General features: G+C 38.2%; 4 protein-coding genes and 2 pseudogenes across 10 annotated transcripts; 5 read left to right on the top strand and 1 right to left on the bottom strand.

Moving 5' to 3' along the window:
* The first annotated feature begins 9,135 nt into the window (after window positions 1-9,135).
* On the top strand, window positions 9,136-12,398 carry LOC125596624 (protein NUCLEAR FUSION DEFECTIVE 4-like). The gene is made up of 3 exons (XM_048771711.1): window positions 9,136-9,432; window positions 11,675-11,850; window positions 11,927-12,398. The coding sequence occupies exons 1-3, from the start codon at window positions 9,136-9,138 to the stop codon at window positions 12,396-12,398; spliced, it is 945 nt and encodes a 314-aa protein (XP_048627668.1).
* Window positions 12,399-12,668: 270 nt separating this feature from the next.
* LOC125575132 (disease resistance protein RPP2B-like) lies at window positions 12,669-17,056 on the bottom strand. Its single transcript, XM_048771708.1, has 5 exons — window positions 16,438-17,056; window positions 15,085-16,198; window positions 14,707-15,012; window positions 13,560-14,612; window positions 12,669-13,469 (listed from the first exon to the last, which is right to left on the bottom strand). The coding sequence occupies exons 1-5, from the start codon at window positions 17,049-17,051 to the stop codon at window positions 12,798-12,800; spliced, it is 3,759 nt and encodes a 1,252-aa protein (XP_048627665.1). The 5' UTR covers window positions 17,052-17,056; the 3' UTR covers window positions 12,669-12,797.
* Window positions 17,057-23,198: 6,142 nt separating this feature from the next.
* LOC106422164 lies at window positions 23,199-25,071 on the top strand. 5 transcript variants are annotated; one of them, XR_007331162.1, is made up of 6 exons: window positions 23,199-23,433; window positions 23,529-23,748; window positions 23,859-23,926; window positions 24,390-24,458; window positions 24,514-24,630; window positions 24,763-25,071. XR_007331162.1 is itself a non-coding variant. In XM_013862989.3 (6 exons), exons 1-5 carry the CDS (start codon window positions 23,405-23,407, stop codon window positions 24,591-24,593), a joined length of 429 nt encoding a protein of 142 aa, XP_013718443.1. In that variant the 5' UTR covers window positions 23,199-23,404; the 3' UTR covers window positions 24,594-24,630; window positions 24,763-25,071. The 5 variants fall into 5 exon arrangements, 2 of the variants coding, with proteins under 2 accessions (XP_013718443.1, XP_048627667.1); XM_013862989.3 differs by having other exon boundaries at window positions 23,529-23,711; XR_002657254.2 differs by having other exon boundaries at window positions 23,200-23,748; window positions 24,369-24,458.
* A 3,330-nt stretch (window positions 25,072-28,401) lies between these two features.
* LOC106422249 lies at window positions 28,402-32,668 on the top strand (annotated as a pseudogene).
* A 466-nt stretch (window positions 32,669-33,134) lies between these two features.
* LOC106422252 lies at window positions 33,135-37,616 on the top strand (annotated as a pseudogene).
* A 21,578-nt stretch (window positions 37,617-59,194) lies between these two features.
* LOC106422255 (disease resistance protein RPP2B-like) lies at window positions 59,195-69,147 on the top strand. Of its 3 annotated transcripts, XM_048771707.1 has the most exons (9): window positions 59,195-59,385; window positions 59,420-59,568; window positions 59,637-59,712; window positions 59,968-61,024; window positions 61,183-62,224; window positions 62,313-62,612; window positions 62,704-63,536; window positions 63,842-63,942; window positions 64,039-64,329. In XM_048771707.1, exons 2-7 carry the CDS (start codon window positions 59,464-59,466, stop codon window positions 63,208-63,210), a joined length of 3,087 nt encoding a protein of 1,028 aa, XP_048627664.1. In that variant the 5' UTR covers window positions 59,195-59,385; window positions 59,420-59,463; the 3' UTR covers window positions 63,211-63,536; window positions 63,842-63,942; window positions 64,039-64,329. The 3 variants fall into 3 exon arrangements, with proteins under 3 accessions (XP_048627664.1, XP_022555784.2, XP_022555786.2); XM_022700063.2 differs by lacking the exons at window positions 59,195-59,385; window positions 59,420-59,568; window positions 59,637-59,712; ... (1 more) ...; window positions 61,183-62,224; window positions 62,313-62,612 and adding exons at window positions 64,815-65,478; window positions 65,579-66,662; window positions 66,762-67,073; window positions 67,166-68,227; window positions 68,316-69,147 and having other exon boundaries at window positions 63,223-63,536; window positions 64,039-64,740; XM_022700065.2 differs by lacking the exons at window positions 59,195-59,385; window positions 59,420-59,568; window positions 59,637-59,712; ... (1 more) ...; window positions 61,183-62,224; window positions 62,313-62,612 and adding exons at window positions 64,815-65,478; window positions 65,579-66,662; window positions 66,762-67,073; window positions 67,175-68,227; window positions 68,316-69,147 and having other exon boundaries at window positions 63,223-63,536; window positions 64,039-64,740.
* The last annotated feature ends 2,290 nt before the right edge of the window (window positions 69,148-71,437 follow it).

Raw genomic sequence — 71,437 nt, forward strand, 5'->3', positions numbered from 1 at the left:
GGGAGGAGTGGCTAGTCCACTACTAGTTATTTATTCTTCCACCATTGAGTGCTTATTGCTTTTGTTTCCTTTAAATACACCATGTATGTTACACAATTAAACACACAATTCAATACAAACATTTCTTTCATTCTCTCAATCTCACAAATCCTCTCATTCTCTTAAATTCGCAAATTTCTCTTCTCTCTCAAATACATACGGTTACTTCACTCCTTTTTTACTTTGTTCGTGTGCTTCATCACGGTTAAAACACTTAGAAGCTCTCATAATCCCGCAAATTATCATGGTATCAGAGCAGCAACAATCTTGAAACCTTTCTAAATTCCGCAAAATCAAAACTCTGTTTCTAGTTCTTAAACTTTACCTCTGACCAAGTAAATCCTCAAGATGGAGAACAACAACAACAATAACAACAACCGCATCAGCCTACTGTGACCCTGAAGGGATTAACTACCTCTTGTGGGCCAGGATGGTGAAGATTGCCCTTGGAGGAAAGGGTTTGTGGAGTCATGTCTCAGCAGAAGCAGCTCCAAAACAAACCACCCAAGGAGAAGATAGACAGGAGATTGTGGTAGCTACTGATGAGGACAAATGGGCTCAGGAAGATCTCATGGTTCTCACGGTGCTCCTTAGCTCCCTAGAACCCGCCATCATGGAATCTTACTCCTACTGTGAAACTACCAAGCAGCTGTGGGATACACTCTACAAAGTGTATGGAAATACCTGATATCTCATGATTCTTATAAGTTTTAGATTCACATTTTAGCTTATTATGATCATTTTAGGTTGCATTTAGGTCTTTGTGTTGTATTTGCATACTCATTTGCATATCATAGGGGTTGGAATGCTTATTTGGAAGTTTGGGGGCGAAATTCGCAAGGTTATACTTGCAAATTACACAGTTTGTGGCCAGTTTGAGAACCATCAAGAGTCGGTGGACAATGCTGCAAATTCAGAGGAAGTCGCTTGGGTTATTTTGCACAATCAAAAGATTCAGGGCCAATTCGAGAGGTCTTTTATGCAACTTTAAGAGTTTGGGGCGAATGTGTAAATAATCAAGATTCCGGGGACCTGTCTTGCAAATATTGAAGAAGTCTCCATTGGAGGAGATCGAGAGCTTGGTTTCAACGCGAACGACGGCGAGGCTGATTCCAACCACGGCAAAGCTCGACGACGATGAGACTCGAGCACCTGAGAGCACGGCTTGGACGGGATCTCGTAGTGGAGCAAGCGACGGAGATGGAGACACTGACGCCACGGAGGAAGCTTGGTCGCGGCTTGGAGGAGACGGTGGCGCAGTCACGGCTTGATCAAGGCGAGGAAGAAGGAGTTCGTGGTGGTTCGCGGTGAAGTGAGACGAGCCGCGACGGAGAGAGATTGGGACACAGCTCGGGAACTCAGCAGGCTCGGACGCAAGTTCAAGGGAGCGAGGTGTTGTGGTCGCTGTATCTCGAACGCCGCTTGGAACGAAGCGTTGGCTGGAGCGAGTGATTGAAGCGACTTGATGAACTCGCTCGGGAAATTCCACATCGAAGATTAATCACCAGAGCGACTTGGTGGAGCGGGGTGCGAACGTCGCTGTGGAGAAGAAGAGAAATGATTGACCTGTTTATTCCGGTTTGACCCGGTTTAATTCACTAAACCAGCTCGAGTTTGGCATCTCTTATATATAGTTTTAAACCTAAAAACCTGAGGGGAATCTCATTTTTCTCTCAAGAACTTGCCTCCCTTTGTAAAAAAAGCTTGAATCTTTATATCATAATCTAAGGAAGTTCTTCATATTATATCTTGTTTCTCCTTCTCATAAATATGGTGAGCCTTGAATCCATCATGGGTTTGAGGTTTCTCATGGAGATTAGAGAGTAGACACTCCTTGGATTCATGGTTAAGGTAGATTAGGGTGATTAAGTGTAGATTTAGGGTGTTTTATTGTAGATCCTTGTATGAACTTGCTTGTTGAGTATTTTTAATGCTTGTTTAGTCTTGATCACTCTAAACCTGATTTCTAAACACTTCTCATCAGACATGATTAGATGAAGTGTTTGAATCAACTCAACTAAGCTCTAGTGAGATTAGCCAAGGACACTTGATGTTAAAATTGCTAGATAGTTATTGAACTTGAACTTAAAGATTGCTTGATTGAATTAAGCCAAAGACATTTGATGTTTAATGATTTCTAAGCAAATGGGCATTTACCTAGACATAGGACTTGTCTAGAATTGTGTTTAGACTTAAGAGATTACTTTGATTGAAAGTTGCCACCTTTAGATTGAACCTTGATCACCTTATATCAATTATCCTTACCATGGATCCATCCTTAGTATTTGATTGAATTCTTGCACTTATTTCTTGACTGGATTTGAGATCACCTTGTTTATATTTCTAGGATATTAGTTTGTTACAAATCATCTATCTTCATGTTTGCTTAGATTAGGAAGGTTTGTGTATTCTTGGTGTTATAAGTCTCTAGTTCTCTGTGGATTCGATCCTAAAATGTTACAATGACATACCATTCGATTGTGGTATTGTTGGCACATTAGGTTAATTGGTGTGTGCTTAAACGCGTAATCAATTTGGCGCCGTTGCCGGGGAACTAAGTAGATTTGTCATTAGGATTTCAAACTTTCTTGAGATTAAGCTTTATTTTCTTATGCTTTGTTTTGCTTTTGTATAGCTACTAACCTCTTCTTCTAGTTTTTGTTATTTGTAGAGATGGCTTCAAGCTACTCTGAGAAGCCACGAGAAGAGGAAGAGACATTTGAAGATCGCATTGAAGATCAGCCATATGTGAAGCCACCACCCTTTGATATACGCATACTCACACCAGATCAAAGAGTGGAGTTACACCGGCTTCAGAGAACGAAAGAGTATTGGGGCAAGCCAATAAGACACCTAGCACAAATGGTCCGGATAAACCTTATTAGGGATAGAGCAGAGTTTGAAGGAAGAGATGTTAACCAGTATGAGTTTGATGCTGCTTGTGCCCTTGATGAGGTAATGTATTGGGTTCCACCACCCCAGCTGGAAGGTATAAGCATTTCCACTTTAGAACTTAAACTTGAGGAAATTTGCTTGCCTTGTGGTGAGGATAACGCCCATGATCTTGATTCTCTTGTACTCATAAATGAATGTCTTGATCTGATATGTGAAACTAGGAAACTAGATGAATTGAGAGTAAAAAAGCTTGCTAAAGATCACATTGAATTTTGCTTTGTCAAGAACTATATTTGTGCTTCATTTGATCTTGAGTCCAACCTTTTGCTGCTTGAGAATTCTAGACCTCTTCTTGAACTTGCTGATTTAGGGGATGAACTTGATGTGGATAAGCTCTTGCTTGAGATAGAAAACCCCCATGCTAAAAACTATCATGAGAATTTGAACGTTGTGAATTATTTGATTGATGGAGATAGAGTTGACTACTTTGTTAAAACCTCGTTTGAACCTGTAGTTGATTTTGTGTTTCCACCTATTGCTTTTGATTCTCATGATCATCTGAACCTCAAGAAGCATTTCATAACTCATATCATATCTTTAGTGAAGCTCTTTGAGGAAAAATCTGTCTATTTTCTATGGACAGTAGTGTGTTTCTTTGCACACTTGGTTTCTTGTTCTTGTAGGAGAAAGACCAAAGGTGCATTGGCTCAGCCTTTTGATACTTATGATTAGCAAGCACACAAAGTCAAGCTAGAGACTTAAAACAAGCTCACTTGGGAGGAAGTCTCATGTCTATCCCTATATATATTATTGTTTTACTTGTGTGGTTTTTCTTTTGTGTGTTTAATAAATGTGTTTAAAATTTTTAGGTGATTCTCCTCTTAATCAAAGAGAAAGATGGCCATCCTGCAAAGCTACAAGTGATAAAATTATTCAACTTCTTCTAGCAACTCCAAGCTAAGTGTCTCTACAACCATTGTAAATATATAGTCTTCTTGTTTGTTTCTTCTAGACCTCTTCTTTCACCTTGCTCTCACACAAGAGACTGTGTGAAGTAAGTGTGGGGGGGGGGGGGGGGGGGGAGAGTCTACTTATCTCACATGTTTTCTGTTTTGTTTGCTTGTCATAAGCATTGCATATCCATTTGCATAGAAAATCCATAAAAAAAAAAATACATTTGCATCTTTAGGTTTGAGTCTAGATCATATATAATGCATAGGTAAAATCCCTATGCAGGACTCATACAATGAACTCATTGTTGATACCCTTTTGAATCATAATAAGTAGCTTGAGCTTCTTCTGAATTTCTTGTAGACTTCGAGCCTTGAACTCCTCTTAAGACTCATTGAATCTTACTCTTTGAAACCAACTCCGATCTTAATTGACTAAAATGAACTTAATGCTTCTTGCTTATGGTCTCTTGAGTACTAAATCATGGCTTTACACACACTTGAGCTTGTATAAACCATTTTACCAATCTTTTTGACAACTCAAGTGGTAGTCCATACCCTAAACCCTTCCCTTCTTTCAAACCACCATTAATTGTTGAGTGAGGTCTTTTTGTGAAAGCTTGTCATGTGCAAAATCTTGAGAGTATTATGAGCGACATTGATTTGTTCTCATCTCTTGCTAGCATTAGGACCTCTTTTGGGCTAGAATCTAGGATGGTGGTTGGAATGATGTGCTTTAATTATTTTGATCTTGAGGATTGAATTGGGAAAGATTATGTAAAGGAAAAATGAATAAAAAAAAAATAGTGTTCATTGGGTAAGAGATGAAAATGGGTGTACATTTGGGATTTGAGATGAAGAAAAGAAAGGGTAGAACTTAAAAATTGTCTAGGAAAAGGGTACAATGATGAGAACCGATTTATGTATGCATTAATTGCTCCTTTTCTTAGATAAATTTTGCATAATTATCAAACTCCTATTCTTGAGTGTAAGTCACCATAGCAAAATGTATTTGAACCCTTCTCATTCTTCACATTAAGCCTTTTTTTTTTTCTCACCAAACCAAATGATTTGGACCAATTGGCAATTTGCGAGAATTCACTTATGATATTTCTTATTGAATGTGAGAGTTGGTTGATTTGAGGATTCATGATAATGAGTTAAAATATCAAAGGAATTGATAGGCCGAGAGAAGTTAGAGCTAATAAAAACAAATTGCTCTTGCTATTTGGTATGATTTTGTAAGGATATCACAACGATGGTATTGAAGAGTTTCTTAAGGTCATGAATTTCCATTTGTGTATTGAAACATCACTTCCCATGTTCTTGAAAGTTTACTTGAGGACAAGTAAAGGACTAGTGTGGGGGAGTTGATATCTCATGATTCTTATAAGTTTTAGATTCACATTTTAGCTTATTATGATCATTTTAGGTTGCATTTAGGTCTTTGTGTTGTATTTGCATACTCATTTGCATATCATAGGGGTTGGAATGCTTATTTGGAAGTTTGGGGCGAAATTCGCAAGGTTATACTTGCAAATTACACAGTTGTGGGCCAGTTTGAGAACCATCAAGAGTCGGTGGACAATGCTGCAAATTCAGAGGAAGTCGCTTGGGTTATTTTGCACAATCAAAAGATTCAGGGCCAATTCGAGAGGTCTTTTATGCAACTTTAAGAGTTTGGGGGCGAATGTGTAAATAATCAAGATTCCGGGGACCTGTCTTGCAAATATTGAAGAAGTCTCCATTGGAGGAGATCGAGAGCTTGGTTTCAACGCGAACGACGGCGAGGCTGATTCCAACCACGGCAAAGCGCGACGACGATGAGACTAGAGCACCTGAGAGCACGGCTTGGACGGGATCCCGTAGTGGAGCAAGCGACGGAGATGGAGACACTGACGCCACGGAGGAAGCTTGGTCGCGGCTTGGAGGAGACGGTGGCGCAGTCACGGCTTGATCAAGGCGAGGAAGAAGGAGTTCGTGGTGGTTCGCGGTGAAGTGAGACGAGCCGCGACGGAGAGAGATTGGGACACAGCTCGGGAACTCAGCGGGCTCGGACGCGAGTTCAAGGGAGCGAGGTGTTGTGGTCGCTGTATCTCGAACGCCGCTTGGAACGAAGCGTTGGCTGGAGCGAGTGATTGAAGCGACTTGATGAACTCGCTCGGGAAAATTCCACATCGAAGATTAATCACCAGAGCGACTTGGTGGAGCGGGGTGCGAACATCGCTGTGGAGAAGAAGAGAAATGATTGACCGGTTTATTCCGGTTTGACCCAAACCTAAAAACCTGAGGGGGATCTCATTTTTCTCTCAAGAACTTGCCTCCCTTTGTAAAAAAAGCTTGAATCTTTATATCATAATCTAAGGAAGTTCTTCATATTATATCTTGTTTCTCCTTCTCATAAACATGGTGAGCCTTGAATCCATCATGGGTTTGAGGTTTCTCATGGAGATTAGAGAGTAGACACTCCTTGGATTCATGGTTAAGGTAGATTAGGGTGATTAAGTGTAGATTTAGGGTGTTTTATTGTAGATCCTTGTATGAACTTGCTTGTTGAGTATTTTTAATGCTTGTTTAGTCTTGATCACTCTAAACCTGATTTCTAAACACTTCTCATCAGACATGATTAGATGAAGTGTTTGAATCAACTCAACTAAGCTCTAGTGAGATTAGCCAAGGACACTTGATGTTAAAATTGCTAGATAGTTATTGAACTTGAACTTAAAGATTGCTTGATTGAATTAAGCCAAAGACATTTGATGTTTAATGATTTCTAAGCAAATGGGCATTTACCTAGACATAGGACTTGTCTAGAATTGTGTTTAGACTTAAGAGATTACTTTGATTGAAAGTTGCCACCTTTAGATTGAACCTTGATCACCTTATATCAATTATCCTTACCATGGATCCATCCTTAGTATTTGATTGAATTCTTGCACTTATTTCTTGACTGGATTTGAGATCACCTTGTTTATATTTCTAGGATATTAGTTTGTTACAAATCATCTATCTTCTTGTTTGCTTAGATTAGGAAGGTTTGTGTATTCTTGGTGTTATAAGTCTCTAGTTCTCTGTGGATTCGATCCTAAAATGCTACAATGACATACCATTCGATTGTGGTATTGTTGGCACATTAGGTTAATTGGTGTGTGCTTAAACGCGTAATCAATACCTCCAACCTTACAAGGGTCTTTGAAGTAAAAAGAGCTATCAATACCCTCAACCAAGGAGATATGGAGTTCCAGCCTCACTTTGGCAAGTTCCGGTCTCTTTGGGCAGAGATGGAACTACTCAGACCACATACTACCGACCCCGCCACTCTCTTAACCAGGCGTGAAGAGGACAGAGTGTTTGGACTACTGCTCACGCTTAATCCATCTTATGGGAGCTTAATCAAGCACATCCTGAGAGCTGACAAGTTACCTGACCTGGATGAAGTATGCGCTCAAATTCAGAAGGAAGAAGGCTCTGTGGGCTTATTTGGAGGCAAGGGAGACTTAAACATGGCACATCAAGCTGAACGAGCCGTGTCAAACAAGGCAGCTTACAAGCTAGATGAGAAGAAAAACTTGACCTGCGATCACTGCAAGAAGAAGGGCCACATGAAGGACAAATGCTGGATACTACATCCGCACCTCAAGCCCAACAAATTTAGGGACAACCGCCCTCAATACCAAGATGCAAGAGCCAACTTCTCAACTGATGGTGCTGAGCCAACAACACCAATCACCATGGGTATAAGCAACCTAGGTGTGGGAAGAGCTACTGCCTCCACATCAGGCTATGCCACGCCAAGAGCCAATCTAGATGAGACCATCAAGAAGTCTGACTTAACCGCTCTCATCAAGGCTCTCAAGGAATCTGGTATATCTAAAACTCTTGGTATCTCCCTTAATGCTTCTCACAATGCAAATGGTTCTATGAATAATTTTAAATTGGCTAAACCCTTAGTTATAGACTCTGGTGCTTCTCATCACATGATAATGATTTAGAACTGATTAAAAACATAGAACCGGCTTTAGGAAATGTGATGATAGCAAATGGAGATAAAATTCCAATAAAAGGTGTAGGTGAACTTAGATTGTTTGATAAAGAATCTAAAGCTTTCTATATGCCTACATTTGCCTCAAACCTACTGTCTGTTAAAAAAGTAACTAATGATCTCAATTGTCAAGTTACTTTCACGCCTAACAGTGTATACTTTCAGGATATTGATTCTAGTAAGTTGCTTGGCAAAGGTGTTACCAAGGGAGACTTGTACTTACTTGAGGACACAAGACCTGTATCTCAATTATCGTGTGTGTTTCATTCTGTTTCTGAATTCCCTAAAGATGAAATCTGGCATGCTAGACTAGGACATCCCCATTCTCGTGCCTTGAACATCCTGTTGCCTAGTATTTCTTTTAAAAATGAGTGTGAAGCGTGTATATTAGGAAAACATTGCAGAACTGTGTTTCCTAAATCAAAAACCCAATATGAAAACTGCTTTGATTTGATTCACTCTGATGTGTGGACTGCTCCATGTGTATCTAGAGAACAACATAAATATTTTGTGACATTCATTGATGAAAAATCTAAATACACATGGATCACTTTGTTGCAATCTAAGGATAGGGTGCTAGAAGCATTTAAAAATTTTCAGAACTATATTACTAACCATTTCAATGTTAAGATTAAAATTCTTAGATCAGATAATGGTGGTGAATATACTAGCACAGCCTTCAAACAACATCTAGCCTCACATGGAATCATTCAACAAACCAGCTGTCCTTACACACCCCAACAAAATGGTGTGGCTGAAAGAAAGAATAGACACTTGATGGAAGTGGCAAGGAGTATGATGTTCCATACAAATGTACCCAAGCGGTTTTGGGGGGATGCAGTAGTCACAGCCACCTACCTAATCAACCGCACACCTACAAGAGTCCTCTTTGATGCCACCCCATATGAGGTACTAAACAAATCTAGACCATCAATTGATCATTTGCGTGTGTTTGGGTGTGTGTGCTTTGTTTTGATTCCAGGAGAACTAAGAAACAAACTGGAGGCAAAGAGCACAAAGGCAATGTTCATTGGATACTCTACGCACCAAAAGGGGTACAAATGCTATGTACCAGAGACAAGGAGAGTCCTAGTATCCAGAGATGTTAAGTTCATGGAATCCAAGGCCTATTATGATGAGAAGAGTTGGGAGGAACTCAAAGATCTATCTCATTCTGCCTCGGACAGAGCTAACAACCTGAAGATTCTTATGGAAAGACTCGGCATTAACCTAGAAAAGGAACCAGAGAAAGGCCGGGACACTACTCCTTATAAAGAGACCATGGTTCATAACACTGAAGACTCTCATCCTGACCATGAAGGGGGGAATGAAGATCAACCGGCGCAAGCTCAACCTGAAGAAAACCCAGTATTATCTCATGATCAAGATGAGATGGGACAACCAGACACTGAAGCTCAAGAAGGAGAACCAAGCAGCAGTAATGAACCTGAGCAGACACAAGTCCTAAGGAGAAGTACAAGGATCAGAAGACCAGCCTCAGATTGGGTTAAAAATGATTTTGTTTACTACAATGCTCAAGCTGTGGCACATCCAGAAAGTGGATTATGCTCCCTAGCTCACTATCCAGAAGAACATCAAGTCTTTATGAGTTCATTGGACCTGGAATGGATACCAAGAACATATGCAGAAGCTATGGAAGATGATGAATGGAGGAAATCGGTGGATGATGAAATGAGGGCCATGGAGAAGAACAACACCTGGTATGAGACAGAACTTCCAAAAGGGAAGAAAGCCGTGACCAGCAGACTCATACATACCATTAAGTATCTTGCAAATGGGAAGCCAGAAAGAAAGAAGACCAGACTGGTGGCAAGAGGATACACACAAGTGTATGGAGAGGACTATCTAGACACCTTTGCACCAGTGGCCAAGCTTCATACAATCCGGATTCTACTCTCATTAGCAGTGAACCTAGAATGGGACCTTTGGCAAATGGATGTGAAGAATGCTTTCCTGCAAGGAGAACTAGAAGATGAAGTGTATATGAAACCACCTCCGGGGATGGAAGAAATGGTGAAACCAGGGAATGTCCTTAGACTCAGAAAGGCAATCTATGGCTTGAAGCAATCACCAAGAGCTTGGTACCACAAGCTAAGCACTACATTGAATGGAAGGGGATTTGTGAAGTCTCAAGCGGATCACACACTCTTCACTCTCACCAGCAAGCAAGGAATTATGGTAATTCTAGTCTATGTGGATGACATCATCATCACGGGTAGTGACAAGGAGGGGATCAGTTTAACCAAGACATTTCTCAAGGCCGCATTTGACATCAAAGACCTGGGAGAACTGAAGTACTTCCTTGGCATTGAGATGTGCAGATCAAAGGAAGGATTATTCATGTCCCAAAGAAAGTATACCCTGGACATATTAAAGGAGGCAGGAGATCTTGGAGGAAGACATGCCAAGACACCACTTGAAGAAGGTTACAAGGTATTGCGAGAGGGGGAGTATGAAGACACTCCATTTGAAGATGTCAAGCAGTATAGACGGATGGTTGGGAAGCTGATCTATCTAACCATCACTCGGCCAGATGTGTGCTTCGCAGTTAATCAAGTGAGCCAGCACATGCAAACTCCCAAGGTTCATCACTGGAACATGGTGGAGAGGATTCTAAGATACTTAAGAGAAGCGCCAGGACAAGGTGTATGGATGGCTTGCAACAAGAACACTGAGGTGATAGGATACTGTGATGCAGATTGGGCTGGAGATAGAGCAGACAGAAGGTCAACCACCGGTTATTGTACATTCATTGGAGGGAATCTTGTCACTTGGAAGAGCAAGAAACAGAAAGTAGTATCTTGTTCAAGCGCAGAAGCAGAGTACAGATCAATGAGGAAGCTAACCAGTGAGCTTATCTGGATAAAGGGGCTTTTAGGCGACTTGGGAATTGAGATCACCTCTCCCATGACCATGCACTGTGACAACCAAGCCGCAATACACATTGCATCCAACTCAGTCTTTCATGAAAGGACAAAACACATAGAAGTAGACTGCCACAAGGTCAGACAAGCAGTGGAGCAGCAAGTGATTCTCTCATGTTATACAAGAAGTGTGGATCAGCTGGCTGACATCTTCAGCAAGGCGGCCAGTAGCAAAGTTTGTGAGTCCATTCTTCCAAGACTTGGACTCATAAACCTTCCATGTCAATGATCTCCTCACCATGGAGTATTCTACTCTTTTTCCTTTGCTTGGTTTTTATCCCAAGTGGTTTTTCCAAGAAAAGGTTTTAATGAGGGAATACTTCATGGCTTTCCAAGCTTGACACTCACTACTGTCAAGCTTGAGGGGAAGTGTTGACATGAAGAATTAAACAAAGGGAAGTAGTGGAGGAAGTGGGAGAAGTGGCCATATCACTTACCAAATGGGGAGGAGTGGCTAGTCCACTACTAGTTAGTGTAGTGGAGGAAGTGGGAGGAGTGGCCATATCACTTACCAAATGGGGAGGAGTGGCTAGTCCACTACTAGTTATTTATTCTTCCACCATTGAGTGTTTATTGCTTTTGTTTCCTTTAAATACACCATGTATGTTACACAATTAAACACACAATTCAATACAAACATTTCTTTCATTCTCTCAATCTCACAAATCCTCTCATTCTCTTAAATTCGCAAATTTCTTTTCTCTCTCAAATACTTACGGTTACTTCACTCCTTTTTTACTTTGTTCGTGTGCTTCATCACGGTTAAAACACTTAGAAGCTCTCATAATCCCACAAATTATCAGTTATACTATGTCGCGTACTTCTGCGGTGGAACCATCGGTCTTGTGTACAGCAACAACCTTGGACAGATAGCTCAGTCTTTAGGACAAAGCTCAAAGACCACAACTCTTGTCACACTTTACTCCTCCTCCTCATTCTTTGGAAGGTTGCTTTCTGCAACACCAGACTATATTAGAGCGTAAGTACATCCATATTCATTACTTTAAGCCTCTCTAGTTTTTGGTTTCAGGTTGTGATTATTGTAACTTGTGCAGGAAGTTTTATTTTGCAAGAACCGGGTGGTTAGCAATCGCGTTATTGCCAACACCAATAGCTCTATTCTTGCTTGCATCATCAGGAACCGCGTCAGCATTACAAGTAGGAACTGCGCTGATTGGTCTAAGCTCAGGATTCATATTCGCAGCAGCGGTTTCCATCACATCAGAGCTTTTTGGACCAAACGGTGTCGGAGTTAACCACAATATCTTGATCACAAACATACCTATAGGATCTTTGATATATGGATTCTTGGCTGCATTGGTCTATGACTCACATGGTTCGACCGGGATCAAATCGATGACTGACTCGGTCGTGTGTATGGGAAGAGGCTGCTATTATTTGACGTTTGTGTGGTGGGGATGCTTATCGGTACTTGGGCTAGGTTCGAGTCTTGTGCTGTTTATTAGAACTAGAAGAACTTACCAAAGGTTTGAGCAAGCTCGGATAAGTTCAAACATTGATTCATAGAAAGTTGCCTCAATCCCTAATGTGGTTTGTGTATATCAATCAGTATATGTAGAAACTAAATTATAACAGATGAGTTGCTGTTTTTGTATTTATATGAGAAAAATGTGTGTAACTGTTGATTACATTACTAAACAAGTCTGCATTGGAACTTTACTTCAAGGCTCAGTGAAACTTCAATATTCTGAAATAGAAATTTGGTTTGCCTTTGAGGAAATAACTTGCACTACAATTACAAAGATTCATTCTTTCTTTCTTGAAAACTACTTAAGATAAACCTCTTGAATTGAACTCCATAAATCCTATAAACTCTGTCTCAGCATTTCACTTAAGAGATAGAGTCAAGATGTGATCGTTCTCTATCTGAAATCAGCTTTTTATACAATTAGTTATTCCAAGAGATTAGACTTTGTTGGAAAAACGTAATCTTTTCCCGTTCAGTTGCTCTTCTTCTTGTAGATAATTACGGCCTCTCTTGGACATAGCAGCTTCATGATCTATAGCGGTTGCATTTAGATCTGTTTCTTTTCCAGATGATACCGCTTTCTCGAGGTTACTCTCCTGTAATTCCTGAAACATATAATCATTCTCATCCGGTGCATACAACAAGCTCATCCCACATTTCACCACTTCACAGCAATCTACACCATCAACGACATAGAATTTGAATGAGGCGGTCGTGTTGCAACATCGGTTGAGAACATGTTCTTTCTTGGCATGGAAGCAGCTGTTTTGGCTGATGAAGACATGATCAGAGTCGAGTCTTCTTGGTTCTTCCTTGAGGCTAGATGATCCAAATTGCTCTTTCCGTCCCCCAAGTCTGCAAGTAAAGCTGATGCAATCATCATCATTTAGTTTGAACTCGCACTTGCATATCACTGAGAAACGGCTGGTTTTGTCTTCATAGTTCTTGAACGAGACAACTACGCAGAGAGAAAGTCCAATGAATTTATTGTCACACCAGTGTGGAGGCAGGTCAATTTCCATGGAAGATCCCATTCTCTGATGGCGGAACCATAATGGCAAATCGTTTCCGGGAAAAGTTACACTAGACAGAGGTGCCAAAACTAATCCCTGAAATTATAAAACATCGAAAAAAACATTTAATCATGAGATGTGAATGAAAATGTAAATGGAATAGTAACAGAGTAAAGAGAGCTGAACCTTATGATTACGTTGAAGAGATGCATTCACCAGTATTTGACTCTTGAGTTGAGTATGAGCCATAATATTTTCTTGTGCATCTTGGTTTAGCTTGAAACAATCAGTGAAGACGAAAGTAGAATGGGTCCTCTCAGCTACTACAATAAGCGTCATGGGTTTTGCTACTGTTTCAAGTGAGGTACAGCCATGAGCATCCATGTACTGCAGATTTGATGGAAGCACTGGGAGAGAAATGAGCTTTTCACAATGCTTCAAGTAAAGGGACTTTAGATGATGAAGTTTCTTGATGCTTCCAGGTAGATTCTTGATATTGTTTCTGCTCAAGCATAAAGACTGCAGGAAGGATAAGCAGCAGCTAAAGTTTTCTGGCAAATTGTACAGATTACAATCTGTGAGATACATTTCTGATAACCCAGAGCAGCCAGAGAAAGGAAGCAATTCCAAACATGTGAGATCCTGGACTTTAGATCCACCAAATGAGAACAGCTTGAGATTGCTCATATGCATTTTTCTGGGAATTTGATTGACGGCAGTCTCATCCATGAGCAGAATCTCTAAGCTACCCATGTCTTCATTGATGTCCGGAAAACTCTCTAGCCTTGAACAACCAGAGAGAATCAGTTTTTTCAGAGATTTCAGCTTGCAAAAATTGTCAGGAAGACTCATCAAGCTGCAACACTTCTTCAGATTTAGCACAGCAAGGTTTCGGAGATAACCTATGGATTCAGGAACTCTTTCTACCGCTGTGCCATCCAAATATAGAGATTCTATGTTTTCTGATATAGTTGGAAAGTTAATGAGTTTTGAACAACCACTGAGGATAAGAGTCTTCAGAGACTTCAGATTGGTTTCCTCTGGAAGACTCTTGAGCTCTAGACAATCTCTGAGATTCAGTGTAACAAGACTTTCCATCTCCTGGATCGATGAACACTCGGCTAAACTTTCACAGCATTCAAGATCCAGCCTCTCGAGTTTTTTAGCTTTCGACAAGCCAGATAGATTCAGCAACTCTTTTGAATAACTGAGATCGACCCACCTCAACTCTCCTGTGTCCTGCAATAAATAGATCCATAATTTAATAACCACATGCAGACTTAACAACACTATTATATGGTACTAATAAGAGATTTTACAGCCAAAACTGTACCTTCTCTTCTTTCCACAACTGCTCAATGTTGCTATAACGCAGATTAAGAACAACCAGCTTTTCCGGGTCGAAGTTCATTGGAAGATAATCCAGAGGGTACCCTTGCCAGTGGAGATACACCAGCTCATCTGGAAAGTAATCAAGCCCACCAGGAAGTTGTAATCTGCAATCCTTCTCACACCATTCGGAACAATTGTAGAATTTGAGGAACTTGAGATTCAACATCTTCGTGAAAATATCAGAAGGTAGCTCCATTCTTTTAACATTAGACATATCTAAGAAGATGCCTCTAGTTTTCTTGGTGCCCTGGAAAAGTAAAAATAAAAGATAAACATAAAAAGTAGTTGACAAAACCACATTCATAAAAACAAAAGAAACATTCTCTGGTTCACCTTGTTTTTTTTTTAAGATGCGGCAAATATCTTTTGGGTTCCGTAACCGACCACGCTTACCCACCTCATTGATGGATGATTCATAACCAATAACCTTTCCCATTTTCAGCAGTAGGTCATGCATCTCAAGCCGATTATCAGAAATGGTCACCAAACACTTATCAACAAGATCATTTATCACATTAGACTCATCATCACGGTAAGTGCTCAGAATCCTCGAAACAGAATCAAACTTCTCCGAATAAAAGAAACACGCCACATCAAGAAATATGCTCTTCTCTTCATCGGATAGTTCCTCATAACTAGTGTTCAGTTCTTTTTGGATATTCTTGTCTAGCTGATTCTCTAGTCCCTCCAGTTTCTTCGTCCAATATTGGATATCTTTCCTACGAAGATCAGAACCTAACAAGCACAGAGCTAGTGGAAGCCCTATAGAATAATCCACAAACTTGTTTGATAGATCCATGTACTCTGCCATGTTGTCGGGATTAGTAGAAAATGCTTTCGAGCAGAAAAGCTCCAGAGCTTCTCTTCCGTTCAATCTCGGAACCACATATGTCCCATCCACAACCTTGTCTAGCAGTTTCTTGTCCCTTGTTGTTATAATGATCCGAGTTCCTTGTCGGTACAGTTCTTTTCCCGCTTCCCCAAGTAGAAGGCTTATTTGTTTTTCATTGGTCACGTTGTCGAGCACAATAAACAGCTTCTTGTTCCGAAGACGATCCTTTAAGACTTTGTGTGTTCCTACAGAAGCTCCAACTTCAAGCTTTTCGTCATCTAATAGCTTACGCAGGAGTTTCTGCTGCAACTGATCTATTGTTTGTAGTTTTAACTCGTCTTGAACATTTGAAAGAAAACAGCAACCATCGAAACCATCCAAGTTTCGCTCATACACACAATTTGAAACAGTTGTCTTTCCAATCCCAGCCATCCCAAGAACCCCAACGATACGAACACATCTCGTCTCTTCAAAACACATTAAATTTTCCAGTTCCATGGTACGCGATTCAATCCCTGGACCAGGAAATTCGGATGGAGATAACTTGTTTAGCAACCTGGACGTCTCTTTGGCAATATTGTCAACAAACTCGAGCTCAGTTCTGCCAATCATTCGAAATTACAAACAAAACTTGATTTAGTGCTATTTTTGTCTTTTTCTCTAATGATTATCCATATTAATTAATTTGACTGAGGGTCAAAATATTAAACCGAGGCTTAATCATCATCATCAATTACTACTGCTGGAGTTTTAACCAAAACCCAAACATATACTTAAAGTGGATCATAAACCGGAATCAACTTAAATGTTCAAAACCAAAACATTGGTAGGTTAGGGTACCTGTCCTCTTCAAGAACATAGCCGGAGATTTCAGATGCATCACTCAGGGCTTTTCTCCATGCCGGGATTCGATGTTCATACTTCCGGAAACTCTCTTCGGGTTTGTCGAACGGAGCTCCGAATTTCCCAGTCTGACAACTCACGTCCGAGGCCCGAACTTTGTAGAAGACTGGTAAAACTACCTGATCGAAGGTCTTCTTGCAGTCCATGATCTTCTCCAGTTCCTCTAAGCACCACCTGGAATCCGCGTAATTCTCCGAGAAAATGACGATCGAGATCTTTGACTGTTCAATCCTTTCGAGAAGCAGTGAGATGTTGGCGCCACGTCGGAGTTCCTCATCGATGAACGCGTCGATCCCTTTCCGTTTAAGAAAATCTTTGAGATAGCATACGAAGGTATTACGCGTGTCTTTGCCTCGGAAACTGAGAAACACGTCGAATTTGGAGGAAGATTTAGCAGCCATGAGATGAACTTCGGGCGGGTAGGATCTGATTTGTATGGCTTGGTTGAACTGATCAAGAGTTGACTGACGAGTGACCATAAGGCTTTTTGTATTGCTAGCTGGAAAATAATTCAAGAGAGTGATTGTGTTTATATTCGATTTAAAATACATTAAACGCATATAACTAGCGGTTCACAAATGCTTTTCAAAAGGTGTTTTCTCTCGGCGTAAGATAGCTAGTGGTGTACTCTTTATTGCAAAGTGGGACCCGGTTTCTAAATAAACACGTTTTATACTAAGAAAAGTATCCTCTTTCTAGATATTTCCACGAGGTTCTGAGTAAATCGATTGCAATTTCTAGGGTTTGTTTTTTTCAAGGTTGTGATGTCGTCGCATCCAGATAAAGCTTTGTATCACTTGTCTTTGGAAGAAGAAGATGATGAACCATTCATTCTACCGGATTCGCCGGAGTACTATTCTACAGGAAGAAACTCTCTAAGCTTGGTGGGTCGTCTCCTGAATCCGTCATGTCAAAAGATGTCTGAGCTGATTGTTGAAATGCCTAAGAAATGGCAGCTTTATGACAGAGTGAGGGGGTGTGGCCCTCTCTAAAGATCGTTTTCAGTTTATCTTCAAACATGAACACGATCTTCTTGATGTTCTCAACAGAGGCGTTCACACCTTCCATCTATGGCCAATTGTGTTAAAGAGATGGGTAGAAAAACCTCCAGAGGACTATCTTCCATTTATGGTCTCTGGGGGATTTCGCTGGTCAGGTGGTTGAAGTGGCTTTTGATCCAGATAAGCCGTAACTCAGAGATTACGTAAGGGTCCTGGTGAATTTTTATGTCGCAAGGCCTCTCAGAAGATTTAAGAAAGTCACAATTCCAGGAGGGGAGGAGGTGAGAATCTTATATGACTATGAAAGGTTGCAGAAAAGGTGTTATACCTGCCAGAGGCTCACACATGAACAGAGCCAATGTCCTTTCTTCAACAAAATGCATTTGCTAGCCGATAAGTCTCCGGCAGGTCCATTGAAATGAGAATAGAAGATCGGAATTTATAAAATCGCTGGCAGCGTCTGATCCTTTGTTTGGTGTCATTCCGGAGAAGCTTTTGGGTATAGATCCTATCTCGGGGAAGCCTAAGATTGCTGAGGAAGTTCTGGAAGGTATGCGAACTTACTTAAGGGTGGCTTCTGGTCCAGAAAAGGTGGTTAGAGTTGAGAGAGTTAGGAAATCGCTGGAGGAGCTAGAGAATGATCCAATTGATAGAAGGACTATGCTTATGCTAGAGCCAACACCAACAATAACGACAGATTTGGATAAAGGCAAAGGAATTGTGTATGATTTCAGTCACCAATCGAAATCTTCCTCAAAACCTGTGAAGTTGATGGCGTCTGCGATTGCTGCGGGTACTAAGGTTCTGCAGTCTGGAAAGATTATTTCGGATGTGCCAACAGCTAAGTCTCAGTCGATGCCTCTTCAACTTAGTTTCTCTCATGAGGGTTCAACGGGTTTTAATACTGGTTTCTTTGAAACTAGTACATCCGGGACTCCTCCGAAGAAAACTAAAGCTCGAAGAAGGCCAGGAACTTTCACAAGGAAGGCAAATGGTAAAGCTGTTATGAAAGCAGATAATGACACGGGGAAGAAGGTTGGAGAAGGTGTGGTTTCTGATGCGAAAAGGAAGGCACAACAAGATGTCGAGCCATCTCAAAGCTCTGCAAGGTTTAAGAAACCATTGGTGGTCCCGAACGAGGGACCATCCAATATCTAAATGACTATGGTTAGTTGGAATTGCCAGGGCTTGGGCCGTGCACAAGATCTGGTGATTCCAAGATTGTGGGAGATGAGACAATATCATTCCCCAGACATTTTGTTTTTGATGGAGACTAAGCAGAAGAAAGACGCCCTTGTAGATATTCAGACTTGGTTAGGCTACGATAAGATCATGACTGTGAATCCTATTGGGTATAGCGGAGGCCTAGCCCTGATGTGGAAGAGCTCGGTGTATATAGACTTTAAGTATGTGGATAAGCACCTGCTGGATTTTCATGTACAGTTTGGGAAGTTCGGCTTTTTTATTTCTTGTGTTTACGGGGAACTGCTCGGTGTGGCAGACCTAAGTTGTGGGAAAGATTATCTCGGATAGGTGTCTTCAGGAAGGAACCATGGAGCATGATTGGGGATTTCAACGAGATAAGAAACAATGCAGAGGAGATAGGAGGCCCAAGAAGTGATATGTCATTTAAACCGTTTAATGACATGTTGGAAATTGGTCAAACTTCACGTGGGGGGGGGGGGGAATAGGGGAACCTTGTCCATTCAATCTAAGCTGGACAGATGTTTCGGGAACAAAAGTTGGTTCCAACTGTTTCCTGCGTCAAATCAGGTGTTCATGGATAAGAGAGTATCTGATCATAGACCCGTCATGGTCAAGCTATTCTCGACGTCTCAAGTTAAAAGAGGTCAGTTTCGGTTTAATGGCAGATTCTTGCATAAGAATGGGGTCAGAGAAGAGATCAAGAAAGCTTGGTCATCTAATCATCCGTTAATTGAAGCTTCAGTATCTGATAGATTGAAGAGATGCAGAAAGGCTTTAAGTAAATGGAAGAAGAAAGAGAATCTGAACTCCCGGGATAAAATAAAACAGATTCAGTGTGCACTTGAAAAGGAACAATCCTTACTTGGGTCCTCGACAGTGCGTATCAACTTTCTGAAATCGGAGCTGGTCAAAGCATATAAAGAGGAAGAAGTTTATTGGCAGCAAAGATGTAAGGAGAAGTGGGCTACCAAAGGTGATTTGAATACGAGGTATTATCATGCTGCAGTCAAGTTTAATAGAGCCAGAAAGCAAATTATCAAGCTAAGGGGTGATAATGGTCAAGACCGTTTCTCGGAGGAAGCCAAGGGTGAAGTAGCCAGTGATTACTTTAGAAAGATGTTCAAGTCTACCAATGGCGGGAATTTTTCTGAGTTGTTTGAGGGGTTTCCAAGACGTGTGTCTCCTAGTATGAATGAGTCCTTATCCAAGGACGTGAGCTATGAAGAGGCTCAATAAATCCGGGAAGTGCTTCTGGCCCTGATGGGATGACGGGTCTTTTCTTTCAAAAATATTGGGAGATAATAGGCAATCATGTGATTTTGGAAGTTCGTGAATTCTTTTCGTCTGGTATTTTCCCTTTTGATTGGAACTTCACTCACATCTGCTTATTGCCTAAGATTGATGATCCAATACTTACGTCTGACCTGAGGCCGATAAGCCTTTGCTCTGTACTATACAAGATCATCTCAAAGATTATGGTCTCTAGGTTGAAACCGATGATGGCAGATATCGTGTCTCCAACGCACTCAGCCTTCGTGGAAAAAAGACTCATAACAGATAACATCCTCATTGCTCATGAGGTAATTCATGCTTTGAGAACCAATGATCAGATGTCGTCAGGGTTTATGGCAATCAAATCTGATATGTTGAATGGGGTTACCTGCGTGCTTTGCTTCGAGCATTGGATTTGATGAGGACTGGATTGATAAGATAATATTTTGTGTGTCAACGGTCAAATATGCTACCTTGATCAACGACGTTCCTTATGGATCTATTCTTCCAGAAAGAGGGCTTCGGCAGGGAGATCTGATGTCGCCGTTTCTCTTTGTGTTATGCACTGAGGGTCTGATTCACTTGATACACAAGGCAGTAGAGACTGGAAGCTTACAAGGGATTCAATTCTCAGGGGAGGGCCCGATGATTCATCATATGTTGTTTGCGGATGATAGTTTACTCATTTGCAAAGCGTCTTCTGAGCAAGCAAAGAAGCTGATGGAGATTTTGCAAATATATGAAAGTTCTACTGGGCAGTTAATCAACGTAGCAAAATCTGGCATTACTTTTGGGGTTAAGGTCAAAGAGAGTATTAAAGCCGAGATTAAACTGATCACATGTATTGAGAAGGAGGGTGGTTCGGGTTCCTATCTAGGGTTGCCAGAGTGCTTCAGTGGATCCAAAATGGAGGTATTGGCTTACATCTATGACAAACTCAAGGATAGACTATCTGGTTGGTTCTTAAAACTTCTATCTCTGGGTGGAAAGGAAATCCTTATCAAAGCGGTGGCTATGGCAATGCCGGTTTATGCCATGTCTTGTTTTAAATTAACCAAGAAATCTTGTGATAATCTCACCAAGGCTATGACAGATTTTTGGTGGAACTCGTTGGAGCATAAGAGAAAGATGCATTGGTTGAGCTGGACTAAACTATGCCTAGCAAAAAAACAAGGGGGTCTTGGATTTAAAGACATTCAGAGTTTCAACCAAGCTCTTTTAGCTAAACAAGCATGGAGAATCTTAAACCATCCTGAGTCATTGCTAGCGCGAGTGTTTAAAAGCATGTATTTCAAGAGCTCAGACTTCCTATCGGCTAAGAATGGTCCAAGACCTTCTTATGCCTGGCGTAGCATTCAGTTTGGGAAAGATTTGCTAAGACAAGGTCTAAGGAAGTATATTGGAAATGGAGAGACTGTATCAGTTTGGGTGGACCATTGGATTGAAGGTGATGTGAGAAGGGCTCCGCTCATGAAGAACATCTTTGTCGACCTGTTGCTTAGGGTCAGTGATCTGATAAACTTTCAGAAAAACTGCTGGAATATGGAAAAACTTCATGAGTTGTTTTATCAGGAAGATATCGATAGGATTTTGGCTATGAAAACTGCTTTTGGGGAAGAAGATTATTGGGTATGGGTGCATAATAGAAATGGCAGTTATTCGGTGAAATCCGGATATTGGTTTATCAACAACCTGCGCAGAAAAGAAGAGATCAGAGAAGCTGAAGCCCGCCCATCTCTAAATGATCTGAAAGCGGATATTTGGAAATTACAAACAGCTCCAAAGATTAAAACGTTTATCTGGCGAGCTGTTAGTAATGCAATTTCAGTGGGGGAGCTTCTTGTGAAGAGGGGAATTAAAATGGACCCTTGCTGTCAGGATTGCGGTGCTCAAGAAGAGTCTATTAATCACATTATCTTCCAATGCTCCATTGCAAGACAAGTGTGGGCTCTTGCCAACGTCTCGCATCCTGAAAATGGTTTCAATAAGGTATCTCACTTCTCTAACTTTCACTCTTTGTTAGTGTTGATGAAGAACAAAAATATTCCTGAGGAAGTGAGAAATGCAATCCCTTGGATAGTATGGTATTTGTGGAAATACAGAAATGGTATCATCTTTGAAGCAAAGAAAGTATCGGCTTCTGATCTTGTGGTTAAGGTGTTGGAGGAAGCAGAATTTTGGTTGTTGGCTCAAAAGAATGAACAGCTGAGAGAGAAGGAAGAACATGAGGCAGGGATGGTTCTTACAAAGTCCTGGTCAGTTCCTTCGCGAGGATGTTTGAAAGGTAACATTGGTGTTGATTAGAACAGAGTGCAAGCTAGGAGTGGAGCTGCTTGGGTGGTCAGAGATGATAAAGGAAAGGTTCTTATGCACAGTAGGCGTGCTTTTTCCAATATTTGCTCCTTGGAGGAAGCTAAATATCAAGCGCTATTATGGTCGATGGATTCCTTTCATTCCCACCATCTTCGCAGAATCATAATAGCCTTAGATGATACAACCTTTCCGAATGTTGTCTTAAGACCAAAGGCTTGGCCTAGTTTCAAATGTCAACATATTGAGATCATGAAGAGGTTGGAAAATTTTGAATGGTGGAGGTTGCAAAAAGAAGAAAGATCTTCCAATAGAGGAGCCTTCCTCGTTGCTCAAAGTGTGATCAAAGGTGGCTATGCTCAGTCTTATGTAGCTACTGGTACTCCTTTTTAGCTTTTGGATCTCTTTGGGTATGAGGAAAGCCTTTCTTCTATAGGTTTTGGATGGTAATGACAATACGCAAGGTGATTTTTGGGTGAGATCAGGTCTAGTTTTCTTTGATCTTGGTATGGTTTGTTTTTGGGTTAGTATGACCAGTTTGTTAGAAATGGTAGTATGTAAATTTCTAATGAGTGGGTGTTTGTGTATGTTGTAACTTCAACTCTTTTGCTCGTTTGAGCATGAAATGAAATCAATAGCTGGAAAAAAAAAATACATTAAACAAATCATATACTCCAGTGTTTATATTTATTAATATATATATATATCTTTATATATATAAAAGGGTTTGAATCCCTCCTAGACCATCCAGCTCAGCATCCAGCTAGGAAAGTCGAAGTCCCTGGTTGCGACACGTGTCCAGGCCTCTCTCTCCGCTGCGTTTCATTAAAACGAAGGGGACGCGAGTTGGGCTTTGTGTCGTGCCATGGGCTTTTTGTTGGCCCTTCACTTTGTCAACCTTTTTTAAGGTCGTGGCCGTTCTTGCGACAACGGAGTTTCAATTAGGTTAAGGAGGACGACTTTTTCTGGTCAATCTCCAGCGTAAGCCGTTGTAGTGTCGAACCGATAGGATTTCTTTTCTCTTGCAATGGAAAATCAGCAACGTAACGGAACTCAAACCGGATTCAATCAATGTCATTAAAGTTTTCCTTAACTTCATCTCCCCCACTCCTTCCATGATTCTTCAGCTCCCACCTAGCTTCCAGTCGGTGAAACTACATATATAAATAGCTGAGTCTTGATTCCGTAAACCTCATCATTTTATTCTTCACATCATATAAACTCTAAAAACTTTTGTAGAGCACAATGGAAAAGTCCTCTCGCCTGTGAGCTCTTGCAGGAAGCCCGAGACTTCACGGCGGAAGATAATCGTCGAAAAGGAGTGTGGCACAGTAGGAGGAAGAAAGCGGCGGCGATGGAGGAGAGAAAGAGGATGAAAGTGGTTAAGAATAAAGAGAAAGCCATTGATGATAGTGAGGAAAGGTATTAATGGTGGGTTGGACGGAGGTTTCTGCATAAAGTAGGCCTTTCTGACCATCTCTCTCTGTTCTTCTCTATTGGTTTCAATTGGTCTATCTATCATAGGAATGCTTTTCTTTTATCCCCTTTCAAGCTAATTGTTATTTTCAGGGATGAATTGAAGTTGGAAGTGCAGGATCTACTGTCCGATGGTTTCAGATTGCTTTCTTTGCAATTGGGTATGTGCCTCTTTTTGGGTTTGAAGCGATGTGTCTGTGTGTCACGATGCTGGTAGCTTTTATTTAAGGAATTCCTTGATTTAAAGGCTATTTCATTGGCTAGCTTGAAGCATTTTTATTTGTCGGTGGTTTCAGAGTTTACCGGCGTGTTTCTAAGTCGGTGGTGAATGTGTCTTTTGCATATGTGTGTTGAGAGTCTTTTTTGGGTTATTTAGGTTATGCTTGATAGTTGATACTGTGGGACCTGATTTGCATGGTATCAACAATTCTGAGAAAGCTATTTCTCTCCTCTTCTGAAGTCCTTCCCGTTAATTTATTGCCAACGTCCATTCTCTATGAGAATGAGTTGATATTATATATCTAATCAATGGTTTAGTTTGTTTGCTTTTAGTTAGTTTATTTTAAAATTCTTCTTTTTAAGTTTCATATCATGTATATGTAGTTCCTTATTATGTTTAACCAGGGAAGCTTGAAGATCATCAACCACCATCCCTACTTCAAATGGAGTTACAAAACGTAGACATATTCTCAGGTATTGATTCCTTAAACCTCCACATTCTTCATTCATTCCTATTGTCGGAGAGTAGTCGTCGATAGGTGCACAGGAGGTGGTGACGGTGAGAGATCAGCTGGAGAAGAAGGAGCGAGATCCATGATTATCGAGTGAGAGGAGACAGAGCCAGAGATTAACGACGCACAAGCAGGTTAGAATAAACAAACCTTTGAACACTATCTACAATATGACAAACCGTAAGAAGAGCCTATGTAGTTTGTTGGATATAAAACAATAGCTTGATCAATTTCACTGAAACCAAAACAACTAATTTACGACTTAGAGACTTTGGACCTTGGAGTGAAGACCAGATCTCCAATCGAAATCAATGGTCAGAATCGTCTCCGCTTATGAACGACGGGGCCGAGATTCACACGTGTAACTAACCACTGTTCCCGTAAGGATCAAAAGCAAAATCGAGCTTGCAAGAAAATTCATAGCGGTACCAGTGAGAGAGAGAGACCAGAACTCAGAGGTTTGTCCGCTTTGGGTCAAAGATCAGAGAGATAATACAATCATTTTTTGCAATGTGTAATCTTTTTATTCGTGTACAAACGTCAACTTTGCTTAAATGATTATCTTTCCTATGCCATTAGTCGGGTTGTATCAGTGAGGCCCAATTTTTTTTTCTAAAACTACAGGTGAAGTTAGACAAACAATTTTTTTGGTTGATGATATGACACTTACAAGGGAAGAAATTGGTTTTTCAGCTTTTTCTATTATTATTGTATCTACTATCTTATATGCTTCGTGAGAACCATCCAGCTGATGAGGGGCTGTAATCTCTCTGTGGACTCAAACCCAAATTGTAGAAACATTGGTCCAGATAACACCATGTGTGATGCTGCTGCAACACCCGAAGGCTGTTCAGAAGTGTCCAACCAATTCCTCCGCAAACTGATCCACTGGCCAACACGAAGGAGGAACAACGGATGGTGCCAAGGATCCAATCTTAAGAAACTACAAGGGGTCCTGATCACTCCAACTATGGAGACAATGAAGCTGGCCAAAAATTTCCCAATTCCATTTCCGGTTGCTAAGTTTTTACCATTCACTGAATAATGGAGTTGTCTTGCAACTTTTTAAATAATCAGTTCTGATTTTAGTTAGGTAAAGTATAATTGGTATACCTGGTAACTTTCGTATTTATGTTGTGATTATGAAACTTTTTGGTTAACCAGATTTTGGTTTCGTACTGTTTTTGTATTATAGTGGAATCAGTTAAAAAAATATATAGCAACAATAAACACCACTATTACAATAAACAGATGTAATTTTTTAAATTTAACCAAGAAATGTTTTTGTCTAAAGGTGAAAAGGTAAAAAGAAAAATAGGGAGACATCAAAAAAAAAAAAAGGAATTAAAATTAAAATAAACAAACCTAATTCAATTGTAACAGTGAAGATTAAAGTAAATAGCAGTAAAGTCTAAATGAATACCACAATAAACAACAATTCGATAAGAAATAAATAAAATCAAATAAAATAAATGAAACTCTCTTAATAAAAAAAGTTATTGTTTTATTCAGAGAATCATAACTAAGCATGGTATTACACAATTTAGTCAACCATCTTTGATTCTCAATATTTAAATATCATATATAAGAAATAATTGTTCAAACATAATATATAACCCATCCACTAAAAAATTAATTTAAATATTTAACGAAGTTCAATGAACGAACCTAATTCAATTGTAATATTGAAGATTAAAGTAAATAGCAATAAAGTCTAAATGAATACAGAAATATACTGTATAATAATTTGATAAGAAATAAATAAAAGCAAATAAAATAAATAAAACTCTCTTAATAAAATTTCATTATTTTATTCAGATTCTGAATCGTAACTAAGCATGGTATTATGCAATTTAGTCAACCATCTGTGATTCTCAATATTTAAATATCATATAAAAGTAAATAATTTATAAAATAATTGCTCAAACATAATATATAACCATCCACTAAAAAAAGTCAACTTATAAATTAGACAAACCTGTGATTTTTAACAAAAAAAAAACAAAAAAAATAGTGAACGCTCTAAATACTTAGTGTGAGTTTTTTAAATGTACGTAAAAGAAATATGTATTATATTGTTTCTTCACTTAATCTAAATATGTATTCTATGATTTCTTCACTTACACACCCGTCCGTAGGGCGGGTTTACCCTAGTATATGTATATAACTTTGTATGTGTAATAAAGAGAGTGATATTACCGACAAAAAAAGAAGAGAGAGAAGTTACATGGGGTAGGGTGAGGAGAGAGTTGTGTTGTTATTGTTATTATTAACTTTACTGCTTTGTTTTTTTTTTATGTAGGGTGAGGAGAGAGCTGGTGTTGTTGTGGGTTAATTTGTAAAATAGCTAAAATCTGAAATAAAATTAATAGAATGACATTGAATGAAATTGATTTTGACTTAATTTAATAAGTAACATTTAAAGTCTAACTTATCCTGTTATATCTTTAGTTGGTGCTAGTAAGACAAATAAATATAGATAATTTTGAGCATTAGTTATCTACTCTACGTTTTAAACGACATGTTTACAACTCAATGTAGATAATTTTGAGCATTAGTCATCACAACCCTTAAATACTAAACCATGTCACATCCCTATCTCCGACTCCTAAATACCAAATCCTAAACCATAATTATTAAACCCTAAATCCAAATATAATCATAAACCCAAATATAAACCTTCAATCCAAATATAATGGAATTGAACAAAATAAATATCATACTATATATTGGTGAAATTATGGAATATCTATGATATTCTGGAAGAATTTAATGCTGACCCCAACCTTATCCCACCTTCTAAATTCTAAACCATAAACCCTAATTTAATGCTGACCTCAAGATCTAATGTGTAGTAGTGTTCTGTTGTATGAATTTTCAAAATATTACAAGTTATGTTTATTAATGCAATTCTGATTTAATATTTATGTTTCCTATTTTCTAAAATAATATATACCCATTTATACAAAAAACACCAATATATTTACAAATGTAAGAAAATGAACCTAACTACATGAAATTAAGAAAATAATAGTCCAATTTTAATATAACTAAAAATCATTTTTTTTAATTTAGAATAATAGATATAATTTAACAGAAAAATAAATATTTGAAACTATTCAAAATATTATATGTGAAATCATATATTCAATTAAGATGGGAACATAATAATACATAACAAACTGACATTTCAAATAATATTATAGAGATTAAAAATTAACTTAAAATTTATAAACAAAGAATATTTTTTTATTAATTGTTTTAATTCAATCATTACGTAAATGTTTGTATCCGTGCATGAGCACGAGAAAATCACCTAGTTATATATATATATATATATATATATGCATTTTATACAAACCTATTTGATGTAGAATCATATATTTACGTATTTTTTTCTCTTGGTCTTGTTTTTGTATGAGCAGGAAAGTGCTTTTGAAGGTCCAGCTTTTGCTCAATAATGTTTCGTACTTGTTTTAAAGAAACCTGGAAATTACACAATTGTAACAAAAACAGGAACCAACATATGTAATTGATAGTTTACAAAAAAAAAAAAACATATGTAATTGACATAGTGGTGGTATACGTGAAAAATTTACTTAGATGAGAAACAGTTCCTCGATAATTATGTGATAGGTCTTACACAACTCGTGTATAACAGTAGCCTATTGAATTTTGTATAAATTGGATTTGATTCTGCACTAACATAAACCGATGTATTTTTGGTATTGAAACACATCACTGTTAAGTGACTTAAGTCTTTAAATTTAATAATATTGTTAAATGACTATACTAAAGGCCGGTAGTGGCATAAGATTGTAATTTTTTTAAGCAATGGCATAAGATTATAATTTTTTTAGGAAAAGTCAGATATAGTTTAGATATGAAAAGCAGAAAATGTTGACGACAAAAGAAAAAAAAAAAAAAAAAAAGGCAGGAATCAATCCAACTTGTTCAGTGTTAGGAATCGATTTCCAAAGTTATCGTGAAGGTCGAGGAAGGTATCAACGCGGCTTCCTTCAAAGAGATGGACGAAGACGATAAGGAATACTGGGAAGAATTGTTGGAGTTCAACCGCCAACCTCCGCCGTCTGGGAGCACCGCCGATGACGCCGGGGAAGGTATCAACGCGGCTTCCTTCAAAGGGATGGACGAAGACGATAAGGAAAATCCATTTAGCAGCCCCTTGGTATTGAATGAACATTTGAAGAAAACTCAGATTGGTGACGAGAAGAAGCTCAATATCCCTGCAGGACAACAACAACAACAACAACATAATCTCTGCGAGAAATGTTTGACAACCAGCGATGACCTGCACCGCCTCGTCGTTACCGCCAACAAGGACGCCTGTAAGTACTTTCCATTAGCCACTGTCTTCAGAAGCACTGACAACTTCCTCCAGTTAGAGGACGAGGAAGGAAAACCATGGATGTTCGAGTTCTCATACCTTAAAGTCAGTCAAATTTACGAATTCACCGAAGCTTGGAGCAGCTACGTTAAGGAGAAGCAGCTGGGAATCGGAGACTTTGTTTTCATCCAACGACACCGTATCGACAGCAGCAGGCTCTCCATTGGCTTCAGAAGGCGCAACAATAGTCTTCTGTATGAGAATCCAGCACCACTGACTATGTCCATTGGGGACGGTGGCTCTGCTCTACAGTCGGATAATTTTCAATGTCATGATCCAGCGCCATCCACCATATCCTTTATGGACGGTGACGCTCCTCTACAGTTGACTCCCCCATTCCAGTCGGATAATTTTCCATGTCATGATCCAGCACCAGCTGCTCTACAGTTGGATCCGTGTCAGGATACATTTCCATGTCATGATCTAGCACCACCAACCATATCCTTTGGGGACGGTGGTGCCGCCCCCAGAGACTGCATTTATCTTCTTCCGGACTCTGTCACATCCTCCGAGACGCTGGAACAGCCAAGAGTCTCTGGGTATAGCATTACAGGGGTTGACCCTATTTTAGTCATTTCTTGTGGTTACAACCAAAGCTCTGAAGAGAGATACTTCATCAGCTACATCTTCAACGAGTTACGTCTCCGTGGCTTCGCCCCTCTGGGTTATGATCTATCCAGGAGCCCAGTCAATGGGAATCAGGATCTGCTAGACAAGTCACAGCTTGGTATTATCATTTTCTCCATGAACTATGTTTCTTCCAGAGAATGCATGGATGGATTTGTGGCCCTCATGGATCATTCGAAAGCAAACGAGCTTATGCTCTTTCCTGTCTTTTTTGAAGTAGAATTTTGTAACGTCAAGGACCAGGCTGGCTCTTTTGAAAAAGCATTTGCACAATTTGAGAATTCAGTCCAGGCATCCCAAGTTCTGAAATGGAAGGCGGCAGTCAAGGAATTAACTTCCACGGATAGATATCATCAGTATAAGAAAGGGTAAAATGATTTCTCTTCTCTCAATATTTTATAATTGTATGGTGTGGTGAATATCTCTGATTCTGATGTTTTCTCTTCCCAGGGACGAGGTTATGCTTGCAAAGAATATTGTTAGAGATGTCCAAGTCAATTCTAAAACTGGGAGTAATCTAACAGACAGTCTGCAGTTAAGTTATATATTGTCCCTGCTGAATAGTTCGCAATCTTCAGCACCACATATTGTTGGACTTTGGGGTATGGCCGGCATAGGGAAGACTACCTTCTCTAGAGAAATTTTCAGAACACAAGGTGAGAGATATGACGTGTGCTACTTTTTGCCAGACTTTCATCAATTGTGTCAAACAAAAGGGCTGAATCCTTTGCGTGAAGAATTCTTGTCAAAAATCTTTGGAGAAGAAAAAGTTTTCATAGACCCATGTGGTACAAAACTAAGTTTCACAAGAGATAGGTTCCGTGATAAAAAAGTTTTGATTGTCCTTGATGGTGTCAGTAATGCTAGAGATGCCGAAGTCTTGGTTGGAGGGTTTGGCTGGTTTTCTGGTGGACATACAATCATCTTAACATCTAGGAATAGGCAAGTTCTCGTAAAATGAAACGCCAAAGAGATTTACGAGATCAAGAAATTATCCGAGTCTGACTCTATTCGCCTTTGCCGCCAGTTTGCCACTGAAAAAAATTGGAAGGTCAGGATGTCTTTGATCGAGGAGCTGGTGAACTACGCTAGTGGCAATCCACTGGCTCTACGGGCCTTATGTTCGTCTATTCAAAAGCAATGTATTAGCGGTGAGGAAGAACATCTGAGTATATTACACCATCCAACAATCGAGATTCGTGATGCATTTGGAGGGATCTTTAGAGAACTAGATGACAACGAGAAGAATACATTTTTGGACCTCGCATGTTTTTTCAAAGGAGAGAATAAAGATCATGTGGTGAACATACTTGATGGCTGCGGTTTTCTTACAGATTTAGGAATCTCTGGTCTCATTGATGAGTCCCTCATCAGCCTTGTAGATAACAGGATAGAGATGCCTAATATTTTCCAAGACATGGGTCGATTTGTTGTTCGTCAAGAACACGAAGAGGCAGGCAAGCGTAGCAGATTGTCGGATTCTAGTGACATTGTTGATGTGCTGACAAACAATTCAGTAAGTCTTTATCACATGTATATTACTTTATTATTATGCTTCAGCAAAAAAAAATAAAAAATAACACTTTACTATTTATATTGAAACTTTAGAGTACTGCTTATGTTCCTTTCTTCACTTAGAAAATCCTAAAGTTTCTTAATTTCTTTGCAATTTTCTTCAGGGAACAGAAATAATTGAAGGCATATTTCTAAATGCGTCTGGCTTGAAACTGAAGCTGAGTTCTAATGTATTTGAGGAGATGGATAGACTTAGATTGCTGAAGCTCCACTATCCAACTTCTGAAAACGACTGCAAAGTTTCTCTTCCTGAAGGCCTCCTTTCTTTGCCGGATGAGCTACGGCTACTCCATTGGGAAAGATATCCTCTAGAGTCCTTACCTGGGAACTTCAATCCTGAAAATCTTGTGGAACTGAACATGCCATACAGCAACTTGACAAAACTATGGGAAGGAACAGAGGTATGTCTTGACATTATGGTGCAATCTGCTGCATACGTGAGATAAATAGCTTTTACTTGATCTCTCATTTTGGTTGTTCGTGTTTGTAAACAGAGTCTTGAGATGCTAAAGAGGATCATTCTGAGTCACTCCCGACAGTTGACTGATTTCTCATGGCTTTCAATGGCTACGAACCTTGAGCATATTGATCTTGAAGGATGTACGAGTCTGGTTGAAGTTAACTCATCATCTATTCTTCATCATCGCAAGCTTACTTTCTTGAGTCTGAAAGACTGTTCTCATTTGCGTATAATTCCTAACACAGCTCATCTAGAATCTCTTGAAGTTCTTAATCTATCCGGCTGCTCAGAGCTCGAGCACCTTGAGGATTTCTCACCAAACCTGACAAAGATATATCTCGCTGGGACTGCCATTAAAGAAATACCATCGTCAGTAGTGGCTCTCACTAGGCTTGTTACATTAGATGTGGGGAATTGTAATAGACTTCAGCATCTGCCACCAGAGATTAACCTGAAAGCTGTGGTCGGATTTACACCATCTCAGCCGGTAAGCCCACACTTGGTATAGTAATCTTCATTATACAACTATCCAACGATAAAATCTGTGTCCGCCTTCACCTTAACGTCTGTTTTCACTACATGGACAGGGACAACCTGTGTGCACCTCATATTTTCACACTGGAATCTGCAGTAAGGGTCCTGCTTGTTCTTCTGATCATCCAACGTTGTCAACACACAAGAACACATCATCCATTGCTTCCGAGACACAGGTTCATGTAGAACTAATTCGTGCTCTTACACATGAAAATCCTTCAAGTAATAACCTTGAGGAAGTATCAACTAAGAAACCCAGAATACATAGGACCACGTCTTTTGTGACTTCCGGGACACTTGATTTGAATCAGCAAGAAATTGGTTTCTCTTTCTTTAATCAACCAGAATCGTCGTCCCCGCTTGGAGCTTCATTAAGTGAGTTCAGTAGGGGTGGGCGTTCAAATAAGGTTTTTCAGATTTTCGGAGTTTCTGTTATATGTAAACCCAATAATTGAATAGAATCAAAATAAATACGATGTACTCGATTGGTGTCAATAACACACGATGGTTCTGACTGAAAGGCATTGCTAGTGTTAGTGAAATGGAGTAAATCTTTTTTTCTGCTCAATTACTCCATTTTTAACCAATCAAGTGAAACATCTTTTCCACCTATTTCATGTGATCGCTATTGAAAAAGAGGAAAACACACATACATTTTTACTCTAACCCAAACAAGAATATATATACATTTACTCTATTTTATTCCCCTTCTCACTTTTATTTTTCCTCTGATTTTCACTTCTCTATTTTTCTCTTGTTTACTCTAAGTTTCCCAGTCATAGACGATATCTCTCTCTTTCCCACTTGTAACTGAAAAGCGACAACTCATATTCGCAATCTACATACAGTCTAAAGGCCGCATCACGTGCACGAGTAACGGATCCTTTAGCTAGTAGCTTATTCTTCTGCTTCTAGATCAACTCATGTGATCCTTATCATGTACAGGCTTGGGTCTTGGTCATTTCATGGGCCATTTTTGTAACATTTCGGTTTTTGTTATTTACGTGGAAAAGTTTAAGAGAATTGATTTGTCTATCTATCTTCTCAGTCAACCATCCATTTAAAACTCCAGAGTTTAAGCGTAGTTGGGCTGGAGCAGTGGTGATTGCAGGGTCAGTAAATATGATTTCGAACCTCCTAAGAATTTATGGATCTGTCAGCGAAATTTGTTTATTACGCTAAAGGACATCCGTTAGCTTTTAAGTTGTTAGGTTCAGGTCTACGTCACAAGGAAAAAACATTCTAGATACAGAAACGGGAGAGGTTAAGGGTAGTGCCAGACATAGCATGCTTTTTCAGGACAAGGAGATTCAGAAAGTGCTAAAAGTGAGTTATGACGCACTAGATGATGAACAGAAGAGATATTTCTGGACATAGCATGCTTTTTCAGGTCGGAGAAATCAAATTTCATTTCGAGCATCCTGAAGTCAGATCGTGTCGATGCTGCATCTGTGATGACGGATCTTGAAGACAAGTGTTTCTTAAATGTTTCTTATAATCGGCTTGAGATGCATGATCTATTGTATACAATGGGTAAGGAAATTGGATATGAATCATCTGTAGAAAGGGAAGGAAAACGTCCTAGGTTGTGGAACCACAAATATATTCGCCATGTGCTGGATGAGAGCACGGTGAGTCACTTGCTCCTTAATTGATTTTTCTCAGTTGATGTAGTTCTCCTAGTATTCTGTTTTGTTAACTGTTCCTCCATCCTTTGATCCCTTCTAGGGAACTGGTTGTGTTAGAGGCATTTTCTTGAACATGTCTAATGTCGAAAGGATCAAGCTAAGTCCTGATGTTTTCATGAAGATGTCGAATCTCAAATTCCTGAAATTCCACTATTCTCATTGTTCCCAGTGGTGTGATAACAAGCATAAATTTCAGTTCTCTAAAGACCTTGATCATTTTCCGGACGAGCTTGTGTATCTTCACTGGCAGGGGTACCCTTACGAGTACCTGCCATCAGAATTTAATCCAGAGGAACTCGTTGATCTCAGTCTGCGTCATAGCTACATCAAACAACTGTGGGAAGATGAGAAGGTACATTCTCCTCAGCTATATATAATTTTATTTATCTTAAAAAGATTATTCTTTTGTTTTTCTCCTTACTAATTATTATAACCATCATCTAGGTGCCACAGAATACAGAAAAATTAAGATGGGTTGACCTCAGTCAGTCACAAGGCTTGCTGAATCTATCAGGTTTGTCCAGGGCCAAAAATCTTGAAAGATTGGATCTCGAAGGCTGTAAGAGTTTGGTTATGTTGGGCTCATCAATCGAACAGATGAACAAACTAATTTACCTGAACCTCAGGGAGTGCACTAGCCTTGAGAGTCTTCCGGAGGGAATCAATTTGAAGTCTCTAAAGACTCTGATCCTCAGTGGCTGCTCAAACCTTCAGGAGTTTCAAATCATATCAGAAAATATTGAGTCCCTTTACTTAGACGGCTCAACCATACAACGAGTTGCTGAACGCATTGAGAGTCTTCGCAACCTTATTTTGCTGAATCTCAAGAATTGTTGCAGGTTGAAGTGTCTTCCCAACGATCTTTACAAGCTGAAATCTCTTCAGGAACTGATTCTCTCTGGCTGCTCAGCTCTGGAGAGTCTTCCACCCATCAAAGAGGAGATGGGATGCTTAGAGATTTTGCTTATGGATGGAACTTCCATCAAACAGACACCTGAAACGATTTTTTTGAGTAACCTGAAGGTGTTTTCGTTCTGTGGATCTAGCATCGAAGATTCCACAGAGTTGGCGTTGTTGCCTTTCTCAGGCAACTCTTGTCTTTCGGACCTCTATCTGACGAATTGCAATATCTACAAATTGCCGGACAACTTTAGTTCCTTACACTCGTTGAGGTCTCTATGCTTAAGCAGAAACAACATTGAGACTCTACCTGAGAGCATCGAGAAACTTCATTGTCTGTTGTTTCTTGACTTAAAACATTGCCGCAGGCTCAATTCTCTCCCGGTGCTTCCACCTAATATACAGTGTGTAGATGCTCATGGGTGTGTTTCTCTGGAAAAAGTTGCAAAACCAGTGACAGTTCCCCTAGTAACTGAGAGGATGCATACTACTTTCATTTTTACGGATTGCTTCAAACTGAACAGAGCTGAACAAGAAGCTATTGTAGCTCAGGCCCAACTCAAGAGTCAGCTACTGGCAAGGACATCTCTTCAACATAATCATAAGGTCTGTCTTCATTTTATTCTCTTGTTCCGGTGATATCCTTATCATACGCTCATGCTTAAATGGTTTTCTTCGTAACCCTCCACTTCAGGGACTAGTTCTGGATCCTCTGGTTGCCGTTTGCTTCCCAGGAAGTGACATACCCTCATGGTTCTGCCATCAGAGTATGGGATCTTCGATTGAAACCAACCTCCTTCCTCACTGGTGCAACAATAAATTTATTGGAGCTTCCCTAGGTGTTGTTGTCACCTTCAAGGATCACGAAGGTCGTCATGCAAACCGTTTATCTGTAAGGTGCAAGTGCAGATTTCAAAATCGAAACGGTCAGTCAATCAGATTTAGTTTCTGTCTTGGGTATGGAACGAGTCATGTGGATCATCTTGCCATGAACCACGGAAACTTGGATCTGACCATGTGTTTATTAGCTTTAACAACTGTAATGTGCCAGTCTTCCAATGGAATGAAGAGAGTAACGACGGTAATAGATGTCGTCCCACTAGTGCCTCATTTGAATTCTACCTTACTGATGGCACTGAAAGGAAGCTAGAAAGGTGCAAGGTGACAAGGTGTGGGATGAGTTTGCTATATGCTCCAGATGAGAATGACCGTGGGTTCCAGGGAACTCGGGTTACAGATACTGTTGAGCGTACATCGAGTGAAGCTTTTGTACCCATAAGAGGTCGGTCACACTCGCAAGTTGGAGAAAGAAGGAATGGTAGAATGAGAGATGAAATGCCCTTATGAGTGTTTACTCCAAGACTGGAGGTTCTTGGTCTTGAGACCAACGAAAGGTAGTAGTAGAATGCTGCTTACTGGAATTTTATTTTTTTTCTTTTTTGTTTCTCTAATAGCTTTCATAAGTATATGTTATCATGTTAAAACACAATTTACCATTTAATTAGGAACTTGAAGACGTTGCATTACTTTTCAGACCCTTTGGATTTTCAAAGAAGAGCTCTATCTACTTATCTGGCTAAAGTTTGACGTCAAGCTTTTCCATGGATCCGATTGTTATTTAGGATGATTGATGAGGTCGTCACTTTACTGAACTTTGTTCTGCTTCCAAAATACAAAACAGAGTATGGTTCTCTATCTCTGTTTCTCCCTTTACATGGCATGCATGTTCAGTTGCTTGAGCTTGGTGGAACCACAGCCATTGGTCTACAAAGTTCCATGTTTTGATAAGGTGTTTGCATAAAAATGTATGTGCTCACTGCTCAGTGTTGAAGGAAGTATGAAGAAAGTCGCGAGATAAGTCCAAATTGTTGAGCCATTATTTGTTTGTTCTGTGGTTGATTAAGTATGTTTGATGATTGTTGGTATATGTAATTTGTGGTATAGAGATGATTGTTGTTTGAAGCATAAGGAATGAGTGCTTGTTAGCTACTAAGTTATCTGTATTCATTCTATGACATTAGACTCATGGATTTGGCTTGCCACGAAAGTGTGGATGTTTAGTTGCATGCTGAAATCTCCAGCTCTTTCTTTGCAAACTCTGTTTCTTCTCCCAAGTTCCATACTAAATCTTTTTTAGTTCGATTCTTGAATCTTGATTGGTTCAGTATTGACGTAGATATGCTTGACTGCGTTGTTTTGGTAGTAGAAAAGAGTGGTCGTACTTAGAAAGCTTTACAGATTGCTATGTTATGGTTTGACTTTTAGGTTGTCTACTAGACCAAAGTGTTTACGAATTTGTCGATCAGACGAGGTATCTTTGAAGAGCTTAAAGCTACTAGAAGATTCACGGCTAAATGAGCCAGTCACTAGAAACTATAGAAGCTAGTATCATTCTAGTTGCTAAATCATGTTCTAATCTTCATGCATCTTTCTTTTTAACATTACTTAGCTATGATAAACACACACAAAAATGCTTTATTTCAGAGCTTTCTTGTATCAACTTTGTTAGCCTATCCGTATTCTAAGTATACCCTCGTCCAAATTAGCATACCACAAGGATTCGTCCACCGTAGAAAAAAAATAAGTTTGCATCCCACCTCATGTGATGGTTTTGCTATATATAAGGCTCTGACATGTGATAAGAAGGTGTTGCAGAGAAAGAGGGAGAGGGATCGGATGGGCATAATCAAGAGTTGCTTTTCCTTCATGGTTGTGTATAGGTCTTCCGGTGATTCTCTATCGAGACATTCAGGCTTAGAATAGTAAGTTATTTGAGATCAGTAAAGATGCTTCTATGTAAACCTCTTCTAAATCCATGTGTAAGAAGGCATTACTAGATTTGGACTCGTGCTCATATAGAATATTTTTGTACATGAATATTATTAAATTATTGTTGGATTGTTATTTGAATTGAATGCGGTTTTGTTTCTTATTATATACTAGTTTTAGATTTGGTAAATGTATAGTTACATTCGCTTTTTTAAATGTATTATAAATACAAATATAATTCACTTCTTTTAGATTTGGCGAATGAAACAATTTCACGTGAATTTGCCAACCGATTTTAAAAGGTTTGACATTTTTAAAAAGAGACTTATTTTCTAGTTAGACATGTTTTTTTGTGAATTGCGGATGGATATAGAGTAATAGGAAAAGTATCTATAGAAGGGTCTTAGGAATCTAGGTTAATATATTCAAAAGAAAACATAGACCTAGGTAAAAAGTGTAGATATACTGAGTTTGGAAAATAAGTATAATGTAATATTATGTTTCTAAATAAATCAAAACGGTTTCATATATATGCTAATCGATATTATTAATTGTTGAAATCACTAGAGTGAAATATGAAAACTACTTTGAATATTAGTTGAAATTTAGATTTTAGAAATAATTTAAGAATGATGCTTATATTGTGTTACTTTAAATGTAGATACTAATGATACTAGATTTTTTAACCGCGCTACGCGCGGATAAGATATTATACGTATTTCTCAATTCTAAAAAATAATGTATAATATTGTATTATATTATTTAAAGAATATAAAATAAGACTACATAACATAAATATATTTTTTATATTTTCTTTGTGGAAATCATTATGTTGTTTGATTGTTGTACTTAATTCACATATTTGCATAGATATTTGTGATAGATGAATAACTATATTTTTATTATCAGTAAATAATATATATTTATTATATAATATAAGAAAAATAGAAGTATTTACTTTTTAACAAACTTGTCTCATGTTGGGGACTCGGTTATAGACATATCATATTCGAATGAAACATTTTTACACTTATCAATCTTCTTAACAATCAAGAAACAAATCTGAATATCAAAACAATATCTCATACGATCTCTTTGTGGAATAACTGCTCTGAAGAAATTGAATTTATGCATCAAAAATGACTGGAAATGGATGTGCATATGTGTTATCTAAGTCAGCTTTACAAAAACTATTTATAGTTCATATATCATTTATGTCCATCCTATTTTTTGTCCATCATTTCTTAAACATCTTGAAATAAGTAATGCTAATTAATAATAAACTTTTTGCTCACAAAATAAAAATCAAATTTGTCTAATTATCGCTTAATTTGTCTAACTGATATATGTATTTTTCAATTCTAAAAAAATAATGTATAATATTGTATTACATTATTTAAAGAATATAAAATATGACTACATAACATAAATATATTTTTTAAATTTTCTTTGTGGAAATCATTATGTTGTGTGATTGTTGTACTTGATTCACATTGCATAGATATTTGTGATAGATGAATAACTATATTTTTATCATCAGTAAATAATATATATTGATTATATAATATAAGAAAAATAAAATTATTTACTTTTTAAACAAACTTGTCTCATGTTGGGGACTCGGTTATAGACATATCATATTCGAAGGAGACATTTTTACAGTTATCAATCTTCTTAACATTGAAAAAACAAATCTACATATCAAAACAATATCTCATACGATCTATTTGTGGAATAACTACTCTCAAGAAATTGAATTTAGGCATCAAAAAGGACTGAAATGGATGTGCAGATATGTTATCTAAGTCTGCTTCACAAAGTACTATTCATAGTTCATATATCATTAATGTCCATCCTATTTTTTTGTCCACCATTTCTTAAACATCTTGAAATAACTGATGCTAATTAATAATAAACTTTTTGCTGGAAAAAAATCAAATTTGTCTAATTATCGTTTAAATATTTTATTAATATGGTCTAAGAAGCTTTTAAGTGATATCATAGTTTAATTTATTAGTTTTTTTTTAATTTTTAGAGGTTTTTGTATTTAAGATCTTTTTCCATATTAAGCTTCTATTTCTTTCATAGAATTGATATATATCTATATATATATATATATATATATCATAAAAATTACCATTAAATCAGTTTTACTTATTTATTCTTTTGTTTTAACGAAAATACACTTTTAAATAATTTAATTTAAAATAAAATTATATATTAATTTGCTGTATTTTAACAATTTCATTGATTTAATTAATTTTATTTGGTGGATAACTTAAAAAGTTTTCATATGAATCGGGGAAAGTAAGCTTATGTTGTTATATTATATTTATTTTGTGTATATAGAATCTATATATAATGCTAGTGTAATAAAGAAAGAACATTATTTTTTTGTAACTTCAAAAAGATACATTATTACAATTTGAAATGAATCAAAATTGAATAAAATGGTAATTAAATATTTGTAAATCTAATTGTTTAGTTGGATTCTCATGAAAAAAAAATCGATTGGTTAAACAAATGTTTCAAAATTTGTTGTGGTATTGTTTTGTCTATAAATTATAAAATTTATTGAATTAATATATTTAATTATTGCATCCTTAAATAATATTTTATTAAGACATTAGAAAAATATGTTTTGAGTTGTTTTGTCAAATTGTACAAAAATCTATGCTTTTTCATATTTGTAACTTCAAAAAGATACATTATGAAAATTTGAAATTAATAAAAATAGAATAAAATGGCAATTAAATATTTGTAAATCTAATTTTTTTTATCTTGTTTAGTTGGATTCTCATGAAAAAAAATCGATAGGTTAAACAAATGTTTCAAAATTTGTTGTGTTATTGTTTTGTCTATAAATTACAAAATTTATTGAATTAATATATTTAATTATTGCACCCTTAAATAATATTTTATTAAGACATTAGAGAAGTATGTTTTGAGTTGTTTTGTCAAAATTTTACAAAAATCTATGCTTTTTCATATTTGTCACGAAAATTTATATGTTAAACTTACTTTTACAAAATTCTTAACTTTGTCACGAAAACAAAAATCTATGCTTTTTCATATTTGTCAACGTTCTCACACTTTCTAAGAATATATTAGCTTAGTCACTTACTTATTTTTTTTTTACAAAACAAAGTATCGGAGTCTTGAAAGTTGAATTCATATTATTGTAAATGTACATAAGAGTTTGTGATTATATACTTAGTGGTTCTTGTATATGTGTCCAAGAAAGTTTCAATGGCTTAGTGGTAACTGTCATATATATATATCATACTAACCCGTGTTCGATTCTCACCTTCGTATTGTTTTTTTATTTTTTACGAAAAATAAATGAGATGACATGGCAATTTCAGGTTCTCTAATTGGTTGATTTTTTTATCCTATGTGGACACCCTCTCCATGGTTTATATCTCCCTTTTAGTATAGTATAGATTATGTGTAGAATTGATTAATTTTTACTTTTTAAAAATATTTGTTAAGATATAGATTATGATAATATACTTGGTAGTCAAACTAAAATTTAAACATATAACTACATAGTGTTCGATTGAATCCGATTTAATCAAAAATCATCCAAACCATTATAATCACCTTATAAATATATTTTTTCATATCGTTTCATATTGAAGACTAATAAATTATCTGTTAATATGAATTGCTAGTTAAATAAGTCATTATAAAATAATTTTTGTTTAAAATTGTAATTTCTGTAATCCTACCATTAAATCGATTTCAGTATTCTTTATGGTAACTAGATTTTTTAACCGCGCTACGCGCGGATAAGATATTATATGTATTTCTCAAGTCTAAAAAATAATGTATAATATTGTATTATATTATTTAAAAAATATAAAATATGACTACATAACATAAATATAATTTTTAAATTTTCTTTGTGGAAATTTGTTTGATTGTTGTACTTGATTCACATATTTGCATAGATATTTGTGATAGATGAATAACTATATTTTTATTATCAGTAAATAATATATATTTATTATATAATATAAGAAAAATAAAATTATTTACTTTTTAAACAAACTTGTCTCATATTGGGGACTCGGTTATAGACATATCATATACGAATGAGACATTTTTACAGTTATCAATCTTCTTAACATTGAAAAAACAAATCTACATATCAAAACAATATCTCATACGATCTATTTGTGGAATAATTACTCTGAAGAAATTGAATTTAGGCATCAAAAAAGACTGAAAATGTATGTGCATATATGTTATCTAAGTCTGCTTCACAAAGTACTATTCATAGTTCATATATCATTAATGTCCATCCTATTTTTTTGTCCACCATTTCTTAAACATCTTGAAATAACTGATGCTAATTAATAATAAACTTTTTACTGGAAAAAAAATCAAATTTGTCTAATTATCGCTTAAATATTTTATTAATATGGTCTAAGAAGCTTTTAAGTGATATCATAGTTTAATTTATTAGTTTTTTTGTTAATTTTTAGAGGTTTTTGTATTTAAGATTTTTTTCCATATTAAGCTTCTATTTCTTTCACAGAATTGATATATATATATATATATATATATATATATATATATATATATCATAAAATTACCATCAAATCAGTTTTACTTATTTATTATTTTGTTTTAACAAAAATACACTTTTTAAATAATTTAATTTAAAATAAAATTATATATTAATTTGCTGTATTTTAACAATTTCATTGATTTAATTAATTTGCTTTGGTGGATAACTTAAAAATTTTCATATGAATCGGGGAAAGTAAATTTATGTTGTTATATTATATTTATTTTGTGTATATAGAATCTATATATAATTCTAGTGTAATAAAGAAAGAACATTATTTTTTTGTAACTTCAAAAAGATACATTATTACAATTTAAAATGAATCAAAATTGAAGAAAATGGTAATTAAATATTTGTAAATCTAATTGTTTAGTTGGATTCTCATGAAAAAAAAATCGATTGGTTAAACAAATGTTTCAAAATTTGTTGTGGTATTGTTTTGTCTATAAATTATAAAATTTATTGAATTAATATATTTAATTATTGCATCCTTAAATAATATTTTATTAAGACATTAGAAAAATATGTTTTGAGTTGTTTTGTCAAATTGTACAAAAATCTATGCTTTTTCATATTTGTAACTTCAAAAAGATACATTATGATAATTTGAAATTAATCAAAATTGAATAAAATGGTAATTAAATATTTGTAAATCTAATTATTTTTTTATCTTGTTTAGTTGGATTCTCATGAAAAAAAATCGATAGGTTAAACAAATGTTTCAAAATTTGTTGTGTTATTGTTTTGTCTATAAATTACAAAATTTATTGAATTAATATATTTAATTATTGCACCCTTAAATAATATTTTATTAAGACATTAGAGAAGTATGTTATGAGTTGTTTTGTCAAAATTTTACAAAAATCTATGTTTTTTCATATTTGTCACGAAAATTTATATGTTAAACTTACTTTTACAAAATTCTTAACTTTGTCACGAAAACAAAAAATATGCTTTTTCATACTTGTCAACGTTCTCACACTTTCTAAGAATATATTAGCTTAGTCACTTACTTATTTTTTTTTACAAAATAAAGTATCGGAGTCTTGAAAGTTGAATTCATATTATTGTAAATGTACATAAGAGTTTGTGATTATATACTTAGTGGTTCTTGTATATGTGTCCAAGAAAGTTTCAATGGCTTAGTGGTAACTGTCCTATATATATATCATACTAACCCGGGTTCGATTCTCACCTTCGCATTGTTTTTTTATTTTTTACGAAAAAAATGAGATGACATGGCAATTTCGGGTTCTCTGATTGGTTGATTTTTCTATCCTATGTGGACACCCTCTCCATGGCTTATATCCCCCTTTTAGTATAGTATAGATATGGGTTATGCTCCGATTTCAACTAACCGGTTAAGTATATTTTTCAATCAACAATTTTGAATGAGTTATATTAAACAATTCGTAACAAACACAAAGTGGTTTAGACTTCCAAACCAAAATAGAGTATTAATTGCAACAAAGTCACGCTTTATAAATGTTTTAAATAAGGAAAATGACAATTAATGCTGAAAATTAGGATTCATTACTTTTCAGTGGCATTCACTTATCAATCAAGAAATAAAATGAGAATATAAGTTTTAGATGGAATGTCCACGAAGGCGAAAATAATCAGCCAATGAGAAATTATATTTTTGTCATGTCACCTACTCTATTTGTTTTTACAAACTGATCATTTAACTCTTTACTTAAACAATTATAACCGAAAATATGTTTTTAGTGAAATATATTATTTATATAAATATAATTATATTTTTTATTTACATAATAGTTTGTAAAATGATAGACTATGAATTTGACTCATTTTCATCCATAGTTTATAAGTGTTTTTACTTATAATTATATTATTAGAGAGTCTATTTATTATATTTATAAGATCAAGAATGTTTTGAAGATAAGTGATGATTTTGGAGCGTTTTGGAGATATTTGGAGAAAGCACCCGAGATAACATCGAGATCGACTATCGGTCGATATTGAAGAGCTGGAATCGATCGATGCACAAGACATGGTGTCGATCGACAGCGAAGCGCGCAGGAAACCCGTTTGGTTACATCCAACTTGAAGCCCAAGATTTCACCATTTTACAAGATTGCCCCTGACGAGTTTTACCCTAATTAATATAAGCTTTGCCGCCATGTTAGAGGCAAAGTGTGCTTTCTTTGTGTTGCATTGTTTTATTGATAGATAGGAGAGAAGATCCAAAGTTATAATTTGTGATTGGAACTCCATTGATATCTATTTTATCTATTCTATGAAGTTTTTATACTTAACCATTGTTATGAATTGCTTAGCCATGTCTGAGTAGTCCTCTTGTTAGATTTTAGGGTTTAAATAGGTTAGGAGGGATTAGTTCCAACTATAGATTGCTGAGTTGTGATAATCATCTTTAGGATTGTTCATTAATGTTTGTTTCTAGATTAGCTACCTAGAACCTGCCCTTGCATAGATTGATAAAAGCCATAGTTTTATTCTCATCCTGAAAACATTCTAATAGAGCTATGTTTCTTGCTATGAGCAAGGCGAGAGCTGATCTAGTGAACTTAGTAAGCATTCATTCAACATGTGCATAAAGCTTGACTAGAGCGCGTTGATCAATATCATACTTGAATATGTGGTGAACATGATAGGAACAAAGAAGCTTTCCAGATGAAGCTTGATGGTGTCTACTATCCATTGAATGATAGTATAAGTTGGCTAACTACTTGCATGGAGGAGATGAAGAAGGACATAGCCAGAATTCAGAACGCGACCGGCACTGCTCGACCGCCATCGATCGACAAAAGACAACCCCAATCAATCGACAACAGACAATCACCAACGCTCGACAGACACCATCACGCATCGATCGACAACCGCTTGGCCGCATCGATCGACACCAATCCGCCACGCCCACACACAATGAAGTCTCGACCGAATTTCCACACCAGAGAAGAGATAGATCAGTTGATAGAAGGGATCTACAGAGCTCTGAAACTACAGAGGAGAGGCTTGATGGGAGATGTGATGACATCTATTTTCCTATGGATCTTACAATCAGTGCATTGACCTCCAAGGTCAAAGCTATACAAGGGGAGTTGGTGGAGATTCAGAGTTACATTGCGAGTCGACCAGAAGCATCGTTATCGATCGACAGACCCAATAACAAATCGATCGACACCCACAATTCAACATCGATCGACAGTAATAGAAACTGAGGCCAGCTAGTTCCAAAGACGACATCCGACATGTCCAACACACCTTACCATGGAAAGGAGATCTCAGCTGACACTTATGCCGCACTTACCAGGCATCAATTCAACCTTGAGAGTCTTGGTGAAAAATTGCAGAGAATTGAAAACACAACTGCAACAATGAAGGATAAATGGCGCAGAGGGGATGAAGCAATGAGAGACTTCACTGGTACATGGTTTAACAAGCGCAAAGAAGAAATGGATACTTGTTTTCCAACAAGTCCCAGTTCTCAACACTACTAACCAAAACACCTCCAAAGTCAAGCTAAATGACTATAACAAAGCGCTGAGTGGGAGGCAACCCACTATTAGGTAATATTTATTAAGTTTTTATTAATTTACTATTTATGGTGGTTTTTATTTATTGCAGGTCATAAAAAAAAAAAACAAAAAGAAGATCCGAGTAGACGATTGCCATCTGTATCGACCGATGCGAACAAGTCGACATCGATCGACATTGCCTTACCTGCGTCGACCGACATCAACATAGTTACATCGGTCGACATCTATTCCGGTCTGGTATATCGTTCATACTTGTTACATTGAGTCCTTATGATTTATTTTTAACTATAACTCTGACTGAATTTACACTGAGGACAATGTAGTTTAAGTCTGGGGGGAGGTTTACTGATATTTATTTACTTATTAGTCTTATTAAAAATGTTTTCAAATTAAGTTATTATTGAGTCAAGAAGGAGGATTATGAACTTATTGATTTTGCTAGATATCTAACCACTTTTTAGCACCATTCTAGACTTACTGATTGCAGATGGTACTAAAGATACTAAAGTGGATCAACCTGTCAACTAATCACTCTTGCTAAGATTGTTTTGAAGGAACCAAAGCTGACCTCCAACACTAAACCTGACACAACTGCTTGTCTTGGGGCGTGGTATACATGGGATCGGATTCTTTAAACAAGTCTGGAAGGTAAAGCCTTGTGTATATAGATTTATCACCCTTTCTCTCTCTAGTTTCGAAATATTAAAAAAAATATTTATTATTATACTAGAGATTTATTAGGAAGGAATTCGAACAGGACTTGGCGGCTACAACCATTAAGGCTTGCTTCATAAGAATTTCATAGGTAAAGGATTAGAATATGACTTGGCGGCTACAACCATTAAGGTTTGTTTCACAAAAAATCCTAGGATATAAGTAAAAAAGAAGTGCACAGGACTTGGTGGCAACCACCATTAAAGCTTGATTCATGGAAGCCTGTCCAATCTTGGTTAATGATCTTGCATATAAGCAGACTTTGACCAAGAGAGAAAATTAGTAGAGAGAGATGATAGGAACTAATGTTTACCTGCATGTCCAGACACTTGTTTGAAAGTCCTAGAATCCTGTGATCGATACTCCCAAGGTAAAGCATTCACTTTTATTTTATGCTAAGAAATGAGGTTGGTAGAGGGGAATGAAAGACAAGATTATGCTAAGTTGTTGGCTAGATGAATTTTATTGCTAAGCTAGGATATGATATGATGTACTTTTGTGATTAGGACTTCTTAGATGTGGATTGCAATATTGTAAAAGTGATGATTCTAAGTTTTAAATCATGTGAGTCCCTGCTGTTTTTAAAACCTCTTTCAAAGAGACTTCCTGTTTGTTTTGGGGGAGTTGATAGACTATGGATTTGACCCATTTTCATCCATAGTTTATAGGTGTTTTTACTAATAATTATATTATTATAGTCTATTTATTATATTTATAAGATCAGGAATGTTTTGGAGATAAGTGATGATTTTAGAGCGTTTTGGAGATATTTGGAGCAAGCACCCGAGATGACCATCGAGATCGACTATCGGTCGATATTGGAGAGCTCGAATCGATCGATGCACAAGACATGGTGTCGATCGACAGCGAAGCGCGCAGGAAGCCCGTTTGGTCACAACCAACTTGAAGCCCAAGATTTTACTATTTTACAAGATTGCCCCTGACGAGTTTTACCCTAATTATATAAGCTTTGCGGCCATGTTAGAGGCAAAGTATGTTTTCTTTGTGTTTCATTGTTTTATTGATAGATAAGAGAGAATATCCAAATTTATAATTTGTGATTGGAACTCCATTGATATCTATTTTATCTATTCTATGAAGTTTTTATACTTAACCATTGTTATGAATTGCTTAGTCATGTCTGAGTAGTTCTCTTGTTAGATTTTAGGGTTTAAATAGGTTAGGAGGGATTATCTCCAACTATAGATTGCTAAGTTGTGATAATCATCTTTAGGATTGTTCATTAATGCTTGTTTCTAGATTAGCTACCTAGAACCTGCCCTTGGATAGATTGATAAAAGCCATAGCTTTATTCTCATCCTGAAAACATTCTAATAAAGCTATGTTTCTTGCTATGAGCAAGGAGAAAGCTGATCTAGTGAGCTTAGTAAGCATTCATTCAACCTACGCATAAAGCTTGACTAGAGCGCGTCGATCGATATCATACTTGAATAATCGATCGACGGTGCAAAAGGTGTATCGATCGATACGCCCATTGGAATATCGATCGACACTTTCTATAGATCAATAGAACGAGAGTTGAGATCATAGATCTAGTTAATAGACAACAAGTCAATGCCCGCAAGAGCCGAAAGACTTGTTGATCAAATAGTTGAGCTTTACATTATCATGCATGCAACTCATTAGGCATCTATAGGATTATAATTTCAATTTTCCTGAATAAAAACCCTAAGTCTAGCTATTTCCTTTTTAAGCACCAAACCCCCAAAAAAACCTGCTATTGAACAAACATTTGTTCAATATAAAACTGCAATTTACTTTTAAAACTCTTAAAAAATCTTTGCTTAACAAATCATTTTAGAATCCCTAGGTTCCCTAGCTCCCTGTGAATTCGATCCCTAAATACTACAACTCGATCTCTTATTTAAGAGAATATAAATCACTCCTTAGGGTAATTTGAGTGGTATCATAAAGAAATATTTAGTGTAAATAATATCATAATTTTATAAAATACTAAAATAAATTGGGTTGGTTTTCAACTTTCACAAATAAAAATTATTATTTGTAAACTTAGAAAAGAATATACCAAAATTATTCTTTTTAAAGAGAGAAAATAGAAAAATACATCGGAGACAAATCCATCTTTATTATGAAATTCCTCTGTTTTAGAGAAAAAAATAGAGGAATATATTGGAGATGATCTAAGGCATGGTCGACGTAAATGATCGACGTTGAGATTTCAGCTTTTCTGATTCTTACTATTCTAATGTTTCAATATAATGTGAATATTTCCTTTGATTTATAATATAATGGTTTAAAAATATTTTTTGTTTCACTATATAAATTGTTTTTATATTTCAATGTAACTTTATACTTATTGGATATTGTGTGGCCAATTAAATTATGTAAATTACTGTGTAATTGATTAGATTTATATATTAAATGATAGTTTTCTAAATTAATAACTTTTAAATATTACAGATTTTAATTAAAACTGGAGGATATAAGCCTCAGATAGAGTGTCCACGTAAGCGAAAATAATCGGCCAATGAGAAACTATATTTTTGTCAAGTCACCTCCTCTATTTGTTTTTACAAAATGATCTTTTAACTTTTTACTTAAACAATTATAATCGAAAATATTTTTTTAGTGAAATATATTATTTATATAAATATAATTATATTTTTTATTTACATAATAGTTTGTAAAGAAATATTTAGTGTAAATAATATCATAATTTTATAAAATATTAAAATAAATTGGGCTGGTTTTCAACTTTCACAAATAAAAAATATTATTTGTAAACTTAGAAAAGAATATATCAAGAATATTGCTTTTTAAGAGAGAAAATAGAAAAATACATTGGAGACAAATTCATCTCTATTATGAAATTCCTCTATTTTAGAGGAAAAAATAGAGAAATACATTGGAGATGGTCTAAGGCATGGCCGGCGTAAATGATCGATGTTGAGATTTCAGCTTTTCTGATTCTTACTATTCTAATGTTTCAATATAATTTGAAAATTCATTTTGTTTTATAATATAATGATTTAAAAGTATTTTTTGTTTCACTATATAAATTATTTTTATATTTCAATGTAACTTTATATTTATTGGATATTGTGTGGCCAATTAAATTATGTAAATTACTTTGTAATTGATTAAATTTATATATTAAATGACAGTTTTCTAAAGTAATAACTCTTAAATATTACAGATTTTAATTAAAACTGGTTACATTTTGAAACATATAGAGTAATCTATAAACTAACTCTATATAGATATGATGACAAAATTATATAGTGGTCACACCTTGAATTTCTCTCATATTGTGCATTCCTAATTGAAAGGAGATAATCAACATCTAATATTATGTTACTCTCAGTATATTAGAAATGGTTGTTCCCAAGAGCCCGATCTAACCGACACTTAACATCTTGTCCCTTTTTTCTGTCACTCCATGATAGAGTATTACCGAGACTGGGAAATTCCAGCAAACCACAGTTGACTATCATATTATTAAAAGCCAAAAAAGAATCTGTGTGTCGTAGAACACCACCTTATTTCTCATGGTTCCTGGTGATCTCATTTAAATCACCAATAATAAACCAAGGATCATCCCGAGAGATACTAATTCTCGCCATTCTTTCTCAGATGTGGTCACGTAAATTTTGATTTGGTTCCCTGTATATAAAAAGGATAAAAATATTTGCTTCCTGGTGCTTTATACTCCATCTCTACATCAATGATTCAATTATTGAATGAGATAATAGTCACCTGGTAACTGGAATCATAAAAAAGAGCTAATCCCCCACTTCTACCTATAGGATCCTTTGGAGATGACTATAACCGAAATGAAACCGAAAAGATTGTACAAAGTCGAATTTTTGCTTTGTCTCAGAAAGAAAAATAAAAGCTGACTGGTGCTTTGACCAAATCTCCGAAGATAACTAATAGTCCAATGACGGTCAAGACCTTGGCAATTCCAACTCAAAATTTTCATTTATACACCAGTCTAAAGAACACTGAAAACAAATGAAATTGATGATGTAGTGTCATCAGTTCGGCCATACATATCCGTTGAGCAACACCACCTGTTTGACAAACCACAACCATAACCATAACCCGAGGCATCACCTACCATCCATACATACAGATGCTACTTATGAGATATAAGTTAAAAGAAAGCCGTACAACGTGAAGTTCATAGACTTTATACAAGTATAGACCATCCAATGAAATAACTGAAAAAAGGACCTTTCTCTGAAACAAAACAACGGTGGTACTTCTATATTCAAAAAAATTTAGCAACCTAAGCCACCATAAAACACGCTTCTCTTAGTTCCTCACACAGATTCTAAACGCACAGGCATACCAAACCTTACTCCTGAGTTGTGTACCAAACCAAACCGTATAGGATGAACCATACATACACTTTTGTCTCCACAAATACCAAAACTCCAGCCAATTCATCAGAAAAAATCTCATTGTATAAATGATTATCATAACCTTAACGCCTTGATTCTTGTACGTGCACCATATAATCTCAGGAAGGTACAAGCCTTGCATATTCCGACAGTAGTGGAACCCAAAGTAATGTGAAAAAAACAGCATATAGTCATAAACTGACACCAATAGAGCACCGTACTTATACCAAAACAAAGCCAATTATTATTAAACCTTACTGACCACTTACACACCAACAAGAAATGATCAGAAACATACCACACCTGATGAATATCTTCCAGACATGCGGTTAAAAAGACCAAACAACTAGGACCAGACTCGATTCTAAAGGATTTCATAGATGAATCCAACATTATTCAAACCAGGAAACTCAAAATAAAAACACTCAAAACCAGAACCTTACTCTGCTGACTTCTTCGGCTTAAGGGGAGGTTTCTGGAAGCCTTTATCGCGCACCTTAGATGCCGCCTTGGACAGTAACTTCTTACGTGGAGAGACGAAGGGCTGTGCTACACGCTTCTTGGACTGACTTCCCTTCGCAGCTACCCACTCTTTGCTTCTTTCTTCTTAGCCGCTTCCTCATCCTCATCATTCATCTGAGCCTCCACATCCACCTGAGCCTCTGCGCCGTCTTGAATGACCGCCATATCAATATTATCACCCAATTCTTGAACTCCAGCAGCTAGCTCTTCTTCCTCCATGAAGTCTGTGATCTCACCCTGTTCCCATTCCTCTATGTTCTCATCCTCCTCCACCAGGAGCTCAGAATCTGATAGTAACACACCTTCTATCATCAAGTTAGCCTCATGCAAAGCCTGAGAATGCAAGTTCTCATCAGACAACTCCAAAACCTCTCCACTGTCCGCGCTCTCCCCCGCAACCTTCGATTCCTCTTTCATATCGATCCCATTTACTTGAGCAGCAGCTGGGCCATCTGGACCTGAGTCCTCGAACAACAAAGCTTTGCGAGTCTTGGAAGACGTCCCAGTTCCTTGTACTGGTAACACAGAACCATCCCCAGCAGGCGACTTAGGGACACTTTTAAAAGCATCAAGCATAAGCTTCGTTGAGTCTCTCAGCTGGTCACCTTCACCATTCCGGGGGTTATTGGAAGCCCCTAGACTGCACACCAGGCCTGCGGCCACCATATCCCGTATGTCTTCCTTGGAAAGTGGATCCCTCACCATAGCCCCTTGAGAACTTGCCTCCATAAGGATGATAAGAATCTTCCTGGCGAAATGGCCCTTGATTATCTCTAGCGATACCTTGGCCTTTATCCCCACCTCTGAACCCTTGATAACGTGATTGTTGTCCAGATCCACGTTCATCCCTCTGCCTGGTGCCATTAGCCACAACCGCTTTATAGCTTGTGGCGTTAGCTCTCTCCGTTCCATCAGTTACTGGTTCCCTTTTCGTGGAGCTTACAGTTTCTTCTTGAAAGAGTCTCGGGCAACGAGACTGATCATGAGTCAAGCTCAAGCATTCCTTACAAAAACCGTAAAGCTTCTCATATCGTAGCGCCACCAGAATCTCCACACCTTCCTCGGGCTCAATAGCCACAGAGAAAACCAACGGCTTAAAGCCATCAATGAACGAGATCCACCGGACCCTGAACCTGACCAATAGCATCACCCACGCTCTGGAAGATCGGAGCCGCTCTGAACTGGAGTGGAATGTCCAGCAAACGGACCCATAATGTAATCTTTGATGGGTAGTTCGGTTCGAGCACCAGCTTCCACCTAACCAGAGACAACATCCAATAGTCAAAATGGAAGGGCTCCATCTTGAGGACCTCCACAATATCTTCCTCCACGTCAAAGCTAAACTGGAACTTTCCCAGACCGAGATCAGCACCGACCACACGTCCTTCTTCATTCTAGACCTGGGAGTTCGGGTCTTAGGATCTGGTTCGGGCCGGTTCCTTTCGTGTCCGGATCTTTTCGGGTCTTAAATATTTAGACCCAATAGGTACTTAAAAATTTTCGGTTCGTGTTCGGGTCGGTTCTTCTCGGGTCCGGGTCGGTTCAGGTCTATAATTAAAATACCCATAAAATATCCGTAATTTTTCGGATCCATATCGGGTCCGGGTCGGGTTCGGGTATTTAGGATCTGAAAATGACATGATATACTCAATTCCATCAACTTTAGTTGAATATTTGTCGTATATATCTAAAATTTTACAAAACGACTTAAATGAAACTATAAATAATTAAAATAAAATATTTTAAAACTCTAAATTTTACATTTTAAAGTTTTATATTACTTTAAAAATGTTAAAAAATAATAACAAATGTTGTTAACAAAAGATATTTCAACTAAATCATAAAATAATATATATAAAATAGAACACAAAAACATCATAGTTTTAGATATATATGTTTTTCAGTCGGGTACAAATCGGTTCTTATCGGATCTATTTGGGTCAGTTCTTTTCGGGTCCGGGTCTATTCGGGTCGGTTTCTTTTCGGTTCCGGTTCTTTCGGGTAAAAAAAATTTAGACCCAAAAGGTACTTGTAAATTTTCGGTCCGGTTCCGGGTCGAGTATTTTTGGGTCGGTTCCGGTTCGGGTCTTCGGGTCCAGATTAAAATGCCCAGGCCTACTACATTCCATATTCTCGGAAGCATGAAAAGGAGAATCTTCATGTCTTGTTTCTGAGGATTCATGCACCGCCCTATGAGAGTCTTGGAATAACTCGCAATGAGTGAGTCATTCCAAGATCCAATCACATGCCAAGCTTCCAAGATCTTCCCATCCCGAAACCAATTAGAGCGATGCTGATAAGCTGGCGGTGCCTTTGGCATTTGTTCAGAAGAGGTTGAGATCGAAGAGAGGGAAGAAGAGTGGCTAGAAGGAAGTTTGAAGAGATGGAAAGACTCTCTGTGGGTTAGAGGGTCTTGGTCGAGTTTGGTATTATGGAATAGGGAGTTGAACGTTGTCGTTTTACATTATGCATTTCACTACTTAAGCTATGAGCTGTAATACTTTAGAGGGCATCATAATTGATCATTAAACAAGCATCTAATCTCCCAATCCTTTCTTCTTATCCTCTCCCCTTTCTTGTTACAGATAAGCTTGCTTATCATTGGTATCAGAGCTGAAAAATGCCTCCGAAGCAAGAGACTCACACCGAAAGGATCTCGGCTCTCGAAGGTAGGATCAGTGCTGTCTCAATTACGATCGATGAGCTACGTGACTCGATGGCGAGGAGTGAGCGATCGATTCTGGAGACGACGTTGAAGAGTGATCAAAAGTTCCTGGAGGTCGATCGGAAGGCTGAGGAGCGTCATACTCAGCTGATGGCTATGTTCCAGAAACAACCGGTGGTGGTGACGAATCAGGAGAAGGTCGAGCCAAAGGAGGGAGGCCCGGGAGAGATTCATCGCGAGACTGAAGGATCTGTTTCCAACACCCAAGGATTACAGATCCGTCCAGAGAAAGGCCTTCTACATGTTCCGGAGATGGCGACCCCTTTCAGATATGCGGAGCTCAACACTCCGTTTTATCATGCGGGTTCCTCGGGGTATTCATCTCAACAGAAACTTGAATCACCTCCGAAGAAGCTTGATCTGCCAAACTTTGAAGGGAAGAACCCAGATGACTGGACCTTTCGGATGGAGAAGTGTTTCTCGGTGAATCAAACGGAGGAAGAAGAGAAGTTGTCGTTGGCGATGTCGTGTTTGATTGGTTGTGCTGTGACATGGTTGAGAATGATATAGGACAGGGAGGAGCCGTTAGATTGGAGGGATTTTAAGGTGAAACTGAGGAGGAGATTCAAACCGACAAGGGGAGGAACCATCCTTAGTCAGATGTTACGGTTGAGGCAGACGGGGACTATATCCGAGTATAGAGAGCAGTTTGAGGAGCTATCCGCAGAAGTACCTCATGTGACAAATGATGTGCTAGAGGAGATATTCTTGCACGGAATGAAGCGGAGTTTGCGAGAGCAAGTGGTGAGATTGAGGCCAGTAGGGATGGATGAGATTGTTGACATGGCCAAGATCATTGAAGAACAGGAGAATGAGCGCAGTTCCTATCAAAATCGGTCCTTCCAAAGGACTAGTTCAGCGCCCACCCTCAACTCTAGCCATAGGAGCTACAACTCTAACTCTGGTAATGCTCGTTACGGGGAGAACACATCGGCGAGGAAGTCTGTGGACTCTCAGCGTGACAACAAGAGCAATGATCAGAAGAAAAACATCCAGAACCCCTGCAGACACTGTGGAGAAAGGTTCTTTGCAGGGCATCGATGTAAGGCTTTTCAGAGGTTAAAAAAAATGGAGTTGGATGATAGTGAAGTGAAAGATGAGGAAGAGTTGAGCGACGAAGAGAAGTCCGAGGATCACAATGATACTCAGGAGCAGGAGTTACATGTGTTGTCCTTGAATTCAATGGTGGGAATTACCTCTAAGAAAACTATGAAGATGAAAGGCAGGATGGGGGATAGAGACGTCGTGGTTCTTATCGACTCAGGGGCTACTTGTAACTTTATTTCGAAGAAGTTGGTGGGTGAGTTAAAGTTGCCCGTGGTGGAGACGGTAGGCTTTGGAGTGGCGGTTGGAAATGGAGAAGTTATATCAGGTTCTGGAAAATGTGAAGGTGTGGAAGTATTGATTCAAGGAGTGACGATTAAAGAAGAGTTCTTGCTCTTTGAGCTGGGAACTATTGATTTGGTTTTGGGATATTCGTGGTTGGCTGAACTTGGGGAGACCCGCATTAACTGGGGGTTGAACATTCTGAGGTTTCAACGCGATGAGAAGTGGGTGTCGATTTGCAGTGATCCGGAGTTACTGAAGGCTCAAGTGTCCCTTAATACGATGGAGAAGCTCTGCGATAAGGAAGATGTGGTGTCTGTTGGAGCTGCAAGCATTATTTGAGCATGATAGCAAGGAAACAGAGACAAACCCCAGCCCAGCCATCACCGCCTTGTTAAAAAGGTTTATAGGAGTTTTTAAGATGCCGGGGGACTTACCTCCAAAGCGTACAAGGGAGCACGCGATCACCCTCCAAGAGGGAACGTCAACGATAAATATGAGACCTTACCGATACTCGCATACACAGAAGAATGAGATTGAGAAGCTGGTTAAGGAGATGCTGCAGGCGGGAATAATTCGCCCAAGTATCAGCCCTTTTTCGAGTCCGGTGTTGTTAGTCAAAAAAAAAGATGGCGGTCTACGGTTCTGCGTCGACTATAGAGCAGTGAACAAGAGCACGATACCCGACAGGTACCCCATTCCAGTGGTTGAGGAGTTGCTTGATGAATTAGCAGGGGCAACCATCTTCTCCAAGCTGGACCTGAAATCAGGTTATCACCAAATTCGGGTGCGAGCAGATGACGTGGGTAAGACGGCTTTCAAAACCCACGAAGGCCATTATGAGTTCTTGGTGATGCCTTTCGGCCTCACCAAAGCCCCTGCAACGTTCCAATCAGTGATGAATGATATTTTCAAGCCTTATCTCAGGAGGTTTGTTTTGGTGTTCTTTGATGATATCCTAATCTATAGTAAGACAGAGGTGGAGCATCGTGAGCACTTGAGGTTAGTGTTGCAGCTGTTGAAGGAACACCAGTTTTATGCCAATGAGAAGAAGTGTGCCTTCGGGCAATCGGAAATAGCGTATTTGGGGCATGTTATTTCGAAAAAGGGCGTTGCTGCAGATCCAGAGAAGATAACAGCTGTGAAGCAATGGCCTCAACCGAAGAATGTTACGTCTTTGAGAGGGTTCTTGGGGTTAACAGGGTATTACAGGAGGTTTGTAGAAGACTATGGGAAAATAGCGAGACCCCTTACTGATCTACTGAAGAAGGAGGGATTTAAATGGACCGATCGAGCTTCACATGCTTTTGCGAGATTGAAGACAGCAATGACACAGCTACCAATGTTGATCCTTCCTGACTTCACTCAGCCATTTGTGGTCGAAACTGATGCTTCAGGAATTGGCATAGGAGCAGTGTTGTCTCAAGGTGACCGGCCAATTGCCTTTATCAGCAAGGCTTTCTCTAGTAAGGGCAGAGTTAAATCAGTATATGAAAGGGAGCTGTTAGCAATTGTGTTCGCAGTGACTAAGTGGCGACACTTCCTAACAGGTCACAAGTTCACTATTCGTACTGATCAAAAGAGTTTGAAGCATTTACTGGAACAGAGGGCGGTGTCAGTAGAACAACAGAAATGGGCTTTGAAGCTATTGGGGTTGAACTACTCTATTGAATACAGGCCGGGTAAAGACAATAGAGTGGCGGATGCATTATCAAGGATTCCGGGGCAAGAAGAGATCTTGGAGCTGCAATTGACGGCTCCTCTAACAATTGACAAAGAGGAGTTAGCATTACAAGTAGCTCAAGATGCAGTGTTGCAGGAGATTATTAAGGCTGTGCACAAGGGAAGAGAAGGAACTGAGAGTTACAGTGTGAAGGAAGGGCTACTTATGAAAGATAACAGACTCGTCATTCCTGAGAAATCGCCTTTCATTCCGGCCCTAATGAGACAGTTTCACGACAGCAATATTGGGGGTCATGAAGGGGTGCTCAAGACATTCAAAAGGATGGCTAGGGAAGTGTTGTGGAAAAACATGAGGAGCGATATCACCGATTTTATCAAGGCTTGTGCAGTGTGTCAGCAGAACAAATACTCTACATTAACTCCAGCATGGCTTTTGTCTCCATTGCCTATACCTCAGCAAGTGTGGACTGATATTAGTCTCGACTTTGTGGAAGGTCTTCCCTTCTCCAAAGGGTTTGATGTGATACTGGTCGTTGTCGATAGGCTCACCAAATATGCTCACTTCATTCCCCTGAAACACCCTTTTACAGCAAAAACGGTCGCGGAGACGTTTGTGAAGGAAGTGGTTAAGTTGCACGGATTTCCGGAGACAATGGTTTCGGATCGCGATAGGGTGTTCTTGAGCCTGTTTTGGTCTGCTTTGTTCAAGAGCCAAGGGACTGCACTGCACAAGAGTACATCGTATCATCCTCAGTCCGATGGGCAAACAGAGGTAGTGAATCGTTGTTTGGAGGCTTATCTGAGATGTTTTGCGGGGAGGAAGCCGTCATCATGGGTGCAGTGGCTGCCTTGGGCAGAATATTGGTATAACACCTCCCATCATTCAGCGACTAACACAACTCCTTTTAAGGCGTTGTATGGGTGTGACCCTCCGAGGCTATTGCGGTTTGGTGATGTTCCGACGGCTAATGCAGAAGTAGAGGAGATGATCAAGGGTCAGAATGAATTGTTACAGGAGCTGAGAGACAACCTTGCTACTGCTCAAGCAAGGATGCAAGCCTCTGCTAATAAGAAGCGTCGGGATGTTGAGTTCGAGGTGGGCACTTGGGTCTACTTAAAGTTACGTCCTTATAGACAAACGTCGTTGGCCTACCGTAGGGCAGAGAAGCTAGAGCCGCATTTCTTTGGGCCTTATCTGATTGAGAAGAGAGTGGGAAAGGTTGTGTATAAGCTGGCGTTGCCTGCGCACAGCTTGGTTCACCCAGTGTTCCATGTCTCACAGCTGAAGCTTGCCGTGGAACCGAACACTAAGGTCCAGGAGCTCCCTTTAATCCTATCGTCTTCGTTGGAATGGAATGCCGAACCAGAGGAGTTGGTGAGCATTAGGAGATCAGTGGATGGGAAACAGACTGAGGTGTTGGTTAAGTGGTCTGGGTTGCCGGAGTTCGAGAATACGTGGGAGCCGTTGCAGCGTCTGAAGGAGCAGTATCCTCATTGTCAGCTTGAGGACAAGCTGGTTCTTCTACGGGAGGGTATTGATAAGCTGGCGGTGCCTTTGGCATTTGTTCAGAAGAGGTTGAGATCGAAGAGAGGGAAGAATAGTGGCTAGAAGGAAGTTTGAAGAGATGGAAAGACTCTCTGTGGGTTAGAGGGTCTTGGTCGAGTTTGGTATTATGGAATAAGGAGTTGAACGTTGTCGTTTTACATTATGCATTTCACTACTTAAGCTATGAGTTGTAATACTTTAGAGGGCATCATAATTGATCATTAAACAAGCATCTAATCTTCCAATCATTTCTTTTTATCCTCTCCCCTTTCTTGTTACGGATAAGCATGCTTATCAGATGCTTAGCAGATCCGCCCAAATAAAACCCTTCCATCTTTGACCCTTCCCATAGAAACCCAACGCTTCCGAGACTCAATAAGAGAAGACCTCGATTAGCCAATCATACCCCATTGCGAAGAGGAACCCCGTAAATCCGAACCGGATCCAGCCGGTAAAACTCTAGAAACCACCGTAACTTCATCGAAATTGAAAAATCGCCATTTTGTCGCCAGTTCATCTAATTTAATCAAAATTAGCCTAAAAACAAAATTAGATGTAATTAATTACATATCTAAAGGTATAATTTATAAGCCAAAAGTTTATCCGAGAAAACAAATTATCAAACTATTTTTATTTGTATATATGAAATGATTTAAATCGAAATTATCCGATAATTTATTTTAAAAACTGAATTACCAGCTATTTTGGTTTAAATTCTATGAAATTATTCGAAAACTCTTAAGCGAACCAATTTTTATAGGCTAAGGTTGGAATCCATGAGACGACGTCCGTTGACTTTTGACTTTTGACTTTAGGGGTATCCTCAAAGTTTATCTTGCTTCTCAAAGATTGTTCCTCTTCTCCATTTGCAATTCTGCATCTGATATAATGGAAAATCTAAGGCTACCCTATGAAGCCGATAGATAGATTATTAGTTTGATCGTCTCTGTCACAGCCTTAGATTATTATTACTACAAGTAGTGCTGGTGTGGTTGGATCAACAAGATGAACAAATTGACGACCATGTTTGGGTCTCTTGGGAGAAGGAGTTCGAGTATAAGTACGAATGCTTCTGGTGATAGGAAGAACCTTTCCCAGGAATTAGATAAGGTGTGAATTCACCACCAGCTTGTTCAAAGTTTGGATCTTTTCTTTCGTCTTATAACTGGTTTTTGCAGGTGTTTCTTATGACTCTGGATCTACGTGATGCTAAGACCACATATAAAGTCATGGGCAAAGTTTATAAGATCCCAGGTAAACTTTTAACACTTCTTTACAAGTTTTTGGTTTATGGGCATAGCTAAAGCTTGATTCTTTAGGCTTTCCAAGGTCTAGTTCCTAGCTCTGGTTATGCGTCGAAGAATATTAGTGGTAGCTTGACTAATGATTTTCCCATTTACTTTTAATCAAAGATAGTTATTGAAGCGTTGGTTTCCTGGATAAATCTATACAGTACCAATATGACCATGGAATTCAAATGCCCTTCTCCTATTTTTATTTCTTGTTTAGGTGTCTCTTCTGTAGTCATGGAGGATGACTGCAGGATTACATTGACTGGGACAGCCGATCCACAGAAGCTACTCAACAAGCTTAAAATTTACCGGCCTATGATACGGAAGATTACGGTGAGCAAGAAGGACGATCCATGCGAAGAAGAAGGTGTTCTTCTAAGCAAGAAGCACCATTCAGGTGTAGATGATGATACTGTCAGTGAGCAATGGGAGAAAGGATACAAAAGGTTGGGTTTGAATGATGGGGGAGACGCGTACAGTGGTGCCATAAGTATCATGAGTTCACCAGCATGTAAATGGGAAAAACCAGATGACTCTGGTTCAAGGGACGACATTCCAACCGTTGCAGACATTACCACAACTATGACTCCCAACAGCGATGACTGGTACCTTTTCTGCGAGTTCCTCAGCAACCGTATGCCTCCCTTGACTCCCTCTGGGTGCAGCGCCGACGATGTCATTGATTTTCTTCGCACGCGGCAGGTTTCAGGCGGCCTCGAGGCTCTTGTTAGCCGCCTCAGTGCTAAGACTGATGCATATTTCCTAAAACCTGAGGACAATCCTTTTCGCAGCGCGGCTGTAACATCATACCTGAATGCTGCGAGGGAAATGACTCGAGAAACAGAATGCATACTAGTATTTTCGTGCAATGACAACCATGATGTGGATGAGACATCTTTCATCGAAGCCATCTCAAAAGAGTTGCGCAAGCGAAAGGTCATCCCTTTCGAATATAATCTATTGCGAAGAGAGAACCTGGATGAAGGGATGCTAGACAGATCTAATGTTGGTATCATGATCATTTCAAATACTTATGCTTCTTCTACACAGTCCCTGGATCATCTGGTGGCAATCATGAAGCACAGGAAAGCAACAGGCCTTGTAATTATTCCTATATATTTTAAGGTAACACTTTCAGACATTTATGGGTCGAAAGGCAAGTTTGAAGCAGCATTTCTGCAGCTTCAGAGTTCTCTCCAGGAAGACAAAGTTAAGAGATGGAAGGCGGCTGTGACTGAAATCGTGTCCATTGGTGGAATTGAATGGACAAAGGGGTATATACTAACTTCCCTTGCTATATGTACAGTTTGGCAGCTGTTCCCGTAGAAAAGCCTATAAGATTTCCAAAGCGTTAGCTTATCAACATAGGAGGATTGAATCTTGTTAGTTTGATGTTAATTTAGTTCTTCTATTTTCTGTGTCTCTTTTGCAGATTTCAGTTTATACTTGCCGAGGAAGTTGTAAGAAATGCATCCCTAAGGCTATATTTGAAGAATAGCAAGAATATGGTCGAAATCTTATCACTGTTAGAACACTCCGAGTGTTTAGATGTGGAAATTTTTGGACTCTGGGGTATGCCAGGAATAGGTAAGACATCTCTCGCTAGAGAAGTCTTTGAGATACTGGTTCCGCAATATGACTTGTGTTACTTCCTGCAAGACTTTCATCTGGAGTTTGAGATGAAAGGGCTGTGGCAATTGCGTGATGATTTCTTCTCTAAAATATTTGGGGAAGAAAAACTAAGTTTAGACGCTTCTGATACAAAACTGAGTTTCATGAGGGACCGGTTCCATAATAAAAGGATTCTTGTTGTCCTCGATGACGTCAGTAATGCCAGAGATGCAGAAGCTGTACTTGGAGGGTTTGGCTGGTTTTCTAAGGGACACACAATCATTTTAACATCTAGGAAAAAACAAGTTCTTGTACAGTGTAAAGCTAAAGAGCTATACGAGATCCAAAAATTATGCGAGTTTGAATCTTTCCGTCTCTGCAAACAGTATTTAAATGAAGAAAGTGAGGTCATCTCAGAGCTTATAAGCTGCAGTAGTGGTATTCCCTTGGTTCTCAAAGCTTTAGTTTCCTCTGTATCAAAGCGGCATATAAACAGTGTGAAGGAACATCTCTGGTTCTTGCTAGAAAATTCTCCTAGTCTGATTGAAGGAGCATTTCGGAGAAGCTTTGATTGCCTAGATGAAAACGAGAAGAACATATTTTTGGACATTGCATGTTTTTTCAGAGGGGTGGACATGGATCATGTGGTGCAAATACTTGATGCTTGCGGGGTTTATACAAACTTGGGAATCTGTGATCTTATAGATGAGTCTCTCATTAGCCTTTGCGACAATAGGATAGATATGCCTATTCCTTTTCAAGAATTTGGTCGATTTCTTGTTCATGAAGAAGATGAGGATCCATGCGAGCGTAGCAGGTTGTGGGACCCTAGTGACATCACTAATGTATTGACTAGCAATTCAGTAAGTTTATATATGTGATATTTCATGATTATTATTTATTTAGATTTCAAAGCTGATGTTCCCCTACTAATGTGATTGCCTTTCTCAGGGAACGGACGCGATTGAGGGCATTTTCCTGGATGCGTCTGACTTGACCTGTGAGTTGGGTCCTACTGTATTTGATAAGATGTGTAAACTTCGATTGCTGAAGTTCTATTATTCCACCTCTGGGAATCACCAGTTCATGCTAAGCTTACCTCAAGGCCTATACTCTTTGCCTGATGAGTTAAGGCTACTTCACTGGGAGGGTTACCCTCTGGAAAATTTGCCGCAGAAATTTAATCCTGAGAACCTTGTACAGCTAAACATGCCTTACAGCGACATGGTGAAGTTATGGGAAGGGAAGAAAGTAAGTGTAGTATTGTGTAAACTTCAGCTTCTTGCATTTATTTGTAACCTTTGATTTGACGACTGATCTACGTTTTTCATATTGTATGCAGAATCTCGGGAATCTGAAGATATTGAAACTTAGCCACTCCGAAAAGTTGACTGATATCCGGATGTTATCAGAAGCCTTGAACCTTGAAAATATTGATCTCGAAGGATGTACGAGTCTGGTTGACATCAGCTCATCTATTCCTCGTTGTGGGAAGCTTGTTTCCTTGAATATGAAAGGCTGCTCTCGTTTGCAAAGTTTGCCGGCAATGGTTGGTTTAACATCTCTCAAGTTTCTTGATTTGTCTGGCTGCTTAGACCTTGAGGAGATTCAGGATTTTGCACCAAATTTAAAAGAGTTATATCTAGCTGGAACTGCCATTAGAGAACTTCCATCGTCAATCGAGAATCTCACAGAACTTGTTACACTCGATCTGGAGAACTGCAAAAGGCTTCAACAACTGCCAGTTGGAGTAAGCAACTTGAAATCTATTGTCAAGCTTAAGCTGTCTGGCTGCGGAAGTCTTGGGAGTCTGTTAAAACTCAAGGCAGTAGATTGTGGAACATCTTAGTTTGTTGAATAAAATTAAAGTGTTGAAGTTTCTGCGGTTCTATCACACACTTCATTTGAGAGTTGAGGCCAGACTTCATCCAAAAGCCTTAGTACACAGTATAAATCAGACCCAAGAGGTGCTTGATCAACAATTGTGCTGAAGAACTTTACTACGTCTAAACGTCCATCAATTCAAGGAGTCTGCAGCCACTGATCATGTACGCTTGGATTTATCACTGAAGCTGGTGTGTTTCAAGCTAGAAACAATCAGCAATAACTGTGCACGATCTGTTTCGCAGTTCCTGCTCTACCAAGTAGTTCATTACCATGCCAAATGGTGTATGGGTTAGTTCTCTTAATATTTTTGTGTTTTTTTTTTTTCGTTTTCTGTAGGTGGATGCTACTGTTATTTTCCTTAGTTGATAGTTAATTTCCCTCCTGCATTCCTAAGATGTGCAACCTGATCTACAAGTATTCTCACTCTGCTGTGCTTATATAATATATCCCCTTTTTAAATTTAGTTGCAGTCCATGCTGGAATTTTCTGTAGGCGCCGAAGTAAAAGCTGTGGCTGAATAGATTGTTTTTATTACGAACACTTGTTCCCAGCACTTTCCTTAATAGTTCTTTAATGTTTATCGTGGTGTGCAGGTTTTGGAAAATATCAACTCTGGCAAGTGGCAACCCGTTAGTGCTCATGGATCCACATATCATATCATTACTCACTGCATGATATGATGATCAAACTACTGGTTAGTTGCACTTTTAGTCGATAGTGTGTTGGATCTATAGAAATTGGCTTCTTATTTGATAATAATGACCTTCTGGTGGCTAAATTAATGATTCAGGTATTAAACTGGAAGTCCAGTCGGAACATTGGTCACCGAACTGGTATCAACAGTACGGTATTAGAATATGCATCAAAACCTTTTTGGTAATAATTAGGATACCAAATTAAATAGGAATCAAAATAGAGTTTGGAGTAAAATCTTCCCCAATGTCATTATATTTTTTACTCCAAAATGGAGATTTTGAAAGAAAAAAAATAGTGTAATATTACTGTTTCCATACTTGTGCTTTTGGAGACAGGATTTTGTATGCTCACACACACACACATATATATATGCCATGTTTAACTACCACAAACTTGTCATTTTCCTTGTGGAATACGATGACAAACTACATATATCTGGGATTCACGTTCGCAGATCTCCCAAGCGATTTTACGCGATTTTACTCTCAGATCAGTTTTTGGAGGCAAAGATGTAATTACGTCGCATACTCATTAAAGAATATGCTGACCTCTTGATACTGTCTCTCTTTATTTGTTGTGGAACGTTTCTGTAAGTTTCTTGGTCTGTGTCTGCTGTGGCTTGATGTTGAGCTAAATCAAACATAGAAAATTGAGAAGTTAGATGGATTCTTGCTGCAACACATTGGACCAAAAGCTGTCTCAGTTGGTGAAGATTTCATTGTAAAGCAACTGGCTTCTGGAAATATTACAATGCAACCTGTGGCGATGGATGGACTAATCATCCTATGCATTGAAGGTAAAAAGAACTAGATCCATGTATAATGATCCTTTTCGTTTGTGGCATTAACTTGTGGACCACTCTGCATTCAGTGAGTAGATAATGCTGATAAAATCAAGGGAGTTTGAAAGTCAACAAAGGTGTGCTTAATAATGCAAAAGAACCTTCGTGGAAAGATTCGTTGTTCAACGCCTCAAAGTCGTCTCCTCCATTTCACTTCCAAAAGATTTTTATACACTATTAGCAGCATCATCGTTGCCATTCTTTAATGGCTCATCCATCTTCTTCCTCGTCTTTGGGTCCAACTAAGCGCCAGTTTGACGTGTTTGTGAGTTTCAGAGGCAAGGATACTCGTAATACCTTCACCTCTTACCTTCTTCAGTCCCTGCACCGGAAAGGTATAGATGCTTTCTTTGATGGGAAACTCCGGCGAGGCAAGGACATATCAGTTCTCTTTGACAGGATTGAGCAATCAAAGATGTCCATCATTGTCTTCTCAGAGAACTATGCTAACTCCACCTGGTGCTTGGAGGAACTCTGGAAGATAATGCAATGCAGAGAGAGGTCCGGTCATGTGGTTTTACCAATCTTCTACAAGGTCAGGAAATCTGATGTGGAGAATCAGACAGGGAGTTTTCGAACTCCCTTCCAGAACCCAAAAGCGAGTTTCAAGGGACGTGAGCACAAAGTTGCGGCATGGAAGGAAGCTCTAAAGACTGCTTCCAATATCCTGGGCCATGTACTTCCTGAGGAACGGTACTATAGCAAATCTTGCCTTTACTGCTCTGCTTTGTTTTCAGCTACCTCTTATTCAGTTTTTATTAACATCTAACTGTTAACTTGTACTTTTTGGCAGACCAGAGTGTGAATTTGTTGAAAAAATAGCCACGGAAACTTTCAAGATGCTGAATGATTTGTCTCCATGTGAGATCAGTGGCTTCCCAGGGATTGAATTTCGTTCAAAAGAACTGGAGGAGTTATTGATGTTCGATAATGCAAACTGTACCCGTACCATTGGGGTCCTTGGCATGACTGGAATCGGCAAGACAACTGTTGCTGCTAGCGTTTACAAACGAAACTACCGTCGGTTTGATGGCTACTGTTTCGTTGAAGACATTGAGAATGAGTCGATAAGGCGTGGATTGCCTCATTTGCGTCAGAAGCTCCTAAGTAAATTATTGGACGAAGAAAATGTGGACGTCAGAGCGCATGGGAGATTGAAAGAGTTCCTCAGGAACAAGAAGGTGCTTATTGTGCTGGATAATGTGACCGAAGAGAATCAAATCGAAGTTCTCATCGGACAGCGGGAACTGTATCGGAAAGGAAGCAGGATTGTTATAACAACAAGAGACAAGAAACTGCTTGAGAACAATGCTGATGCAACGTACGTAGTTCCCAGATTAAATGACAGGGAAGCTATGGAGCTTTTCTGCCTTGAGGCATTTTCTGAAAACCTCCACTCCACGGAAGAATTTATGGATCTAGCAGAGAACTTTGTGTATTACGCTAAAGGACATCCGTTAGCTTTGAAGTTGTTAGGTTCAGGTCTACGCCACAAGGAAAAAACATACTGGATGCAGAAATGGGAGAGGTTAAGGGTAGTGCCAGACAAGGAGATTCAGAAAGTGCTAAAAGTGAGTTATGACACATTAGATGATGAACAGAAGAGCATGTTTCTGGACATAGCATGCTTTTTCAGGTCGGAGAAAGCAGATTTCATTTCGAGCATCCTGAAGTCAGATCGTGTCGATGCTGCAGCTGTGATGAGGGATCTTGAAGACAAGTGTTTCTTAACTGTTTCTTATAATCGGCTTGAGATGCATGATCTACTGCATACAATGGGGAAGGAAATTGGATATGAATCATCTGTCAAAAGGGAAGGAAAACGTACTAGGTTGTGGAACCCCAAAGATATTCGCCATGTGCTGGAGCAGAGCACGGTGAGTTACTTGCTCCTTTAATTGATTTTTTTCTCCAGTACATCATATCTACAGTATTCTGTTTTGTTAACTGTTCCTCCATCCTTTGATCCCTTCTAGGGAACTGGTTGTGTTAGAGGCATTTTCTTGAACATGTCTAATGTCGAAAGGATCAAGCTAAGTCCTGATGTTTTCATGAAGATGTCGAATCTCAAATTCCTGAAATTCCACTATTCTCATTGTTCCCAGTGGTGTGATAACAAGCATAAAATTCAGTTCTCTGAAGACCTTGATCATTTTCCGGACGAGCTTGTGTATCTTCACTGGCAGGGGTACCCTTACGAGTACCTGCCATCAGAATTTAATCCAGAGGAACTCGTTGATCTCAGTCTGCGTCATAGCTACATCAAACAACTGTGGGAAGATGAGAAGGTACATTCTCCTCAGCTATATATAATTTTATTTATCTTAAAAAGATTATTCTTTTGTTTTTCTCCTTACTAATTATTATAACCATCATCTAGGTGCCACAGAATACAGAAAAATTAAGATGGGTTGACCTCAGTCAGTCACAAGGCTTGCTGAATCTATCAGGTTTGTCCAGGGCCAAAAATCTTGAAAGATTGGATCTCGAAGGCTGTAAGAGTTTGGTTATGTTGGGCTCATCAATCGAACAGATGAACAAACTAATTTACCTGAACCTCAGGGAGTGCACTAGCCTTGAGAGTCTTCCGGAGGGAATCAATTTGAAGTCTCTAAAGACTCTGATCCTCAGTGGCTGCTCAAACCTTCAGGAGTTTCAAATCATATCAGAAAATATTGAGTCCCTTTACTTAGACGGCTCAACCATACAACGAGTTGCTGAACGCATTGAGAGTCTTCGCAACCTTATTTTGCTGAATCTCAAGAATTGTTGCAGGTTGAAGTGTCTTCCCAACGATCTTTACAAGCTGAAATCTCTTCAGGAACTGATTCTCTCTGGCTGCTCAGCTCTGGAGAGTCTTCCACCCATCAAAGAGGAGATGGGATGCTTAGAGATTTTGCTTATGGATGGAACTTCCATCAAACAGACACCTGAAACGATTTTTTTGAGTAACCTGAAGGTGTTTTCGTTCTGTGGATCTAGCATCGAAGATTCCACAGAGTTGGCGCTGTTGCCTTTCTCAGGCAACTCTTGTCTTTCAGACCTCTATCTGACGAATTGCAATATCTACAAATTGCCGGACAACTTTAGTTCCTTACACTCGTTGAGGTCTCTATGCTTAAGCAGAAACAACATTGAGACTCTACCTGAGAGCATCGAGAAACTTCATTGTCTGTTGTTTCTTGACTTGAAACATTGCCGCAGGCTCAATTCTCTCCCGGTGCTTCCACCTAATATACAGTATGTAGATGCTCATGGGTGTGTTTCTCTGGAAAAAGTTGCAAAACCAGTGACAGTTCCCCTAGTAACTGAGAGGATGCATACTACTTTCATTTTTACGGATTGCTTCAAACTGAACAGAGCTGAACAAGAAGCTATTGTAGCTCAGGCCCAACTCAAGAGTCAGCTACTGGCAAGGACATCTCTTCAACATAATCATAAGGTCTGTCTTCATTTTATTCTCTTGTTCCGGTGATATCCTTATCATACGCTCATGCTTAAATGGTTTTCTTCGTAACCCCCCACTTCAGGGACTAGTTCTGGATCCTCTGGTTGCCGTTTGCTTCCCAGGAAGTGACATACCCTCATGGTTCTGCCATCAGAGTATGGGATCTTCGATTGAAACCAACCTCCTTCCTCACTGGTGCAACAATAAATTTATTGGAGCTTCCCTAGGTGTTGTTGTCACCTTCAAGGATCACGAAGGTCGTCATGCAAACCGTTTATCTGTAAGGTGCAAGTGCAGATTTCAAAATCGAAACGGTCAGTCAATCAGCTTTAGTTTCTGTCTTGGGGCAGGGAACGAGTCATGTGGATCATCTTGCCATGAACCACGGAAACTTGGATCTGACCATGTGTTTATTAGCTTTAACAACTGTAATGTGCCAGTCTTCCAATGGAATGAAGAGATTAATGACGGTAATAGATGTCGTCCCACTAGTGCCTCATTTGAATTCTACCTTACTGATGGCACTGAAAGGAAGCTAGAAAGGTGCAAGGTGACAAGGTGTGGGATGAGTTTGCTATATGCTCCAGATGAGAATGACCGTGGGTTTCAGGGAACTCGGGTTACAGATACTGTTGAGCGTACATCGAGTGAAGCTTTTGTACCCATAAGAGGTCGGTCACACTCGCAAGTTGGAGAAAGAAGGAATGGTAGAATGAGAGATGAAATCCCCTTATGAGTGTTTACTCCAAGACTGGAGGTTCTTGGTCTTGAGACCAACGAAAGGCAGTAGAATGTTGCTTACTGGAATTCTATTTTTTTTTTCTTTTTTGTTTCTCTAATAGCTTTCATAAGTATATGTTATCATGTTAAAACACAATTTACCACTGAATTAGGAACTTGAAGACGTTGCATTACTTTTCAGACCCTTTGGATTTTCAAAGAAGAGCTCTATCTACTTATCTGGCTAAAGTTTGACGTCAAGCTTTTCCTTGGATCTGATTGTTATTTGAGGATGATTGATGAGGTCGTCACTTTACTGCAACTTTGTTCTGCTTCCAAAATACAAAACAGAGTATGGTTCTCTATCTCTGTTTCTCCCTTTACATGGCATGCATGTTCAGTTGCTTGAGCTTGGTGGAACCACAGCCATTGGTCTACAAAGTTCCATGTTTTGATAAGGTGTTTGCATAAAAATGTATGTGCCAATTAAATTCACTTCGTTTAGATTTGGCGAATGAAACAATTTTACGTGAATTTGCCAACCGATTTTAAAAGGTTTGACATCTTTAAAAAGAGACTTATTTTTCTAGTTAGACATGTTTTTTGTGAATTGCAGATGGATACAGAGTAATAGGAAAAGTATCTATAGAAGGGTCTTAGGAATCTAGGTTAATATATTCAAAAGAATACATAAATCTAGGTAAAAAGTGTAGATATACTGAGTTTGGAAAATAAGTATAAATGTAATATTATGTTTCTAAATAAATCAAAACGGTTTCATATATATGCTAATCGATCTTATTAATTGTTGAAATCGCTAGAGTGAAATATGAAAACTACTTTGAATATTAGTTGAAATTTAGATTTTAGAAATAATTGAAGAATGATGCTTAGATTGTGTTAGTTTAAATGTAGATACTAATGATATTACGTGTAGAATTAATTAATTGTTACTTTTTAAAAATATTTGTTAAGATATAGATTATGATAATTCTCCATGTTAGTTTCTGAAGCAATATACTTGGTAGTCAAACTAAAATTTAAACATATAACTACATAGTGTTCGATTGAATCCGATTTAATCAAAAATCATCCAAACCATTATAATCACCTTATAAATATATTTTTTCATATCGTTTCATATTGAAGACTAATAAATTATCTGTTAATATGAATTGCTAGTTAAATAAGTCATTATAAAATAATTTTTGTTTAAAATTGTAATTTCTGTAATCCTACCATTAAATCGATTTCAGTATTCTTTATGGTAATATGGGTTATGCTCCGATTTCAACTAACCGGTTAAGTATATGTTTCAATCAACAATTTTGAATGAGTTATATTAAACAATTCGTAACAAACACAAAGTGGTTTAGATTTCCAAACCAAAATAGAGTATTAATTGCAACTAAGTCACGCTTTCTAAATGTTTTAAATAAGGAAAATGACAATTAATGCTGAAAATTAGGATTCTGTTATAAATAATGGAGTGGATTGCCATTAACCAGATCCGGATTAAGACCGGTTCAATACCTAGAAGATGGAGAGATGGCCGAAGCCTGGAGAGAGGAGAGAGATAGCCGACTTCAGGAGAGAGAAAAGCGGTCACAAAGCTTGGAGAAAAGAAAACTCTTTCCTATTAGATATAATCTTTCCATTATTATGTATTAGTAGTTTTCCTAATCCTAGTGAGTTTAGGTTTTGGATACTTTCCATTTATCTTCATCTTGTAATCCTTATATAAAGAAACCTCCCTGATCATTAATAAGAACACAGAAATATTCAGTCTCTAAACACTCTATTTACAACACGTTATCAGCACGATAGACTCCAAAACTCTGAGACAAAACCTAACCTAAAATCCGTCACACATAAATCCTAAATCAGGCGCAACTTAAAATCGATCTATCTCTTAAACCCTGAGGAACCAGACGACGAGCCACATATAAACTTGAAGCTCTTGACGAGACGAATCCATCAGCGCAATCCGTTCGTCGATCCAATCTCAGACGCGCCCACACTCGCAGAAACAATACTCGGCGCCGTCTTGGTCTTTTAGAACCCTAATCCGAACCAACAAGATTTTCTAGCCAAATTCAAATCCTGTGAAAGATAAGTTTATCATACCTTAGTTGTTTGATGATATCTAGTTCAGATTATGGTGTTCATGTAATCTAATACTCCTTGTTTTTATTTCATGAGCTGAGAGGAGTTGGTGCAAAGATCTCAAACACAAAGCTGTTCGCGATCCAAATCCTGACCATGAACCGACGATCTCAAGCTTGAATAGCTCACGGTTCTTCTCATATTGCTTCCTGTTCACAACAGAGCCAGCCCACGTTCGCATCACAGCCAGCTCGCAATTAGATCAGCCGCTTGCAAAGGCAGCAGCTCGCGAATTAGATAAGAAGAAGACGCATCCCGATCGCGTCTGACTACCTCAACACACATCCACTACAAGAAAACAGCGGCATACTGAGGGAA

The sequence above is a fragment of the Brassica napus genome, unplaced genomic scaffold (assembly GCF_020379485.1).
Source record: "Brassica napus cultivar Da-Ae unplaced genomic scaffold, Da-Ae ScsIHWf_124;HRSCAF=222, whole genome shotgun sequence".
NCBI lineage: Eukaryota > Viridiplantae > Streptophyta > Magnoliopsida > Brassicales > Brassicaceae > Brassica > Brassica napus.

Coding starts and splice junctions, on each gene's coding strand:
- LOC125596624 (XM_048771711.1), top strand. CDS start 9,136: ATGGAAAGACTCGGCATTAACCTAGAAAAGGAACCAGAGAAAGGCCGG. Junction 9,433..11,674: donor GAAGACCAGCCTCAGATTGG/GTTAAAAATGAT, acceptor ACAAATTATCAG/TTATACTATGTCGCGTACTT. Junction 11,851..11,926: donor ACACCAGACTATATTAGAGC/GTAAGTACATCC, acceptor TAACTTGTGCAG/GAAGTTTTATTTTGCAAGAA.
- LOC125575132 (XM_048771708.1), bottom strand. CDS start 17,051: ATGTATTTTAAATCGAATATAAACACAATCACTCTCTTGAATTATTTT. Junction 15,013..15,084: donor AACAAGGTGAACCAGAGAAT/GTTTCTTTTGTT, acceptor TTACTTTTCCAG/GGCACCAAGAAAACTAGAGG. Junction 13,470..13,559: donor CTCTTCAACGTAATCATAAG/GTTCAGCTCTCT, acceptor TTATAATTTCAG/GGATTAGTTTTGGCACCTCT.
- LOC106422164 (XM_013862989.3), top strand. CDS start 23,405: ATGATTCTTCAGCTCCCACCTAGCTTCCA. Junction 23,927..24,389: donor ATTGCTTTCTTTGCAATTGG/GTATGTGCCTCT, acceptor ATGTTTAACCAG/GGAAGCTTGAAGATCATCAA. Junction 24,459..24,513: donor AAACGTAGACATATTCTCAG/GTATTGATTCCT, acceptor GTCGGAGAGTAG/TCGTCGATAGGTGCACAGGA.
- LOC106422255 (XM_022700063.2), top strand. CDS start 64,991: ATGGCTCATCCATCTTCTTCCTCGTCTTTGGGTCCAACTAAGCGCCAG. Junction 65,479..65,578: donor CATGTACTTCCTGAGGAACG/GTACTATAGCAA, acceptor ACTTTTTGGCAG/ACCAGAGTGTGAATTTGTTG. Junction 67,074..67,165: donor AACTGTGGGAAGATGAGAAG/GTACATTCTCCT, acceptor ACCATCATCTAG/GTGCCACAGAATACAGAAAA.